Raw genomic sequence first — 71,307 nt, 5'->3', positions numbered from 1 at the left:
ATGAGACTGGATATCTCATATAAAGCACAACTATCACAAGCATTGTCTCTACAATGACATAGGGTGACTTCTTTCAATCACTTAGGTACAGACCTTTAGCTGGTAAACGAGGGTGTAAAAGGCACACAAGAAAGCTTCAATGGATAATCTCTATAAAAATGAATAAATGGAGATTGACTTAGTCAATGGAGAGTAGAGAAGTAATGAATTTGGTAAGTGATAGTGAATATGGAGACCTAAATACCTATGGAAGTGGTGGTGGGTTTAGAGTTTAAAGTAGAGTTTGAATTTGAAATAGGAGGAAAGTGGGAAGGAAAAAGATGGAGCAAACTCACACATGTACAAGCTGGGGGCCAACAAAATGACCAAAATGCCCATGGACATATATTACTATATCATCCTCACCACATCTCTCAAAATAAAATAAAATAAAATTAAACTTAATAAAATTAGCATAAAAAACACTTTAAAATAAAATAAAATTAAACTTTAAAACTTTGATAGTGAAACTTGTATTGATAACCACCACAAATTGTTCATCTCATGGTCACTTCACAGAACAAATGAATCACGTGTTTTTATTACGGAATGCATGTGTAAAAATGGTCCTTGTCTCTCTAGAAAAGCGTTTAATTGCCTGTTCCTTTTTCTATAGGCAGATTGTGAGATAACCACTAATGACGAATTCTAAACGACCAAAAATAGGACTATCTCAATTCACAAACTCATGAACAGATGACGATTCAATCGTAATAAAATTAAATGGACATGTCTTCGATATGTTACAACCCAACTGGGGGACCAACTTGGGTTGATTTTTGGGAATTTGGATTGAGCTTTAACCAGATAATCCTATAAGGTTCAGGTTGATTCCAATTTATTTTTTATCGAAACCTCAACCCGACCTTAGTCCGACCCCTAAACTCAACCAAGGGTGGAGTACGTCTCAAAACAACCAAACGAGGATAGATCATTCGTATGACAAGTAGGAACAAGGATCGATTAATCATAATACAATTCGATGGACATATCGCAACTCAAATCACAATATATGACGTTATGATGGTTAATTATTTGGTACAACAATATTGCACATGGCGTGCGTGAACATTATTCATGACAGAAATGCATGTATTTAGAACAATAGTGCCCATGGTGTGCGTATTCTCATTCTCCCTATGTAGATGCGTTTTCAACATCTCCCCAAGCAGTCGATGAAGCACAAAAGCATACAAAAAGACCGACTGAGGATGTTTATCACTGTCCCCATGGGAACAGTTAGGATCCATTTGAAAGCCCAAACATAATAAAGAAGTAGCAGGTTTATATGAATGACCAAAAAGAGGTTAAATTTATCATTACTCGAATGTTTTCATGATTTAAAATGTTGGTCTATACAAATGGCAAAAAGGGTAAATGACATAGTACCGTTTCAAACTTGAGAGTTTCTGTAGCAAAACTGGTCATCTACATGTTAGGATTGAATTGATGTTGTGAATACAAACATTAATAGTACTTGTTTTGTTTTCCACCACTTTCGTAGCTGGTGTGATTGTGACAGTCACATGCTCATCCACCCTGTTTGGATTGCAAGGAAAACATTTAGGCTCTTATTTTCTTTATTTGATTTCCCATAATCAAGGGATTGTATACTTGTAATAACTATAAATATGTAACTCATGTACACAAAGAGTGAATACAATACACTTCTTTGTAACATTTACTCCTTAACCGATACTGGTTCAACCAACAATGATATGATTCGCTCCTTGGTTTCATTGTTTGGAACACCAAATCCATCGCCGTATTCATAAAAGCATTGGCCAATCCTTGCAAAATCGAACGTGGCATTGATAAGAGGTTCCGAAAGTGGACTAGAGATAACCTCTTTATTCATCTTCTTCCACATATCACTAATTAGACTTCGTATATGTTCGCGGGAAACTACCTCATGAGCTCCTGTTTCATGCATGTAACATTGGATAGATTCAGGAGCATCACCTCTTTCGCGCTCTGCCTACACTAGTGAAAGAAGTAAACATTAAAATGAAGTCAATTATTCAAATAGTTACAATAAGAGAGATGCTATGGGAAAATGAGAACCTGTTTTAAAATGAAGTCAATTATTCAAATAGTTACAATAAGAGAGATGCTATAGGAAAATGAGAACCTGTTTGGTAAAAAATGGGATCTTATTTCCCCAAACCTATATATGAAGACAGAGATTTATAACCAAACCGACGGGCAAATTTTGGGATCTACTGAAAGGAACAAAACACCCTTATTACCAGGGTAAATTTTCAAAGTAAATCTACGGATATAGCGAAATGAACAAAATACCCGTATTACAAGGGTAAATTTTCAAAGTAAACCTGGGGATCTACCAAAATGACCAAAACACTCCGAGAGACTCCTATGGCCCTATTGGCATTTGTAGTTTGCGACCCCAGATGACAGGTTTAGTTGATTTGGCATCATTTGAAAAGTTAAGGATATTTGTACTATTAATGCATGTGACTGTCACACTCACAGGGTGGATGAGCATGTGACTGTCACACTCACACCAGCTACGAAAGTGGTGGAAAACAAAACAAGTACTATTAATGCTTGTATACAGAACATCAATTCAATCCTAACATGTAGATGACCAGTTTTGCTAGAGAAACTCTCAAGTTTGAAACGGTACTATGTCATTTACCCTTTTTGCCATTTGTATAGACCAACATTTTAAATCATGAAAACATTCGAGTAATGATAAATTTAACCTCCTTTTGTCATTCATATAAACCTTCTACTTCTTTATTATGTTTGGGCATTCAAATGGATCCTAACTGTTCCCATGGGGACAGTTATAAACATCCTCAGTTGGTCTTTTTGTGTGCTTTTATGCTTCATCGTCTGCTTAGGGAGATGTTGAAAACGCATCTACATAGGGAGAATGAGAATCCGCATACCATGTGTGAGCCACACATGTCTTTTGTTGGCCTAGCTTGCACATGTGTGAGGCACACATGTTTGCTACAACTTTTCCCATTACTTCATATTTCAAATTCAAACCCTATTTGAAACTCTAAACCCACTATCCCAGCATTAAAGTCACCACTTTCCCATACCACTACCACTTACCTAAGCTATTTTCTCTTTACTTTCCTTGACTAAGCCTATTCTCATTAACTTCATTTTGGTAGAGATTCTCCACAACCTAGACCTCCATTGAAGCTTCATTGAAGCTCTCTTGTGTGCAAGCTTTCCTTTTGAAGCTTTCTTCTTTTTTGTGTTCTTTATCTTGCATGTTTTGTTTTTCTGTCATATATTGAAGCACATCTTTTTTTTTGGCATTGTTCTTCTTCTTCTTTGGTTATTGTTCTTGGGCTAGTGTAAACTTTGGTTTCACTATTTGAGAAGAGGATTTTCCGGTGTTGTGAAATCCGTCTTTCTCTATTCACCTCGGCCCATCTACATGACTGGTTTGGATATTGATGTTGAGAATACAAACATATTAAGTTAATTGTTTTGCTTTCCACCACGTGTTTTGTGTAATATACCCATCCCCTTCCAATGAATGAAACATGACTTAATTGGGAGGAGTCGTGAGATTTTTTTTTCATATGTGACATCTGATGTACGAGGCTATAACTAATCTCTTCATTTGTCTCACAATTATAGTAAATTCTTTACTAAGAAACATGGCTCTTCGTTTCCTCTCCCTGTTGAACCCTTGCCCCTTTGCACACTTGCCGCCTTTGCTGACAGCTCGGAGAAATGTAAAAATGGCGAAACAAATCACATGCGTTCAAAGCAATCAAAAGTTTCAGCCGACCATTAATCGGCGATCAGCAAATTACCCAAAAAGCTTTGGGGATTATGATTTCATTCAGTCGTTAAGGAGTGATTACATGGTTATTATCCCATTATTTTCTTATCACATCATTGTTCTCTGTTGAGCATACTAAGTTGTGCTTCAATTATGCAGGGTGAGATGTATGAGAGACGGCTCGAAAAGCTCAAGCAAGAAGTGAGGTGTTTCCTCAAAAATAAAGATCAAACCCTTGTACCTCAGCTGAAACTGATAGATACACTCCAACGCCTTGGTCTGGGACATCACTTCAAGAAGGAGATTAAGGAAGCTTTAGGTATTATAGTATCCATGAAGATGGAATATGATCTCTATGCAACTGCTCTACGATTTAGGCTCCTTAGACAACGTGGGTTTGAGGTCTCACAAGGTAAATATGTTTCAATGACACTGATGGTGCATTATTTTAAGCTTTGCTATGATCTCTAACTTTAATTTTCTTCGACAGATGTATTTAATGTCTTTATGGACAAGAAGGGTGACTTCATGGAGTCTTTTTGTGAGGATACAGAGGGGATGTTGAGCTTGTACGAAAATTTGCCCGTCGGTTTGGTTCTAAATCTCTGTCTTCATATATAGGTTTGGGGAAATAAGATCCCATTTTTCACCAAAACAGGTTCTCATTTTCCTATAGCATCTCTCTTATTGTAACTATTTGAATAATTGACTTCATTTTAAAACAGGTTCTCATTTTCCCATAGCATCTCTCTTATTGTAACTATTTGAATAATTGACTTCATTTTAATGTTTACTTCTTTCACTAGTGTAGGCAGAGCGCGAAAGAGGTGATGCTCCTGAATCTATCCAATGTTACATGGAGCTCATGAGGTAGTTGCCCGCGAACATATACGAAGTCTAATTAGTGATATGTGGAAGAAGATGAATAAAGAGGTTATCTCTAGTCCACTTTCGGAACCTCTTATCAATGCCACGTTCGATTTTGCAAGGATTGGCCAATGCTTTTATGAATACGGCGATGGATTTGGTGTTCCAAACAATGAAACCAAGGAGCGAATCATATCATTGTTGGTTGAACCAGTATCGGTTAAGGAGTAAATGTTACAAAGAAGTGTATTGTATTCACTCTTTGTGTACATGAGTTACATATTTATAGTTATTACAAGTATACAATCCCTTGATTATGGGAAATCAAATAAAGAAAATAAGAGCCTAAATGTTTTCCTTGCAATCCAAACAGGGTGGATGAGCATGTGACTGTCACAATCACACCAGCTACGAAAGTGGTGGAAAACAAAACAAGTACTATTAATGTTTGTATTCACAACATCAATTCAATCCTAACATGTAGATGACCAGTTTTGCTACAGAAACTCTCAAGTTTGAAACGGTACTATGTCATTTACCCTTTTTGCCATTTGTATAGACCAACATTTTAAATCATGAAAACATTCGAGTAATGATAAATTTAACCTCTTTTTGGTCATTCATATAAACCTGCTACTTCTTTATTATGTTTGGGCTTTCAAATGGATCCTAACTGTTCCCATGGGGACAGTGATAAACATCCTCAGTCGGTCTTTTTGTATGCTTTTGTGCTTCATCGACTGCTTGGGGAGATGTTGAAAACGCATCTACATAGGGAGAATGAGAATACGCACACCATGGGCACTATTGTTCTAAATACATGCATTTCTGTCATGAATAATGTTCACGCACGCCATGTGCAATATTGTTGTACCAAATAATTAACCATCATAACGTCATATATTGTGATTTGAGTTGCGATATGTCCATCGAATTGTATTATGATTAATCGATCCTTGTTCCTACTTGTCATACGAATGATCTATCCTCGTTTGGTTGTTTTGAGACGTACTCCACCCTTGGTTGAGTTTAGGGGTCGGACTAAGGTCGGGTTGAGGTTTCGATAAAAAATAAATTGGAATCAACCTGAACCTTATAGGATTATCTGGTTAAAGCTCAATCCAAATTCCCAAAAATCAACCCAAGTTGGTCCCCCAGTTGGGTTGTAACATATCGAAGACATGTCCATTTAATTTTATTACGATTGAATCGTCATCTGTTCATGAGTTTGTGAATTGAGATAGTCCTATTTTTGGTCGTTTAGAATTCGTCATTAGTGGTTATCTCACAATCTGCCTATAGAAAAAGGAACAGGCAATTAAACGCTTTTCTAGAGAGACAAGGACCATTTTTACACATGCATTCCGTAATAAAAACACGTGATTCATTTGTTCTGTGAAGTGACCATGAGATGAACAATTTGTGGTGGTTATCAATACAAGTTTCACTATCAAAGTTTTAAAGTTTAATTTTATTTTATTTTAAAGTGTTTTTTATGCTAATTTTATTAAGTTTAATTTTATTTTATTTTATTTTGAGAGATGTGGTGAGGATGATATAGTAATATATGTCCATGGGCATTTTGGTCATTTTGTTGGCCCCCAGCTTGTACATGTGTGAGTTTGCTCCATCTTTTTCCTTCCCACTTTCCTCCTATTTCAAATTCAAACTCTACTTTAAACTCTAAACCCACCACCACTTCCATAGGTATTTAGGTCTCCATATTCACTATCACTTACCAAATTCATTACTTCTCTACTCTCCATTGACTAAGTCAATCTCCATTTATTCATTTTTATAGAGATTATCCATTGAAGCTTTCTTGTGTGCCTTTTACACCCTCGTTTACCAGCTAAAGGTCTGTACCTAAGTGATTGAAAGAAGTCACCCTATGTCATTGTAGAGACAATGCTTGTGATAGTTGTGCTTTATATGAGATATCCAGTCTCATCCCCAACAATGAATGGTTCTAGGCTTACAAGAATCTAATATCATATCTCCTTGCCCTACCATTTGATAAAAAATAAATCATATCTCCTTGCCCTTAGGATCTTTGAATCCTTGGCAAGATATTCATGGAATGTTGCTAAAGAAAAAGAATGTGTTTAGATAATACAATCAGAAAACACATTCTGAATTACCCATTAATTAATGGTTATAAATTGTAATAAAGATAATGACTTAAAACAACATCCAAATATAAAAATGCCTTTTAGCGCATTTTAACAAGAAAAATTGAAGAGAAGGTATTTCCTTTTGTCAAAAGCTACCTAACAACTTTTGTCATAAATCCATCCAAAGTTTCATCTTTAGGATACCCCACATTCAATAAGATTTGAAAAGTCATCCACTCACTTTTTGGTAAATTTATAACAATAAATTTAGTTATAATCCTACAACCAATAATGCCATGACTCGCTCCTTAGTTTCATTGTTTGGATCACTAAATCCGTCGCTATGTTGGTAAAAGCATTGTGTTAGCCTTGCAAAATCGAATGCAGCATTGATAAGAGGTTCGGGAAGTGAAGAACTTGAGATTAACTCTTTATTCATCTTCTTCCACATATCACTAATTAGACTTTTTATATGTTCACGAGCAGCTACTTCAAGAGCGCCTGTTTCATGCATGAAACATTGGATAGATCCAGGAGCATCCCCTCTCTCGAGCTCTGCCTACATTAGTGAAACAAATATACATTAAAATAAAGTTAATGATTTAAATAGTAACATTTAAATATCATATGATTTCTAAGTTAGACATAATTTACATACTCTTGAAGAAGCCAGGTCATTGCAAAGTCGACAAATCATTGATGGATATCGGATGAGATTCGGATAATTGTCGACGAATTCCAGTGCTTCCTTTGTTACCTTTGGTCTTGTTAAAAAATAAACATGCCCTAATAATATGGGTCCTGTTGACGAAATCCATGCGTTGTTAAGATACTCATCGAGCGTCGGTGTGTATCCATTGTTATACCATTTTGCCTCCACAAGGAAAGATTTACATATATCTGCCCACTAAATTATAGAAAACCACCCAGAATATGAGTTGAGAACTTGCAAATATGAGTATAAAATTAGGTTTTGCAACACCAAAAGAAAATTAATGTTATGTGTATTTTCTTATGTTGTATGTGGGGTTAGTTAGTGCATAGTAGTGGGTATGTGTTTTAGTGTAATGGCCATTAGTTGTGGCTAATGTGTTTAGGGTAGTGGGAGTTAGTTACTTATGATGTGTCTTGTTAGTGGGTAAGTGTGCTTGTGATGTGGCACTCCCTCTTGCTTGTATTTATGTAGTAGCAATTCAATGAAAAGAGGAGAAGAAGATAATTTTACAGCAAAGGAGACTTTGTTCTTGGAGAGTCATGGTTCCTCTCGAATCGAGCCAGTAGAAGGTCCAGTTGCCTTGAATCAACCTCTCTCCCCCCTTTTTCTATCTTTTATTTTGTTTATTTGTGTTACGGCCGATTAGGCACGTAACAATTAACCTGACAAGGAGAAAAATTAATTGAGTACCAGTTTCTTTAGATACTGTGTGATTTCCCATCCCTCTTCTTTAAGGGTGTCATAAACCACCTCATTGACAGTATTGAAGATTGCAAGAAAACATATCTTCATATACTCTGGAAGCCCTTCCATTGCATTAATATCCCATCTGAAAAAAGAAATCATCAAACGTTGGTATGAGAATTACACAATATTGACAAACTCAAGTGCATTCCAGCAAAATAGAAAAATAAACAGATACCAACCTATCAACAACATCCGTAAAAAGCACTAGTTCTTCTAGGGAACCATAGATATCATAAACATCATCAAGGACTGCTATTAGTGGAGCCACTTTTGTTAGCACTTTTCTGCAGTAACTATACTCAGGTTCCGACATAATTCCCAGAGCCCATACAAAGCATTCCATCAAACGGTCTCTAGCAAAGCTCAAGTTCTTTCCAAGACCCAAACTCCTCCACCACCTAAGATGGAAGAGCAACATATATGGATAATAAATTCCTTTCAGTGGTAGCTTAAACAAGCACTCACTTGTTTGTTTTTTAATGAAACTCCTCTTTTATTTCAACCATAGTTCGATAGTTATTTTAATGGTCTTTGATAGGTTTTCTAGATTTCTATAAGATGTTAATAGAAAATTATAAAGTGTAAAGAAAGACAGGAGCATGATTATTATAATAATGGAGTGGTGATATTATTTTCGAATGGGATTTGCTAGCCACCTTGGCAAGAGCTACTTCGCGCCCCATCTTTTGCATGTGATGGCAGCCATCACATGCAAAAGATGGGGCGCGAAGTAGCTTCTACGACAAAAGTGGCTGGCAAATCCCTTTTCGAATATATAAAATAAATAAAAATTGAATAGGACATTTTTTATACGATAAGATGAGATAGATGGGAAGAAAAATTTCCAGTGGCACCCACATATTGAGAGTTAATGTAATTTGTAGATTTTCCAGTTTCTTGAAGATTACTGTTTTGTTTGGAAAATCCTAGGAAATGATAAGTCTGCGACATTGTAAGTCTAAAAATGTGTAACTCATTTTTTATACCTCATTTTTTTGTGGGTTGTAACTCATTATTTTACATGTACCAAGAATGCTAGTCTAGTATATAAGCTCTTACCTAGACATGGGTTTTAAATCTTTCTGGTATATGGCTTGTACCATGTTGTAATCCAGCTTTGCTAACTCAGATAACAAAGGGTTCATGTTTTCTTCTCCAAGGTATGTTTCTATATGCCACCTAGCCTCTAACCTTGGCATCCTCCAATGGAAAGGAAGCTCTAAGGCATGCTCTACTTTTCTTTTCAGATTCTCATCTATGCTTTTCCCTTTGAGATCCCTCATATGCCTGATGGTGAAAGCCTTGGCCTTCTCCAAGACAATCTCCCCTTCGAAAGCAAGTTGAGAAGCTTCGTACAAGCTCAACATCCCCTCTGTATCCTCACAAAAAGACTCCATGAAGTCACCCTTCTTGTCCATAAAGACATTAAATACATCTGTCGAAGAAAATTAAAGTTAGAGATCATAGCAAAGCTTAAAATAATGCACCATTAGTGTCATTGAAACATATTTACCTTGTGAGACCTCAAACCCACGTTGTCTAAGGAGCCTAAATCGTAGAGCAGTAGCATAGAGATCATATTCCATCTTCATGGATGCTATAATACCTAAAGCTTCCTTAATCTCCTTCTTGAAGTGATGTCCCAGACCAAGGCGTTGGAGTGTATCTATCAGTTTCAGCTGAGCTACAAGGGTTTGATCTTTATTTTTGAGGAAACACCTCACTTCTTGCTTGAGCTTTTCGAGCCGTCTCTCATACATCTCACCCTGCATAATTGAAGCACAATTTAGTATGCTCAACAGAGAACAATGATGTGATAAGAAAATAATGGGATAATAACCATGTAATCACTCCTTAATGACTGAATGAAATCGTAATCCCCAAAGCTTTTTGGGTAATTTGCTGATCGCCGATTAATGGTCGGCTGCAATTTTTGAGTGCTTTGAACACATGTGATTTGTTTCGGCATGTTTACATTTCTCCGTCCTGTAGGCAAAGGTGGCAATTGTGCAAAGGAGCAAGGGGTCAACACGGAGAGGAAACGAAGAGCCATGTTTCTTAGTAAAGAATTTACTGTAATTATGCGACTAGTGAAGAGATTACTTATAGCCTCGGACATGGCATGTAGCACGAGACAAATAATCCTCACGAGTCCTCCTAAATAAAAGTAACAAGCCCTCATAAATACAAGTCATGATACATGCATTAATATATTGAGAGGTTCTGTGGATCAAATTAATTCTCCATCTCTGAATTAAACATCACATGTTTCGTGTGCTTACCCATGTGATGCCTTGTGTATGTGAACATCTCACAAATAACAAAAGAGGTGAAAAGAAAAGAAAGAAAAGGTGACCATTTGTGTCTGTTAAGTGACCAGTTGTGTTTGTATTCTCAACATTAATTCAATCCTCCCATGTAGATGACCAGTTTTGTTAGTCTCACATTTTAAATCATGTAAATTTCCTCCATTAACTTTGACCATCCCTATTGTAGTTTTTGTATGACCATTTTCTTTTCTAACTGCTCGCCACTGAAACCATTTTCTTTTATAAGACTACTAGTAAGAAATCACGTGCAATGCAAAGAAAACCAAAATGATTAATAAAAAAGATATTTTTAAAACTATTGATATATGGAGAACAAACCACTACCTGGGTGTCCCCACGCCCTTCGGGTAGGACTATTTCCCTACGGATGCGCGCAATCACCCGGAAACCACGTGCATCAGGTAAGAAAGGGGGGATTCGAACGCTCGTCACTGGGAGCAAACCCATGTATTTGCTAAATGATTTAAAATGTATAAAGAGTTCATCTAACCACGTTACCTACAATCCTACAAACAATCATTCGTGAGATGTCTCAGTCTCAGTAAACCCGACAAATTGTCCAACTAGAATAATAACAATAATAACACAATCAAATAGAGGGTATATACCATGAACACACGGTAATACCTGGCCCCACCATTGGGGAACTCTATTATTATCATCATCATCATTATTATTAGGAAAAATTATTAAAAAAATGCAAAGCTCTACTTATATTGTGAACAAAGGGCAGGGATTTTAAATTTATAAAAGAGGGGCTGTCAGGTACGAAATTTTGGGTTTTAGGACAAATATACCCCCTTTCTTTTCCCACCACTTTTTGGGCTCTAATCCCTATGTATTCTCACCTACCCATTTAACCTTTTTGTTTTCTTCTTCCCTAAGCTTTTCCGACGTGAAAACTCCATTGGCAAGTTATCCAAGCTCCATTGCCATTGTAGTTTCCAAAAAAAAAACTCCATTGCCAACGTTTCCAAGCTCCATTGCCATTGTAGTGTTGAAAAAAAACTCCATTTGTAACGCGATAAAACTCCATTGCCATTGTAGTTTTGGAAAAAAAAACTCCATTGCCAACATGATAAAGCTCTGTTTATACTGGTTTCCGTCGGATTTCCTACGTTTGTTTCAGACTTCCGACTCGGAAGTCCGAACCAACTATTAGTTCGGACTTCCAACTCGGAGTTTAAGGCAGGATTCTCTAATGGTTCTGTGGTATAAAATGTGGTTCCCTAGTGGTTCCGACGTAGGAAATGTGGTTCCCTGTTGGTTCCGGGGTATAAAATGTGGTTCCCTAGTGGTTCTGTGGTACAAGATGTGGTTCCCTAATGGTTCCGGGGTATAAAATGTGGTTCCCTAGTGGTTCCGGGGTATAAGATGTGGTTCCCTAGTGGTTCCGGGGTATAAAATTTGGTTCCCTAGTGGTTCCGGCGTAGAAAACGTGGTTCCCTAGTGGTTTCGTGGTATAAGATGTGGTTCCCTAGTAGTTTCGGGGAAGAAAATGTGGCTCCTTATTGGTTCTGGGATATAAAATGTGGTTCCCTAGTGGTTCCGAGGTAGAAAATGTCGTTCCCTAGTGGTCTGAAGGTATAAAATGTGGTTCCCTAGTGGTTCTGAGGTATAAGATGTGGTTCTCTAGTGGTTCCGGGGTATAAAATGTGGTTCCCTAGTGGTTCCGGGGTATAAAATGCGGTTCCCTATTGGTTCCGGGATATAAAATGTGATTCCCTAGTGGTTCGGGCGTAGAAAATGTCGTTCCCTAGTGGTTCCAGGGTATAAAATGTGGTTCCCTAGTAGTTCCACGGTATAAGATGTGGTTCCCTAGTGGTTTCGGGGTATCAAATATGGTTCCCTAGTGGTTCTGTGGCATAAGATGTGGTTCCCTAGTGGTTCTGTGGCATAAGATGTGGTTCCCTAGTGGTTCTGAGTTATAAAATGTGGTTCCCTAGTGGTTCTGGGGTAGAAAATGTGGTTCCCTAGTTGTTTCATGATATAAGATGCGGTTCCCTAGTGGTTCTAGGGTATAAAATGTGGTTCCCTAGTGGTTCAAGGTATAAAATGTGGTTCCCTAGTGGTTCCGAGGTATAAAATGTGGTTCCCTAGTGGTTCCGGGGTATAAAATATGGTTCGGAAGTTCCCGACTTCCTAATATAATCCAGAAGCATAACCCATTCTACTGTCTCCGTCCGGACTTCCGAATTTTGGTTCGGAAGTCCGACTCGGACTTCCGAAATATTATTCGGACTTCTGAATTTAAGCCAGAAGGATACCCCATTGTTCTGTCTCAGTTCCGACTGCTGAAATTCGGTTCGGAAGTCCGAGTCAGACTTTCGAACAATGATTCAGACTTCCGAATCAAAGCCAGAAGAATACCCCATTCAACTGTTTCCCTTCGGACTTCCAACTTTTGGTTCGGAAGTCCAATTCGAACTTCCTAAACTATATTCAGACTTCCGAGCGAGTTCGAAAATGGCAAAAAATAATTCACATGTGCTTAAAAACCAATGACACAGTCATGAGCACTTTTACAACCAATTTCATACTATTAGAATACCTGAACCACAAGTAGCACTCTTGGAACCATAATTTAGACTCTTGGAATCACTTAACACCTCAGAACAACTATGATATGGTTATGAAGTAGTTCTGGGGCCAATGTAATGGTTCCAAAAGGTTTAAAACACTCATGATCAGTTTCAAAACCAATGTCATACTATTAGAATGTCCCAATCACAAGTAGCACTCTTGGAACCATCATTTAGACTCTTTGAACCACTTAACACCTCGGAACAACTATAATATGGTTCCCAAGTGGTTCCGGAGCCTATGTAATGGTTCCAAAATGTTTAAAACACTCATGATCAGTTTCAAAATACTATTAGAATGCCCAATCACAAGTAGCACTCTTAGAACCATCATTTAGACTCTTTGAACCACTTAACACCTCGGAACAACTATAATATGGTTCCCAAGTGGTTCCGGAGCCTATGTAATGGTTCCAAAAGGTTTAAAACACTCATGATCAGTTACAAAATACTATTAGAATGTCCCAATCACAAGTAGCACTCTTGGAACCATCATTTAGACTCTTGGAACCACATAACACCTCGGAACAACTATAATATGGTTCCCAAGTGGTTCCGGAGCCTATGTAATGGTTCCAAAAGGTTTAAAACACTCATGATCAGTTTCAAAATACTATTAGAATGTTCCAATCATAAGTAGCACTCTTGGAACCATCATTTAGACTCTTTGAACCACTTAACACCTCGAAACAACTATAATATGGTTCCTAAATGGTTCTGGAACCTATGTAATGGTTCCAAAAGGTTTAAAACACTCATGATCAGTTTCAAAACTAATTTCATACTATTAGAATGTCTCAATCACAAGTAGCACTATTGGAACCATCATTTAGACTCTTGGAACCACTTAACACATCGGAACAACTGTAATATGGTGCCCAAGTGGTTCCAGAGCCTATGTAATGGTTCCAAAAGGTTTAAAACACTCATGATCAGTTTTAAAATACTATTAGAATGTCTCAATCACAAGTAGCACTGTTAGAACCATCATTTAGACTCTTTGAACAACTATAATATGGTTCACAAGTGGTTCCGGAGCCTATGTAATGGTTCCAAAAGGTTTAAAACACTCATGATCAGTTACAAAATACTATTAGAATGTCTCAATCACAAGTAGCACTCTTGGAACCATCATTTAGACTCTTGGAACCACTTAACACCTCGGAACAACTATAATATGGTTCCCAAGTGGTTCCGGGGCTTATGTAATGATTCCAAAAGGTTTAAAACACTCATGATCAGTTTCAAAATACTATTAGAATGTCCCAATCACAAGTAGCACTCTTGGAACCATCATTTAGACTCTTGGATCCACCTAATACCTCGGAACAACTATAATATGGTTCCCAAGTGGTTCCGGAACCTATGTAATGGTTCCAAAAGGTTTAAAACACTCATGATCAATTTCAAAACCAATTTCATACTATTAGAATGTCCCCATCACAAGTACCACTCTTGGAACCATAATTTAGACTCTTTAAACCACTTAACACCTCGGAACAACTATAATATGGTTCCCAAGTGGTTCCGGAGACTATGTAATTTTTTCAAAATGTTTAAAACACTCATGATCAGTTTTAAAACCAATTTCATACTATTATAATATCCCAATCACAAGTAACACTCTTGGAACCATAATTTAGACTCTTCGAACCACTTAACACCACGGAACAACTATAATATGGTTCCCAAGTGGTTCTTGAGCCTATATAATGGTTCCAAAAGGTTTAAAACACTCATGATCAGTTTCAAAATACTATTAGAATGTCCCAATCACAAGTAGCACTCTTGGAACCATAATTTACAATCTTCGAACCACTTAACACCTCCGAACAACTATAATATGGTTCCCTAGTGGTTCAGGGGCCTATGTAATAGTTCCAAAGGTTTAAAACACTCATGATCAGTTTCAAAACCAATTTCATACTATTAAAATGTCCCCATCACAAGTACCACTCTTGGAACCATAATTTAGACATACTTGGAGATATGTTTATCACCCAAGTAGTTTAGTAAGTAATGGTATTTTTTTTCCAAAGAACAATGGCTGTTTTTTACGCTAGTAATGGCTATTTTTCATCAACCCAGGTATTGGCAATGGATGTTTCTCACGTTGGAGCTTGCTTGGGGAAGAAGAAAGAAAAGAAAAGGTGGTAGATGAAATAGCTTAGGGATTAGAGCCTACATACTTGGTGGGAAAAAGCAAGGGGGGGTATTTTCGTCCTAAATGGTCTATTTTCGTACCTGGCAGCCCTTTGCATTTTTTTAATAATTTTTCCTTATTATTATTGTTATTACTAAAAATTTTCCATATGGGTGCCATTATCAAAACTGAACTTAAATCTCAATAGCAAACTTTTAAGGGGTGTGTTGGTTGTCGTTTATTTTTGTCCTTGGATAAAATATTATAATAACAAAAGTAGATAACAAAGGACAAGATTGATTTCTTGATAAAATTGTACAAGTAGGATAACCAATCCCAAGAATAACTTATCCGTCTACTACTATTCCAGTAATGAACATCCCCAAGAGTCCATCACAAAAACGGTGGAAATGGGATGATTCCTCCAAGCTGGTCATTTCTTGAGCAGGTGGGGCCCTCTTCTAATCACCATCTAATTTTAATTAGACTAATTCATTTGCTACTTTAACGTCTACACATTAATACTAGGTCATTCATTCATTAGCTATAGTTCACTGGTAGGGGTGTTATAGAAACTTAAAAACATAGAATAAGAAAAATGGGAAGATAATGAGCTTCACCACTCGGTTGTGAGTGAGAGCTTTTCTTTTTATTTATAGAGTCATATCAGAAAAGGATAAATACATTTTCAAATTTAATTCTTTACAAGGATAAGACTGTTGAGAAATCATATCATATAATATGTATGTAAAACGGAATTGTGGACGACGAGGGTAAGCCACGTGGCACCCCTCCTTAAAAAACGTAAAACTCACTTTATAAGGTGATATATTTGGAAAAAATCTCACAATATCCCATGTTTTTAGCAAAATTGTTTCTCCTACGTCTATGAGCAAAATTGTTTCTATTTATTGGAGAAAAAATCTCCACCATGTCCCATGATTTTATGACCACATCCCTTGGGTTATGAATGAGCTAACTTGGCATCTTTCCTTTTTCCCTTTCACTTAGAGCCGTAGCGAGTTGAGAAATTTGTTTCTCCAAATTGTGTTGGCCCGTCATGAAGGTACTCATGAGAAGCTCCATGTTTTTCTCTAAATATGCAATGCGGGCCGACTCCCCTTGTTTTTGAAAACCCGGAGGGGGATATTATTTAAAATGGGGTTTTGGAGGAAAAGTGGGCCTAGGTTAGCCGAATTGGCCCTGGCCTTGGAAATTGGATGGCCCACCTTGACTCCATGAAAAGTTGGGATGATTTCTCCATCCTGAATTATAAGTGCTGGAATAAGGTTAATTAGAATACAAAGCACTTACATTCTCATTAGAATTACCAAATTTAGCAAGAGTTGGACACTCTTCCATGACATGATCCGTGGCTTGACACCAATTACACATGGGAACACTATGTGCTATTTGATTGACTTGTGAAGGTCCTTTGACAACTATTGCTTCTAGCCTTTTTATTAGGCTATCAAAATGGGCCTCTTTTGCCACGGCACCCTCTATTAGAAATCCCTTGCTTGAAGTGGCTCTCTCACCTTCTTAAGTGGATTCTCACTCTCTTGTTTTTCCGCCAAATCAAGTAAGAAGTTCCATACCGCGGCCTCATCCGTGAAAGATGTAAAACCATTAGGGTACATAGACTCAAGAAGTTGCTTTGTTTGGTAATCTATGCCCTCATATACTATTTGGCACAAGTGCCACAAATCTAAACCATGGTGAGGACACTCTTGGAGTAGATCCTTGAATCTCTCCATAAACTTAGAAAACGACTCTAATGGCTTTTGTTTAAATTGTAAAATATCGTTCCTAAGCTTGTTAGTCTTATGTAAAGGAAAAAATTTCTTTAGGAAAACGACTGTGAACTCCTCCCAAGTGGAGATGGAGTTCGTTGGTAAGCCATAGAGCCACTTTTTGGCTCTATCTTTGAGTGAAAAAGTAATAAAGCGTAACTTTACCGCATCATCGAAAAGTTTTTGCAGTTTATTCAACGCACACACTTCTTCAAACTCACACAAAAATAAACATGCATCCTTCGAAGGGAGGCCATGAAAATAAGGAAGCATGGAAATAAAATGCGATTTAAGCTCAAAATTATTGCCCTGCGCAACTGGCAATCTAATGCAAGAAGGTTGCGCAGTTCGGGCCGAATAGAAGCGATCGCATAAAGTTCTCAACGGCACTTGTTCTGCTGCCATGACTACTTGATTTGGCGCTCTTCCATGATTTGGTTCGATATCGTCCGCCATCTCTGACCGGTTAGTTCTTTCTAATCGATTGGCTGAGTTACGCACCCAACATGCACTCATAAACACAAAAAGAACCAAGTTAGAGAGAAGGATAGGCAAGAAACCAAAAAAATACTAAAAATAGTTACTAAACTAAAACACTCCAAATAATTAAGACTCTAATTGTGACTCTCTTCCCCGGCAACGGCGCCAAAAACTTGATTGTGATATTATATAACCGCAAGTGCATGGATCGCGTGTAGTCACGGGTCGAACTCAAGGAAGAGAAATCTTGTAAATTCTATTTTTGTATCACTTAGAATATAAACTATGATATGTGTTGCCTGGCATTTACTCAGGATTTCTGTGGACGTACCTCGGAGCCAACAATATCTATATATTTGTATTCTAAACAATCTAAGAATCGAACACAAATAAGATTGCGATTTGAAAATCTTAATTTAGGCAAAGTGCATCAAAGTTCTATTGATTTCTATTAACTACTTATCTAATATAATTAGAAAATCAAATTCTAAGGGCTTAAGTAAATTGAAAAATTGCAAAAGTGCTTTGGAATAGTGTAAAAACATTAATTCAATATAAAACAGTACATAGGGTTAGAATCCACCATGGATTTGGATAAATTTGATTAATTAAAACAATCATTTGAATTAGGTTGAAAATCCAACTAAATAGTCAGTAAATAATAAAATCTAAAATATGTCATTATTTATGAGTATTTAATCAAATTAACCCTCTAATTTATATTAATTATATATAATTTAATCTTTGTTTATCAACAATCATCCATACAAAAGAAAAAAGCTAATGGCATGGATGATTGGGATTTGTACAAAAACAAAACCCTACATAATTCTTACAAAAAGTTTGGATGGAATTAATTGATTAACAAAGTGTGAATATTTTTCTCCTCCCCCATTAGCGACGTTCTAGAACGCCGGGGAAAGCCTTTTTTCTTATAGTGTGAATATTTTTCTCCTCCCCCATGGTTTCAACTAAACCCTACGTAACTAGAATTTAGTGTTCATGGAAAAAGAAGAAAAAGATCAAATAGAAGAGAGGGAGGAGAGAGGAAGAAGTGCCATCAATCACAAATTAAAAAGAAAAGTAAAGAGAGATACTTTCACTAATTAAACTTAAGACAAATTACATAAATAAAATCTGAAAATTAAATAAAACAAAAATAAAAAAAACTTATTCTTTTGTCTTCTAAGCCTGGGACAATCCTTTCTCCTTTCTTGTGTCACCCTTGATTGGAGTTGGAATGGCCTTAGAGGTAGAGGAAGTGAAAGATGGAAAAAGAACATAAAAAAAAAAGAGAACAAGAGAGTGAGAGCTTGAGAGTGGTAGAGAGAAAGAGAATGTAGAAAGTTGTGTTGTAGAGAGATCTCTTCAATATATAACTTTTTCCCCTTTCTATCTTCAACACTAAAGAGAAACACCAACTTGAAAAGTGTATTGTATTTTTAGAAATCACCACTTGTAGTTGGCAATTTTGTAACTTTGAGTATCTGTTGGTAATGGCAAACTTCCTCTTTTCTTTCTTCACAATTTCAATAACTTTGCACTCTTTTTTGGTAACTTTGACTTTTCTCCTCAATTTTCCAACGTTGGGGAAGGTGAAAATGAAATTTTGGGCAACTCTCTTTGTTTTCTTCATTGTGGGTCCTACCTATATAATATATAAAAGCAAGGGAAATGATATTTACGCCCCTTTTATCACCAGGGACACCCATTTGCCAGTGTATTTTGCAATCAAAGCCTCTCGATTTTTCTGACATAAAGTACATGAGCCCCCTTTTTGCCATTGATACACTGACGCTGGGTGTCCCTGGTGATGAAAAGGGGCGTAAATATCACTTCCCTAAAAGCAAATAAGAAAAGTTAGTAAGTGGTTGAAATTTTGGCAAGAGGACAAAATATCATGCTTGTATTGAATGGCAAGTGGGTCCCACTTCTATCTTATATAATATATATAGGGCGCTGATATCCCCCCCCCCCCTCGACGGCTGGCTAACGTTTTCCCACCATTTGACCAGTCTCTCTCTCTCTCTCTCTCTCTCTCTCTCTCTCTCTCTCTCTCTCCACACACACACACAACAGGAACAGTTGGTGGGCCCAACATAAACCGTTGGTGGAATGGTGGGCCCATCTTTGAATACACATCACTTTTTTTGACTTTTTTTAACAAATGCACCCATTCAACTCACATATATTCAATCCTACCCCTCCTTTATGCTTTTAACAAAGGCACCCATTAAAGCCATATAATTTCAATCTTACCCCCCTCCTTTATGGTTTTTTAATAAAAAATCTATAGGGTGATCTTAACCATCCGATTTAAGAGGAATTATGGAAACATCTATAGATTGGAGGGCTAGGATCAGCCTATGGAAATTATTTTTGGGGCACAACCTATTTATGTTGTGTTCCATCACATGGGCGGTTTGGATCAACCTATGACGTGGTCCGTACAGTACTTTGTCTGCCCGTGCATCGCACGGGTTTTTTACTAGTATAATATATATATATATAGGGCGCTGATATCCCCCCCCCCTCGACGGCTGGCTAACGTTTTCCCACCATTTGACCAGTCTCTCTCTCTCTCTCTCTCTCTCTCTCTCTCTCTCTCTCTCTCTCTCCACACACACACACAAAAGGAACAGTTGGTGTGCCCAACAGAAACCGTTGGTGGAATGGTGGGCCCATCTTTGAACAACATAGGCCCCGCCCATACCACACCATAGGATAATCCAAACCGTCCATTTGATGAGCTATAAACGTAAATAGGTTGTGTCCCAAAATATTATTTCCATAGGCTGATCCTAGCCCTCCGATCTAAATAGAAACTACATCTTATGCAACCACTATAGATTGTAGGGTTGTGATCATCCTACGGAAATGATTTTTGGGGCACAATCTATTTACATTGTGACCCATCAAATGGACGGCTCGGATCATCCTATGGTCTGGATGGTACACTTCATTTTCAAAAATATGGGTGGGGCCTAAATTGGTATGAACCACACCATAGGATGATCCAAACCATGGATGGCTTGGATCATCCTATGTTGTGGACGGTAGGCTTCAATTTGAAAAATATCGGTGGGGCCTACGATTGGGCCTTAATGTTAGTGTACCACCAACTCCATAGGATTATCCAAAACATGGACGGCTTGGATCATCCTATGTTGTGGACGGGCCTTAATGTTACTGTACGACCACAAGATGATCCAAACCATTCATTTGATGGGCCAACCCTTTTGGGGGCACAACCCATTTACGTTATGGCCCATCAAATGGACGGCTCGGATCATCCTATGGTCTGGACGGTACACTTCATTTTCAAAAATATGGGTGGGACCTAAATTGGGCCTTAATGTTACTGTACGAACCACACCATAGGATGATCCAAACCATGGACGGCTTGGATCATCCTATGTTGTGGACGGTACGCTTCAATTTGAAAAAATATCAGTGGGGCCTACAATTGGGCCTTAATGTTACTGTACGACCAACTCCATAGGATTATCCAAACCATGGACGGCTTGGATCGTCCTATGTTGTGGACGGGCCTTAATGTTACTTTACGACCAACTCCATAGAATGATCCAAACCATTCATTTGACGGGCCACAATGTAAATTAGGTTGTGCCCAAAAATCATTTCCATAGGATGATCACAACCCTACAATCTATAGAGGTTGCATAAGATGTAGTTTCTATTTAGATCGGAGGGCTAGGATCAGCCTATGGAAATGATATTTTGGGATGCAACCTATTTACGTTTATGGCCCATCAAATGGACGGTTTGGATTATCCTATGGTGTGGTATGGGCGGGGCCTACGTTGTGTGTGTGTGTGTGGAGAGAGAGAGAGAGAGAGAGAGAGAGAGACCGGTCAAATGGTGGGAAAGTGACATATACGTTAAATCCTAACGTAGCCAGCCATCAGGGGGGGACGGGAATATCAGCGCCCTATATATATATATAGGGCGCTGATATTCCCGTCCCCCTATATATATATATAGGGCGCTGATATTCCCGTCCCCCTATATATATATATATATATATATATATATATATATATATATATTTTTATTTATTTATTTATTTATTTATTTATTTATTTTTATTTTTTTTATTTATTTATATATATATATAGGGCGCTGATATTCCCGTCCCCCCTGACGGCTGGCTACGTTAGGATTTAACGCATATGTCATATATATATATATACTAGTAAAAAACCCGTCCGATGCACGGGCCGACAAAGAACTGTACGGACCACGTCATAGGTTGATCCAAACCGTCCATGTGATGGAACACAACATAAATAGGTTGTGCCCCAAAAATCATTTCCATAGGCTGATCCTAGCCCTCCAATCTATAGATGTTTCCATAATTCCTCTTAAATCGGATGGTTAAGATCACCCGATAGATTTTTTTATTAAAAAACCATAATTTGTGAAGGAACTTGAAACCATGATTTCCATGTTAGGACTTGAGAATCTCCTCTGCTTCAACCTACACCTTATCTATAATTAGATGGTACAAATCAGAAGAGCAAAAACACCACTTACAATAGCAAACTACTTTTCAAATGAAATGGTAATAATTCCATAAAGAAGCACCTATTAATCCCCAATATCATCAAATATAACCACAAACCTAACAGCAATTTTCACCCAAAGCATGCAAACATTGTAAAATGAAGAGAGTCGGTTCCATTATCAAATGCCCTAAAAAATTCTCTTCAATTTGCGGCTAAGAGTATGAAACATCCTGAAAAATGACAAAGAAAGACCAATACCGAGTCAAACCCTAATAAAAAAATGTAAAACCCTAACAGAGAGATGAAATAAAACAAAATTTATCTCAATTCTTACAGTAAAAGCTCTCTTAATCATTCAAAAAATAAATAATTAATTAAAAACCTCTCGTAAGAGAGTTACAATAATAACACCCTAAAATCAAATTCCTGAAGATGAAGTAAAATAAAAGGAAAATAAAATTATATGAGTACATGACTGATCACCAGCCCGTTTAAGAGAGACTGAAATCCCCTGCTATTGTAATATTGTTGTTGTTGAACTGATGAAAATCCAGAAATAGAGATGGAAAAAACTTCATATCATAAATCTCATCCATTGTTGCCACCCGAAGCTCTTTCCTGTAAAAAACCAGAAATAGAGATGGAAGTAAGAAGTGATTAATTAATTTGAGAAAAGAGAGTGTTTTCCCGTCGGCGATGACGATACTGGTGCCGGTCCGAAGGCGGTGGTGGAGTGAAAGGGGAACCTGACAGAGCAGAAGCTGAGAGAGAGAGAGAGAGAGAGAGAGAGAGAGAGAGAGAGAGAGAGAGAGTACGTGTATGCTTAACTGTCTAAGGAGGGGGTAAGATTGAAATTATATCGCTTTAATGGGTGCCTTTGTTAAAAGCATAAAGGAGGGGGTAGGATTGAAAATATGTGAGTTGAATGGGTGCATTTGTTAAAAAAAGTCAAAAAAGTGATGTGTAATTCTCGTATAATTTTCAAAAAAATCAAAAAATTCACTTATTTTCCTCCCAGCTTATATATATATATATATATATATATATATATATATATATATATATGAGGAAAGTGAAGCTACACCGCCGGCTTAAAATACAATGGGCCCACATTGTTTTGGTGATCCAAACCATTCATTTGATTGGCCCTCACATAGATAGGGTGTCCACCAAAAATCAGCTCCATAGGATCATCCCAACCCTTCAAACTGTGGAGGCAAAAATGGACAAATTTGTGAAGGTTTTTACACGTTCATTTTTGCCTCCACAAATCGTAGGGTTGGGATGATCCTATGGAGCTGATTTTTGGTGGACACGCTATCTATGTGAGGGCCAATCAAATGAATTCTTTGGATCACCAAAACAATGTGGGCCCATTGTATTTTAAGCCGGCGGTGTAGCTTCACTTTCCTCTCTCTCTCTCTCTCTCTCTCTCTCTCTCTCTCTATATATATATATATATATATATATATATATATATATATATATATATATATATATATATATATATATATGAGATTAGCAATTGCTATTTTCAAAGAAAGAACTGTTTTTGCATGCCAAAAAAAAAAAAGCGAGAGCCCCACATGCAGTTGAAAGAAAGGCATGCATTAAGTGCTATTTTCTTATGAGAAGGAACATGAGCTGCTGTGTATGAAATAGAAAGTTGCATGGATTTGCAGTTTCCAATGGGTCCCACGAAAACACTTGAATGGCCCTCACTTGCTTGCCCAAAACGTCTAATTTTATTTTGGTTCATTTCCTTGACTGACAAAAGTATCCGTTCGGATCATTCTGTAGTGTGGGCTTGCGACATAAATGGGTTGTTCTTCATGTTCCATTTTCGTGGGCTGATCTGATCCGTCCAACTAATGGGCTAAAATGCGAGCTCGTCGTGATCCCAAATTTGACTACATGAGACTACCCTAACTGTCCAATTCTTGGGCCACAAAAGTAAGTTGGTTTCACCTCTAAACCTTCCCCATAAGTCAATCTAAGCCATCCAAATGGTGGACGATAATGTAAAATAATTGCACCCCTCAACCCACTGCCATAACATAATCTAAACCGTCAAATTGATGGACCTCCGTGTAAATTGATGGCGCCCATAAACCATTCTCGTAGGGTGATCTAAATCAATTGATGGGTCGCATTTACAATTCACTTGCCCCCACTTTTCTCAACTTTCAGCCATAATATGTCACACTTTCAAACTCACACATAAACTCCACTTTGTATAGAATCCAAGGATTTGTGAATTTTTCTTTGAAATTTCATCTCTTTAGCTCCATTTTCTGAAAAAATTCACAGACAACCCTGAAACACTAAAAACAGAGAAAATACCTTAGTAGCACCGTTCTAAACATAAAATATGCATGTTTTTCTACCTACAATTCACACATAAATGTGCTCTTCAATCGACATCAAATTTCGGGAAAGGTAGGCCAAATTCAGTTCTTTACCTCATTCTTAAAAGAAGGGTCATGCGAATCTCTTAAGTCTCAATATTGGAATTTTTGAAATTGGATCATAAAACCCAAAATTGATCATAAAACCCGTTTATATATATATATATATATATATATATATATATATATATATATATATATGAGGAAAAGAAGTGTGCGCTCAACCGTTTGGAAAAAAGGTGCGGTCGAAGAGAGAGAGTGTGTTCTGTTGAGTATACATATATGAGAAAAAAAACCCGTGGTCTGTTGAGTATACATATATGAGAAAAAAACAAGTCTGCTTCGATCGACGAGTACTAAAACAAAACCCAAAAACAAAAGAGAGCAAAACCCTCCTCAAAAAAACTCCTCAACAGCCCTCGTCTCCTTCCTTCGTCGATTGAAGAGGGCAAAACCCAAAATCAACAGACCCTCGTCTCCTTCCTTCGTCGATTGAAGAGGGCAAAACCCAAAATCAACAGACCCTCGTCGTGGATTGGAAAACCCCAACAGACCCTCGTCTCCTTCCTTCGTCGATTGAAGAGGGCAAAACCCAAAAATCAACAGACACGAGCAATACCCTCCTCAACAGACCCTCGTCTTCACTCTCGTCTTCACTCGTCGATTGAAGAGAGCAAAACCCTCCTCAACAGACCCTCGTCTACAGTTGCAAAACCCAAAAATCAACAGACCTAAGGTCAGGTTCTTATAACTTTTCCCTATTTTTCTCTTTTTTTTGGTGAAAATGAGAAGCAAATTTTGTATGCCGTTTGCGTTTCCCCTATTTTGCCCTCATTGTAAGAGGGTTTCATCTAGTTTTTAGTAGGGTTCTCTGTGCATTTTTTAGTAGGGTTTCATCTAGTTTCATTCCTCTGAAAAAAGAAAAGAAAAGAGAAGATGCAGGTAAATGGTGCTTGTTGTTATTATTTTTGTTATTTTTATGAGGAGGGTTTCATCTGAATTTTTTTTTCCCACTTCAAGAGGGTTTTGAGGAGGGTTTCATCATATTTTATACATGTTTGATCTATTTTGATGAGGGCACTCCTCACTTTATTGAAAGTACGGTAAGGCCCGCACCATAGAATGATCCAAATCGTCCATTAGATGGGCCACAGCCAAAATAGGCCGTGCCCAAAAAATCATTTCCATAGGTTGATCCTAACCCCCCGATCTGATTGTTAGAGTGTTGATCTAACACTTTATAGATCGGAGGGTTAGGATTAACCTATGGAAAAAAATTTTGGGCACGACCTATTTAGGTTGTGGCCCATCTAATGGACAGTTTGGATCATCTTATGGTGCCGGCCATACCGTACTTTCAATAAAGTAGGAGTGCCTGATAACATTTCCCAATATTTAATAGCTAAAAGGTGCTTCACATTTATAATGTTCCAAATGACTCTGAGAGCCACTCAATTTTAAAATAGAATTTGTTGGGCAATTCGGTTGAATGCCATTATGTGGCCCACTTTTGCATAATAGTACAGGCGTACATGCTCAATTTTTAGCAATCTGTTGTCCTATTCATTTCATGAATGGTTGTTTGTTTTGCATGTAAGAAAAACCCAAGAAATGGCATCATCTAGTAACTACAGCAGTACCTCACATGGTGTGTGGCCAACCGCCGAGTTTTGTCAGTGTTCTGAACCAGCTGTTAGGAAAATCACCCGCAGTAACAAGAATGGTAACCAAGGACGCCCTTACTACACTTGCGCTCGGAAGAATGTGAGTAATATTCATTATTGCAGTCCTTTTTTTTCAATCTTCTCGAAATTGTAACGTTTAAACATTATGCAGGGCAAGAAGTGCGAGCATTTCTATTGGGCTGACGATGACTTAGACAGGAACGAGCTAGGCAGTGAGGCAAGGTCGTACAATGGGCGTGAAGTTGGTGGCGGACGTGAAGTCTTTAGCGAATATAGGATGTTGGAGGAGCACATGAGAGCAGTGGAGATTGATAATGCCATGCTTAAAGTTTTAGTTGTTATAGTTATTTTTCTTCTTATTTTAGCATACATCAGTAATTTTGCAAGCAGATGAGTCCATCAGCTTATTTAATGGTAGATGATGAACTATTTATGTAATGAAGAGTGTTTTAGGACTTATATCTATATTAAAACAACAAGTTTTATATTTGGGATGAAATACATGCGTTCCATATAACAATCAGTAGGAACCTGTTTGGAAACCATGAAAAATTATTTCATGGAATATTCATGGGTCCATCTGTAAAAGAGGAGCTGAGGAGGGAGGCAGGGACTCAAAGGGCAAGGGTGGAGAACATTGGGAGATGTGGAACTCGATCCGGGACGGGCGTGGAGGACGGGCCCCCGCGCGAGTCTCTCTAGATCGTCCACGTGAAGGAGAGCCCCACCAAGGAACTCTCGAAAGAGTGCCCCTCACAGCATGAGCGGCGATGTAAAGTGAGATACCTCTCGATTCGGGGACTAGCCCAGATTCGAGGCGTACCTTAAACAAAGAAGAGTCGCCATCCAAGGAAGTGGGCCCTGGATCCCATGCTGTGCTCTGTTGCAACGGATAACCAGAGATATAAAATAGGGTTCGTGCCTGATGACGAATGGGGAAGGGATTAGGCGCCCCCAATTCGCCCAAGTGCTAGCACCTGGTCTCTTATGCCATTTATTATTAATTTTGAAGAGTTTTGGGCGAAAATCATGCGAAATGAGAACGAATATCTCCGAGATAACGTCTAGCTAATCATGCATGTCTCGGAGATGAATAAAAAGCACACACAAAAGAAATGAAAGATATGTCGCCTAAGAATAGCTAGGTTATGAGTGCCATGCCTAATTGGTGTCTAAGTTCTGGTGGACAAGCACATGCATGTTACAGCTAAAGGTATAAGATCTGTACATAAAAATAAGAAAACACAGCAAAACACACAACACAACACGACTCGACACACGACCCGACACGACAAACCCTAGACTCTAATGCAATACTTGACTCGGACCAGAATGGCCATCCATCCTAGCTGCACTACGTATCCCGGCCTCGGGAAGAATCAGAGCCAACGTAGTTCGGTGCCCTATTCTAAACTACGATGCCTAAAACTCTAGGACCGCTATCCTAGACTCGATCCACTAGACTCGACTGATGTTTAAAGCTTTTTGTGCGATTGCTTAAATTCAAGTGGATTGTAATTTTTAGGACTCTATATGCCCTAACTAATGCAAGTTGATTAGCCTTAAGCTAATGCAGGTGGGCCCTATATCCTATGTGTATCTAGGCTGTGCATTCTAAGGAAAACCATGGGTTGACTATATGCTTCCTAGTCTAGCCATCGGTTCGACTAAACGTCTAACCGATCGACTTGAGGCCTCCTAACTCTAGGGACACTCACACGACAGGACACACCACATCAATACAAATCAAGACCGACTCCTAACTCTAAAACACCCTAAATATCTAGGACAGACTCCTAACTCTAGGGGAAGATCTTTTTGAAAAGGTTTTGAAGTTTTTTGTATTTTTTTGGAGGTTTTGAAGTTTTTTGTATTTTGGGAATATTTGAAATGTTTATTTTCAAAGGTTTGGCTGGACCTGGGATGTGGACCCCAAGCTGCACTACGTACCCTGTTGAAAGGGATCAAGCCAACGTAGTTCGGACTGATTTTCCTAACTACACTCTAATGACTCAAGATTTTTTGAGATTTTTGATTTTTAAAATGTTTTTGGATTTTGAATTGTTTTTGAGATGTTTTTGAATTTTCAAGTGTTTTTGGAATATTTTTGTTGTTTTCAAGTATTTTTGAAATGTTTTTATTGTTTTTTGACACCAGAGAATAAAATCCTATCATCATAAGGGTAGGGAGACTTCTGGAATCCCGCAAAGGTTGGACATCATCCTATACTTTGCGGGGGAACGAACAGGAAAATAACTCGGCAAGGGTTGGACAGCATCCTATACCTTGCAGGAGCGGGTAAAGATCACAACTTGATGGGAGGATGGACAGAATCCTAACCCCTATGATGACAGGAAAAATTCCTGGACTGACTGAAGGACTGACTCCTGTGCTGAAGACTGTTATAATTACTATTTATAATTACTATACAAGATTACTATTCAAAAATACTATTCATAATTACTATTTATAGGTACTATTCAAAACTACTATTCATAATTACTATTTATAAGTACTATTCAAAACTACTATTCATAATTACTATTTATAAGTACTATTCAAAACTACTATTCATAGTAGGACCCGCTGATGTGGGACCCGCTGTTGTGGGACCCGCTGATGTGTGACCTGCTGTGGGACCCGCCGATGTGGGACCCATTGATGTGGGACCCGCTGTGGGACCCGCTGATGTGGGACCCGCTGTGGGACCCGCTGTTGTGGGACCCGCTGTTGTGGGACCCTCTGTGGGACCTACTGATGTGGGACCCGCTGTGGGACCCGCTTGGGACCCGCTGATGTGGGACCCGCTGTGGGACCCGCTTGATGTGGGACCCGTTGATGTGGGACCCGTTGATGTGGGACCCACTGTTGTGGGACCCGCTGTTGTGGGACCCGCTGTTGTGGGACCCGCTGCGGGACCCGCTGTTGTGGGACCCGCTGATGTGGGACCCACTGCTGTGGGACCCACTGTTGTGGGACCCGTTGTGGGACCCGTTGTGGGACCCATTGATGTGGGACCCGCTGTAGGACCCGTTGTGGGACCCACTGTGGGACCCGTGTAGTGCAAAGAATGAATAATTAAAAAAAAAAAATGAACTTACGCCACAAGAGATCCAAGAAGGTGTTGACAGAGTCGTGCTTGTGTGGGACCCGCTGATGTGGGACCCGCTGGAGGTGGGGCCCGCTGGAGGTGGGGTGGAGGAGATGTGGATGCCGGTGGAGCTCCGGTGGTTGGTTGGGAGGATGTCGGAGAAGGTGGTGGTGATCGGTGGATGGCCGGTCGGAAATGGGTTTGGCCTCGCCGGATTCCGGCTGGGGTTGCCGGAGGAGAAGACTCTCTCTCTCTCTCTCTCTCTCTCTCTCTCTCTCTCTACAGATCTCTCCTCTCTCTCTCTCTCCCCTCTGCAGATCTCTCTCTCTCTCTCTCTCCTCTTTCTCTTTTTTTGTTTTTTTTTTTTCTCTTCCCTCTGGTTTTTTTTTTTTTTTTTCTCTCTGGTTCCCTCCTCTGGTTCTCCTCTGGTTCTCCTGTGCGAGAGATCAAGCTCTCCTCTTGAGTGGGGAGACCCATCATGAGGAGAGTCATCATCATCTTTGTTTGTCCCCCTCTTGTCCCCCCTAACTTCTTAATTTTCTCTTGATTTTTCAAAAAAAAAAATCAAAACCCATCATCACAAATGGCATCGGATGCCATTCTTGTCCTTTTAAATTTAAAAAAAAATGATTGAAAGAAATTTGAATATAAGCGGATCTCACATCAGTGGCCCCACACGAGCGGGTTCCACACCAGCGGGCCCCACACAAACGGGCCCCACAAAAGCGGGCCCCACAAAAGCGGGTCCCACACAGGCGGGTCCCACACAAACGGGTCCCACACAAGCGGGCCCCACATTCTCTTTTGCTCGGATTAATTTCATTCATTTTCCGTCTGACCTCGGGATTTTATTCGAATATGCGGGTTTAGGGCCTTGTCAAAATGGGGTGTCTACAGATGCCCCTCTTTGGCAGAGTGTGCTTGTCGCGCGAATGTCAAAGCTGAACAGACAACACATTTTGACTGGCCCAAAATTTATTTTACAAAGATTGAACTCGTGGAGGGAATAGATGTCTCAGGGGTCTCACTCGAATTGGAGGGAAGGGATGCCTCAGGGGTTTTGAATGAAAAGGATTTTGATTATTGGCTTGATGCTCTCAAAGATGCTCTCAGAGAGACTTTCGTTTTAAAATTTCACATTCAACATGACTTAATATTAATTTGGTGAAATGCTGGACACATAACTCAGCATTCAAAACATATTGGTGAGATAGCCTCCCACCAGAGAAATAACTCGAGTAACACATCGGTCACACTCGAGTAACACATCGGTCACACAGGTATTCCTGACTCCGCACTTGGGTGACGGCACACTGTGGAACGACGGACCATGACTTGACAACAAAATAACTAGAGAGAGTTGTTGTCCAGCTTTTCACCAAATTAGACAAGGAAGAACAACAGTTGAATGAAAATTTTGATCAGGGGTCCATGGTAATAAGCCATGAAGAGCCTTGCAGAAAACGAGGGTCCACGGTGGTGAACCGTGAAGAGCCAAGCAAACGGGAATCGAGGGTCCATGGTAGTAAGCCACGAAGAGCCTCGCGGAACGAAATTTATTTATATATTTTTTTTATTTTTAGGAAACTAGAAATCGAGGGTCCACGGCAACAAACCGCGAAGAGCCAAGCCATAATCCGGGGTCCGTGGTAATAAGCCACGAAGAACCTTGCAAGAAAGATATTGAGTGATTAATGGATTAGAAAAACTGAGAATCAAGGGTTCATAGCCATAAGCTATGAAGAGCCAAGAAGTAATCGAGGGTCCACGGTGACCAGCCGTGAAGAGCCACGCAATGAATCTAGGGTCCATGGCAAGAAACCATGAAGAGCCCAGCAGAAAGGAATTTAGGGTCCACGGCAATACTCCGTGAAGAGCCAAACATTGAATTTGGGGTCCATGACAATAAGCCATGAAGAGCCCAACATGCAGAAACAAATGACATGTAAAAGATATGAATGGAATGACTATGAATAGTGGGTCCATGATATTTCTGGAAGGACATATCACGAAGAGCCAATCGGGGAGCATGGGTCCGTAGTATACCTGAATGGTAGACCATGAAGAGCCAAGAAGTAATCGAGGGTCCACGGCAACAAACCGTGAAGAGCCACGCAATGAATCTAAGGTCCATGGCAAGAAACCATGAAGAGCCCAGCAGAAAGGAATCAAGGGTCCACGGCAATACTCCGTGAAGAGCCAAACATTGAATTTGGGGTCCATGACAATAAGCCATGAAGAGCCCAACATGCAGAAACAAATGACATGTAAAAGATATGAATGGAATGACTATGAATAGTGGGTCCATGATATTTCTGGAAGGACATATCACGAAGAGCCAATCGGGGAGCATGGGTCCATAGTATACCTGAATGGTAGACCATGAAGAGCCAAGAAGTAATCGAGGGTCCACGGCAACAAACCGTGAAGAGCCACGCAATGAATCTAAGGTCCATGGCAAGAAACCATGAAGAGCCCAGCAGAAAGGAATCAAGGGTCCACGGCAATACTCCGTGAAGAGCCAAACATTGAATTTGGGGTCCATGACAATAAGCCATGAAGAGCCCAACATGCAGAAACAAATGACATGTAAAAGATATGAATGGAATGACTATGAATAGTGGGTCCATGATATTTCTGGAAGGACATATCACGAAGAGCCAATCGGGGAGCATGGGTCCGTAGTATACCTGAATGGTAGACCATGAAGAGCCAAGAAGTAATCGAGGGTCCACGGCAACAAACCGTGAAGAGCCACGCAATGAATCTAAGGTCCATGGCAATAAGCCACGAAGAGCCTAGAATGAAATTTGGGGTCCATGACAATAAGCCACGAAGAGCCCAACAAGAATAACAAGTAATGGAGATGAATGAAATGAGCATGGAGAGCGGGTCCATGATATATCCTAAAGGACAGATCACGAAGAGCCATTCAGGGAGCAAGGGTCCATGATGTGCCTGCCTGACAAACCACGAAGAGCCTTGGAAGGACAGTGATATTGCTGAGAATTGATTGATTTCGAATGATGATTTTTTTTTTTTTAGACTGATTGCCTCTTGCCGAGGAAATTGGGAGTATGAGTTCCTTGCTGAGAATTGGACTCAGATAACTTGCAGGGATTTGGATATTGACCATTTTTTCTGATTTTGCCGGGGATTGAAGGCTGCGCGAGCAAATTCTAGACTCCGCTTGGGAAACTGATTTTCTTAGAGAATTGACTCTTCTGAAGAGAGGACTCAACTGAGGAGTTTAGAGGTTAGGCTTGAGATGTGCTTGTACCCCTCTTATCCTTACTTGCTTGAGACATTGTTACTGATTGCCTTTGTGCGCTTGACATCTTTTATGACGCAAGTCATAAAAGATGCCCCTAGTATATTGTGTTTCCATGACAGGAGTTTTAAGAAGGCAAGACAATGATGGTTGAAGAAAAGATGTTTCGTTTCATGAAGGCTTGAGGATGCAAAGTTTTTTTTTTTTTTTTTTTTTTGTATGGAGAGAATAGGACAATAACCATGATGGCTGAGTCTGAAAATCTCTTCTTTCGCATGGCTCACTTTTGGAGGCTTAAGGTCTCGGGTAGGTTTGAACAAGATGTCTCCCGCCCCTTCTGATACCTAAACCAGGATTTACTCTGAATTTTCTTCGCATTTTGGAGGACACACTCCCATTCTTCCAGCACCTGACAGTTTGGACTTCGCAAGGAGAGGGAACACAAATATGAAGGAGGAACAGATTTCCAAGGACTCAATCAAAGAAGATTCTCATTGTTCCAAGGACTCGACTCGCTTTTGACTCACTCTTGGATCTGATGTGTCATTTTTTAAGGGTATGGCTTAGCCACTCTTAGAGTATTTCGAAGACCGTGTCAAGATGCACAACTCTCCTTTTTCGGTGTTTATGTCCTGGTCATTATCCCTTTTTGGATTGCTCGGTTTCAATGCCCCAGTTTAGAGGAATGTTAAAGTAAGCTTGCTGGCACTACTTGGACCCTGAGATTTTACGCTGGTTGAAGGCTGTTTCTCCATCTCAATGATTCGCTTTTTTGTTGGAAGTCATTGCCATTGATCAGATTGCCTTTTCAAGTTTTCAATCTGACGGACCGCTTGCCCTAACTTTTGCCTGGTTCGCCCTTTCGGGTTTTCAATCCAGCGGGCTCGATACCCTAACTTTTGCCTAACCCGACTTTTCAGTTGTCAACTTAGCGGGTGAATGACCCTAAATTTTGCCTAGACCGCCCTCTCGGGTTTTCAGCCTAGCGGGTCTTCAAACTCCATCATTTTTTCTTCTTGACTTTGAACCACTGCTTGTTCACCAGAAGGACTTTCTAGGCGGGCTTGGGTTCAAAAGGGTTAGATATCGGAAGTTCAAACGATTTGGATCGAATCTGGTCTCGCCAGACTACCTACGTACCCCAAAAATGGAGGATCAGATCCGCGTAGTTCGCTTTGGGTTTAACAAAGAATGGTTTAGCTTTTTAGCTTCAAAAGTTTGAAAAGGGGATGATTTAGTTTTTATCCCCAAGGATTTGACCGAACCTGAATTGATCAAGTTGCCTACGTACCCCCGAAGAGTTGGGGATCAGGTCCGCGTAGTTCGGGTTGAATTGCCCCTGGTTTGCGGGTGTTTGAAAAGAATGTTTGATTTTGTTGAGGCTCAAAGGTGTTTGCAAAAGGATTTTTCAAACTTGGGATTTTTGGCGTTTAAAGCGCAGGCGTCCAATGATGGCCTTCTGGTGTTTTGGCATACAAGCTTTTTGAATGGCTAAGGTTCAATGGCTTTGAACATTTTTCTCTCTTTTTTTTTTTTTAGGAGTCTGGCGGCATTTCCTGGCAAGACTTCATCTGTACTGCGCAAACTTGACTGATTGAATTCCCACTTTGTCTTTGGGATCTTGCACTGATGCTCAGTATTCTAAGACTCAGGGTCTTCTCTATATGCTGAAGATGCTTTAAAACCGACTCAAATTCTCGGGATTCTGATATTTCTAAGGAGTTGACGTGGGGCATGCTCCCTTCTCCTTTCGTCTCTGGATTCTATCTTTCTTTTTTTGTTCATTTGAAATGCGGGAATGCCCTTACCCTTTGATTACTTTGACTTAGAATTCCATCGTAATGTATAGCCCAAGTATTCTTTTTGGGGTTCATGTTCTATGCTCATGACTTTGTTGTCCGAAAGTCTTCTCTCAATTTTTCATTAACTTCACTTGATATCTGGTATTCTTCGTTTGAAATTTTTGCTTTTCCACCCGATGTCTGAAGCTGAGGGTGACTTACGTTGAACAGTGTCAAGACACGCTTCCGGTTTATCCTCATAGGACCAAGCAACACTTATTTGAACCCTCTAAATAGATTTATCGATTCTTTGCGCTCTTCGGGAGATTTTGCCAATCCTTATTTCCCGAGTTTCGGATTTGGATACCACTATCCACGGTATCGATTTCATCTTCGAGTGGCTTTGCTCGACGCTCTTCCCCTCGTTTGATCAGCTTTCAAATCTCGAGGGGAATTTCGTCTGCATTCTCATCTGAGAAGGGTGTGTTTAATTATTTAAACATCAGATCTAAGAGTGAATCATAGAGTATCAAAGATATAAAATGAACAACTTTATTGAATTGAAGACTCTTAAGTACATCAGTAACTCTTTTTTTTTTTTTAATGCGCCTCAATGGGCTCTACATTGGACTTGACAAGGGACGGAAACAACTGACTATGAATGAACACGATTGACAAACATAACATTTTTTTTATTTTTATTTTTTCATCGACACAATAAGACTTACCAACTTTGAGAGAAGAAAGTTGGAGTACACTCAACGAAAGACAAACAACACGTGACACTTCTTCGATGGTAAATGAACTGGCATTGAAAGGTTATGGGTGGCACTCCTTCCTCCATGACGTCCATAACCGAGGATTCAACCCTGGTATAGGTCCTGTTGACCTAGCTTCAGCTGATCTTCAACAACTGGCGTCGGTAACGATTTCGCTGGCATATAACTACCTCCTGACATTTCTAGCTCTGACATTCCCAAATTTGCAGCCGAAGTACCTCCTAGTTCAAATGCCGGATGAATGATGACGGAGGGATCTTCAAAAGGCTCAATCGTCGAGTTAGCTTTAGCAACATCTGGGGAAATATCAATACGTCTAAGTGAAGGATTCTGAGTAGCATTAAACCCGGGCCAAATGGGACGGTCCCTATCTATGAGGTCCTGGATCGCAAATCTGAGGGAGCGACAACGATTGGTGATATGACCAGGGCCTTGGTGATATTCACAGTATTCATCCTTGTTGTAGAACCTTGGAAGAACCTTAGGAGGTAGCTTCTGAGCCATGAGTTTCAACTGTCCATCCTTAACAAGTTTTCGGAGAATGACCGCTGGAGGTTTCGATAATGGAGTGAACTTCTTCTTAGGCTTTTGTGCTGGGTTCTCATCTCCTGGACCAGACCTCTGCATGACAGGTTGAGGTGCTTGATGAGATGACTCAACAATGTTGATCTTCTTAGAATCAGCAACTGATTTGCTATCGTTTCTTAGAATCTTCACGCTTTGGTGATCAAAGGTCAATTCTTCAATTTCTTTAACACACTCTTTCACTTTCCCTGCTGAGGTGGGAGATGGGAGACACTTGTCTTCGACATGTTGCTTGCCCTTGGAATTATCAATATGTGATACTGGGACCGGGACAGGAATAGGGATCATAGGAGACAGTTTCTCAACCTCGTCAACAAATTCTTTCTCCTTTTCTACGTCAGTAGGAGGTGTGAAACACTTCTCTTCAGTAAGTTGTTCTTCTTCAGAATCACCAATATGTGCTATCATGGCCTTAATAGGATCAAGGGTTACAGGAGGATGATTTTGGACTACAGAGTCTTCAGAAGTTACAGGTTTCTCCTTAGCTTCGTCTTTCATAGGAGTTATTTCTTTATTCCAAGAATGTATTATTTCCCACATTTCCGCCACGGATAGCTTATTGTTCGAAGTTAACTCAGCCATCTAGGTTGAGGGGAAACAAATGAAGTAAAGTGGTGACTTATCCTCAAAGGTTAACAAGATCCAATAGGTTCAGAAATAAGGTTCTTTTGGTGTGAACTGCAAGCGAATGGCTAAGACTCCTGTCATGGGAATGACAAACACTAGAGTTCAATATAGGGCAATCAAATGAAAATCCCATATACAAGCTGAGACAAAAGATGATACGAGTATATCCTCCCATGGATAAAATCCGGCAGCATAACATCTATGCAAGAAATGTGGTAAGATAAGCACATGGTTTGTCAACGAACCAGAAAAGATAATGATTACGCTCAAGGTTTCTAAAAAAAAATCGGCAGCATGACGGCTATACTAGGAGATATGGTACGGTAAGCACATGGTTTGTCAACAAGCCTAAAAAGATAGTGACCACACTCAAGGTATTTAGGAAAAATCCGGCAGCATGACGGCTGTAGTAGGAGAGACTCAGCAACTAAACATGAAGAGTATGCCGTCATGGTCAAGATAAAGCAGGGCTCTCAGCAAGAACACACACTCCGGTAATGATGATGGCAAGATAGACTCATAATCGACAGGCGGAGTGATCTGATCAGGATCGATCAAATGATCAGGCTCACGGAAAACAGATCATGACTAAAAGAGCCAAGAATCTTATGATAATCCACAGAATGGATAGATGGGGAAAAATTGATTAGATTAGAAGGAAACCTAACTAAGAAGCAAGCCCTAATCTAATAATAAATATATACATATATATACATCCTAACCAGGGGCACCAACCCTAGTCTAATCTAGCGGAGTCGAGAGAGTCTCGACTCATGACAGACAAGTGAGTGTACTAGGACTGCGTCTGTAGCCACATAAGGTGGGCTACAATAATCTATAGATAGGACATGGCTCCTAAACCTAGGCTCCAACATGTGTAAGCCACACATGTTCGTCCTTATATGAATGCAATATACTTATATAAACACGGGTACTTCCTAGTTGGGTTTCACTAGGTCAGTAAGTATATACATAATATATAAAACAAAGTAGGGCTCCGAACTCAATCTATCGGGTACTATGCGTATGAAACATACTTAATATGTATAACTCAAGTGCACCGAGTGTTATACATAGTATGCTTCATTGCTCATCGGCTGCTGTAAACACAAGTGCACCGAGTGTTTACGGCTGCAGCGCTGGCGCATAGCTTGGAAATAGATTCAACAGCACCATCAGGGTGTAATAACATCCCAGTCGGGCACGCATTGAATCTATCCCGTGGAGCCAATAAAAAAAACAATGAAAATCAAGAAATAAAAAATATGACAATGCCTACTGTGCAGTGTGTGAATCCCTTGTTTTAATTACGCACCTACTTGGTGCCCCTGGATTTCTAACGATAAAGTTCCCATTTAGCTTGATTTTGACCCAAATTTCTTCAAAATTAATAAAAATGGCATTTTTACAGAGTTAGGCAATGTTTCAAGAACTCCCCAGCAGAGTCGCCAGCCTGTGGAACTCGATCCGGGACGGGCGTGGAGGACGGGCCCCCGCGCGAGTCTCTCTAGATCGTCCACGTGAAGGAGAGCCCCACCAAGGAACTCTCGAAAGAGTGCCCCTCACAGCATGAGCGGCGATGTAAAGTGAGATACCTCTCGATTCGGGGACTAGCCCAGATTCGAGGCGTACCTTAAACAAAGAAGAGTCGCCATCCAAGGAAGTGGGCCCTGGATCCCATGCTGTGCTCTGTTGCAACGGATAACCAGAGATATAAAATAGGGTTCGTGCCTGATGACGAATGGGGAAGGGATTAGGCGCCCCCAATTCGCCCAAGTGCTAGCACCTGGTCTCTTATGCCATTTATTATTAATTTTGAAGAGTTTTGGGCGAAAATCATGCGAAATGAGAACGAATATCTCCGAGATAACGTCTAGCTAATCATGCATGTCTCGGAGATGAATAAAAAGCACACACAAAAGAAATGAAAGATATGTCGCCTAAGAATAGCTAGGTTATGAGTGCCATGCCTAATTGGTGTCTAAGTTCTGGTGGACAAGCACATGCATGTTACAGCTAAAGGTATAAGATCTGTACATAAAAATAAGAAAACACAGCAAAACACACAACACAACACGACTCGACACACGACCCGACACGACAAACCCTAGACTCTAATGCAATACTTGACTCGGACCAGAATGGCCATCCATCCTAGCTGCACTACGTATCCCGGCCTCGGGAAGAATCAGAGCCAACGTAGTTCGGTGCCCTATTCTAAACTACGATGCCTAAAACTCTAGGACCGCTATCCTAGACTCGATCCACTAGACTCGACTGATGTTTAAAGCTTTTTGTGCGATTGCTTAAATTCAAGTGGATTGTAATTTTTAGGACTCTATATGCCCTAACTAATGCAAGTTGATTAGCCTTAAGCTAATGCAGGTGGGCCCTATATCCTATGTGTATCTAGGCTGTGCATTCTAAGGAAAACCATGGGTTGACTATATGCTTCCTAGTCTAGCCATCGGTTCGACTAAACGTCTAACCGATCGACTTGAGGCCTCCTAACTCTAGGGACACTCACACGACAGGACACACCACATCAATACAAATCAAGACCGACTCCTAACTCTAAAACACCCTAAATATCTAGGACAGACTCCTAACTCTAGGGGAAGATCTTTTTGAAAAGGTTTTGAAGTTTTTTGTATTTTTTTGGAGGTTTTGAAGTTTTTTGTATTTTGGGAATATTTGAAATGTTTATTTTCAAAGGTTTGGCTGGACCTGGGATGTGGACCCCAAGCTGCACTACGTACCCTGTTGAAAGGGATCAAGCCAACGTAGTTCGGACTGATTTTCCTAACTACACTCTAATGACTCAAGATTTTTTGAGATTTTTGATTTTTAAAATGTTTTTGGATTTTGAATTGTTTTTGAGATGTTTTTGAATTTTCAAGTGTTTTTGGAATATTTTTGTTGTTTTCAAGTATTTTTGAAATGTTTTTATTGTTTTTTGACACCAGAGAATAAAATCCTATCATCATAAGGGTAGGGAGACTTCTGGAATCCCGCAAAGGTTGGACATCATCCTATACTTTGCGGGGGAACGAACAGGAAAATAACTCGGCAAGGGTTGGACAGCATCCTATACCTTGCAGGAGCGGGTAAAGATCACAACTTGATGGGAGGATGGACAGAATCCTAACCCCTATGATGACAGGAAAAATTCCTGGACTGACTGAAGGACTGACTCCTGTGCTGAAGACTGTTATAACTACTATTCATAATTACTATACAAGATTACTATTCAAAACTACTATTCATAATTACTATTTATAAGTACTATTCAAAACTACTATTCATAGTAGGACCCGCTGATGTGGGACCCGCTGTTGTGGGACCCGCTGATGTGTGACCTGCTGTGGGACCCGCCGATGTGGGACCCATTGATGTGGGACCCGCTGTGGGACCCGCTGATGTGGGACCCGCTGTTGTGGGACCCGCTGTTGTGGGACCCTCTGTGGGACCTACTGATGTGGGACCCGCTGTGGGACCCGCTTGGGACCCGCTGATGTGGGACCCGCTGTGGGACCCGCTTGATGTGGGACCCGTTGATGTGGGACCCGTTGATGTGGGACCCACTGTTGTGGGACCCGCTGTTGTGGGACCCGCTGTTGTGGGACCCGCTGCGGGACCCGCTGTTGTGGGACCCGCTGATGTGGGACCCACTACTGTGGGACCCACTGTTGTGGGACCCGTTGTGGGACCCGTTGTGGGACCCATTGATGTGGGACCCGCTGTAGGACCCGTTGTGGGACCCACTGTGGGACCCGTGTAGTGCAAAGAATGAATAATTAAAAAAAAAAAATGAACTTACGCCACAAGAGATCCAAGAAGGTGTTGACAGAGTCGTGCTTGTGTGGGACCCGCTGATGTGGGACCCGCTGGAGGTGGGGCCCGCTGGAGGTGGGGTGGAGGAGATGTGGATGCCGGTGGAGCTCCGGTGGTTGGTTGGGAGGATGTCGGAGAAGGTGGTGGTGATCGGTGGATGGCCGGTCGGAAATGGGTTTGGCCTCGCCGGATTCCGGCTGGGGTTGCCGGAGGAGAAGACTCTCTCTCTCTCTCTCTCTCTCTCTCTACAGATCTCTCCTCTCTCTCTCTCTCCCCTCTGCAGATCTCTCTCTCTCTCTCTCTCCTCTTTCTCTTTTTTTGTTTTTTTTTTTCTCTTCCCTCTGGTTTTTTTTTTTTTTTTTCTCTCTGGTTCCCTCCTCTGGTTCTCCTCTGGTTCTCCTGTGCGAGAGATCAAGCTCTCCTCTTGAGTGGGGAGACCCATCATGAGGAGAGTCATCATCATCTTTGTTTGTCCCCCTCTTGTCCCCCCTAACTTCTTAATTTTCTCTTGATTTTTCAAAAAAAAAAATCAAAACCCATCATCACAAATGGCATCGGATGCCATTCTTGTCCTTTTAAATTTAAAAAAAAATGATTGAAAGAAATTTGAATATAAGCGGATCTCACATCAGTGGCCCCACACGAGCGGGTTCCACACCAGCGGGCCCCACACAAACGGGCCCCACAAAAGCGGGCCCCACAAAAGCGGGTCCCACACAGGCGGGTCCCACACAAACGGGTCCCACACAAGCGGGCCCCACATTCTCTTTTGCTCGGATTAATTTCATTCATTTTCCGTCTGACCTCGGGATTTTATTCGAATATGCGGGTTTAGGGCCTTGTCAAAATGGGGTGTCTACAGGAGAGCAAGAGAAATCCCTTAAATCAGTGAAAACAAATACTCTTTCTTATGGATTTAAGGTTTTTTTTATCAAAAGAGACAGTGTTTCTCTTCAATGGGTTGAAGACAATGGCATTCATCAATTTAGGGAACACTTCCTCATTTGGATGTAGGTAAAAATTATATAAAAAAAAATCCATGGAAAAAAATCCTGGGTCCAGTAGTAGGGTTGCAATTTTCCGTGGAAAGACTTAATTTAACTTAAATCACAGTGGCTGTTGCCCTTAGAAACAAATTCTTTAAATTATAATATCAAATTAAAGATGACCTGGATCAATCACTTGCAAATCTGCAGACAAATACAGAAGGCCATATTGGAAAACATGGCTTAATTGAGCTGAACGGGTTAGCACTCCCACTTGCTCTTTTTCTTGTAAGTTTCAATATCTTTTTGTCTCTGTATCTCTCTATTTCTCAATATTTGTTACTGTTAATTGTAGTTAGTGATGCAACTTTGTTCTCTGTTATGCATGCTAGCATAGTAAAAATTCTAGCACAGTAACTCGTGCAATTGAAATCCCTTGCACAAATCCAGATTGCATAGATTCTAGTGATAACGAACTAGCGAATAGATACCTGCCTTTGAAATGCATTTAGGAAAAAAAAATTGAAAAATAAAAGCTGGTAAAGCTTGATGCAAGCACATGTTGAGTTTTAGATAGAAAAGTTTAGGACTTGCAAATCAAGATGGATTCCATAGAATCCAGATGCGACCCTTGGGAGCATGATTATAGTTGGCAAAGCTGGCCCAGTTGCTTACAATATCTTCTCTAAATTTCTCAAAATTTTCTTCAGGAGCTTTTGTTTCTAAAAGACAAAGCAGGGGGAGTTTTTCGTTCATGATAAGCCTAGTGATATCCTACTTTTTGGTTTGGGTACCAAGCCCCCCCCAACGTTCCATGCTGCTAGCTTTGACATGGTAAATAGTCCTGGGAGTGTGACTGTCATACTCTCCAGCAAGCTTTGAGGAAGTTTGGACGATGTGGGCCCCACCATGAGAAGCCATTCTGTAAGCTGGACCACATTCCATAACCAAAATATCCTTCTGAAAATAAGCAAACAGTTAACAGATGAAAAAACTCCACTACAATAAAGAGTCAAAGAGAGTAGGGCACTTCTGTCCAAACAGAAATTCTCATGAGGTTATGAGAAAATGTTACAAAACTCCACATTCCATCATTTCCTCTCATTCCTTTGAGGATAGAGTTGTTACAAAACTGAATTTCCCTGTACTCAGCCTTAGTGCCTTGATCGATGGTTCAAAGTTTAGTCCATGAATAGTAATATCCATTTCAGTAATGCACAGAGATGAATATTTGAAACGAGGATTTATTGATAGAACAATTGAAATTATAGAGTCATTCACTATACAAACATAGTAAACAGAATTGAAAAGAGACAAAAGAAGGTGTTCTGGTTAACATCCCATTGAAAATGGGATATGGTGCAAAAAATTTCAGAAGGTGCAATTTTTGAAATATAACATCCCATTCACTTCCACAGTAGATTGTTCAGCAAGTGAAATCCCATTGAAAATGGGATATGGTGCAAAAAATTTCCCCACTTGGATGATCATTACAGTCCAATTGGAGGCATGCAAACTTCTGATCAATGGATAATTGGAAGATAGGCCATCATATGCGTACAAGTTTTCAAGCATTGATATGAAGATAGGCCATAATTGTATTTCAATTGCAGGATAATTGGAAGCGAGATAATGTAAAGAACTGCTAAAAAGTCTAAATATCTGAGAAATGCAAACCATGATGAGCATCAGTCAAGGCATGGACACTATTCATGACTAACATAAAGAATCAGTGACACTAATCCGATATTACAGCTTCAAAAACCAAAGAATCACAGCTGCCATAATCAGAATGAAGCCCAACATGCAGCAAATGCAGGTACAGCCGATATTGATCGCACCAAATGAAAGATCGATAGTGGGTCTACAAAAAAAACAAAAACAAAAAAACACCAAGTTAGTGACAATGGGCAGTGAGAAATGGCACCTTCTAAATGATGTTTTTTTTTTAAATGACGATTTTAAATTTCTTCTAAATGATGTAAACTTTTTTAAATGAAAATGGGCAATGAGAAAAACACCCATAATCCAAGGGCTCGTGATTTAAACTTATGTAACAAATACTGAAAATGGGCAGTGAGAAATGGCACCTTCATCTAGAAAGCAACTGTCTAACTCTGTTCATCTTACACATTTCCATTTTGGGTATGGGCATTTTGCTGCTCATTTGCAGCCACCTATTAGCAAGCACAGTAGTAGAGATTTAAATCAATAAGAAAAAAAACGGAGCATAATAAATTGACAAGAGCAATAATAACGTTTCCAAACCTTAGTCCTCTTTTGACAGCTTGTTCTGTAATGTCCATATCCCCCACATTTTGAGCACTGGCGTTGCTGTTTTTGTGCTTGACTGGCCTCTATGCCAGATACATGACGCGTTGCACGCTTTGGCCTGCCCTTCGTCCTTACAACTTCAGGGTCGCGAATTGTAAAGCCAAGTATTTGACTGGAATCAAAGTTTGACAGAGGTATTTGACTGGGACCAATGTTTGACTGAGGTATTTCACTAGGACCAATGTTTGACTGCACTTGGCTACCAACTGCACTCTGCTGATAGACAATCTCCTTCTCCTTATTTTCAACTTCTACAGCAAGCTCTGTACAAAAATCAGTCATCTTCTTGAAGAGAATCTCGTCATTACCAACTTTTTCAATCAGTTGCTGCCATGTTGACATTAGACACCACCTCTTCAGTCCATTCACGCCACTACTATCTCCTTGGGTTACAGATGTTGTGCCCCCAGCTCGATGCCTTGCATCAATTGACCACCTCTTTAATAAATAGCGTTTGGGGATAGTAGGTACTTGCTTTCTATCCATAATGTGAAGGATATGTCTGCATAATATTCCTTCCCTCTCAAACTTAGCACATTGACATGTCGCAGTTACATCGTTGGAACTGTCAAACAGAACCCTAAGGTATTTCTTCTTGTCATCTGTCCTGATTCCTACATTGTATTCCACAACATTGCCGTTCTTTCCCAACTTGTCTTTCCATAAGGCAAAATTACCCATCATCTCATCTTGGAATATGCTGAACATCTTCTTTGTATAGAATTCCCCAGCCTTTCGTTCCAATGGGCTGGTTGTGTTCATTTTGGCAATTGTATTTTTAGACTTAAAATCTTCTTCCAATTCGGCTTTACGCCGCTCAACCAGTGCCTTATCGTATTGACCCAAGAATTCAACTAAGGAGGTGTTCTGGTTAACATAACCATCAAAGAAGGAATTTATGCTTTCACTCCGTTGACTTGATGTCATTCCTGCTGTGAATGTGTCTCTCCAATAGGCGGGAACCCAATGCTCGCGGATATCCCACATTTTTCCCAACCAATGACTTTCACCAATGTCATATTTATCAACCAGAGATTTCCATTCTGTCTCAGAATCCTCTATTTCCCTCCTGTAAAACCAGTGATTGTAATCCTTGTAAAAATCAGTGTCGACATCTCTCATGTCAGCAACATGCTCAAGGAGATGCTTCTTTATGTGCCACGAACAAAACCGATGCCTGGTATGTGGAAATACTTTTCGAATCGCATTTCGCATAGCCCCGTCCATATCAGTTATTATAGCACCTGGAGCTTTACGAAACATACACGTGAGCCACTGCTCAAATAACCAGGTGAAAGTCTCCTCTGTCTCGTCCGCAAGAAGTGCACATCCAAAAAGAGTCGACTGCCTGTGATGGTTAACCCCAGTGAACGGTGCAAAAGGCATTTTAAACCTGTTCGTTTTATAAGTCACATCAAATACGATCACATCACTAAATGTAAGGTATGCTTCTCTCGCCCTGGAATCAGCCCAGAACATCGAACGCAAAGTTCCATTCGCGTCTAACTCCAACTCAAAATAGAAGTTTGGGTCTTCAGACTTTCTCTTTTGGAAATGGTTCGCCACTATCACTGCTTCTTTACCCATATTATTCTCCCTAACTGCTCTCAAATGGGCAATAACTTGATTTGTTGAGACCACGGGAGCATTGGAAGTAGAGTTAATGGCATTCTTTATCTGAGAAGGCTTGAAATTGCTTCCACTGAGTTGTTCAATCAAATTCTTACAACCTTTGTTTTTACGGAACTGACTATGTGAACGATGCATTTGCGTTTTAAGTAGTGAAGTAAGGTCATGAGAATGGATGTCGTCAAATGTTGTAACTTTCCACTCTTTATCTCTCAATTTGATGATCATCCTTGCTTTACAATTCATTCTGGCAAGGCGACGCTCCCTCAAGTCCTTAACATCATCCCTCTTCTCCTTATCCTTTTTCTCTCCCTCTTTATTACATACAAACGTTCTCGATATCACCGTCTTTGTTAAATTTGATATGGTAGTACTAGATTTTCGTAGTCCAAAACCAGTAGCATACGCATAAGCATTGTAGAACTCATATGCAGCTTCCCAAGTTTGAAATATCTGGTCCTCAAACGGCATATTCACAATACTATCCTCACCGACAACCTTGTTGGGAGTAGTAATCGTATGACTACAACCCTCATCTCCGTCTTTACCATCAGTAGCATCCCATTGAAGGTCATCATAATTGAGATTCACCCCATCATTAATGTCAATTATATTCCCATCCCATACTAAATTATCATCGTTGAGATTAAACTCATTGTCACACTCAATTAAACCATTTGCATGTACTTCGTCAATAGATGGGTCCATTTTTTATACCTAAAAATGCAACATATACATGGCCCATCAGCATAATAAGAAATTGTAACATATTACAGATATTTTCTACTGTGTGTCTTAAAGTAGAGTAAGAAATTGTAACAAAAGTTAAAACCGTTACAAAAATAAGAGAAAAACAGAAAGAACAAAAAAGGAGAAACAGAGAAAATCGAAAAAATCTGCACTATTGACGATTTTTGCAGAAAAAATAGAGGAATTTCAACAAAGAGCAAAAGAGAAACAAAGAAAAAAAAAACCACTTTAAACCCTAAATATCTGCAACATTTTCGCAGCAAAATTGAAAAAAACTGCACTATTGAGGATTTTTGCAGCAAAAAAAAGAAGAGGAATTTAAAGAAAGAAGAATACAGTGCCCTCAGACAATACAGTGAAAGCTCGTTTCCCTAAAATCATGAAATTTTCCAAGAATATAGAGGACATGAAACCCTCCTCAAAACCCTCTTGAAGTGGGAAAAAAAAATTCAGATGAAACCCTCCTCATAAAAATAACAAAAATAATAACAACAAGCACCTTTTACCTGCATCTTCTCTTTCTTTCTTTTTTTCAGAGGAATGAAACTAGATGAAACCCTACTAAAAAATGCACAGAGAACCCTACTAAAAAATACACAGAGAACCCTACTAAAAACTAGATGAAACCCTCTTACAATGAGGGCAAAATAGGGGAAACGCAAACGGCATACAAAATTTGCTTCTCATTTTCACCAAAAAAAAGAGAAAAATAGGGAAAAGTTATAAGAAACTGACCTTAGGTCTGTTGATTTTTGGGTTTTGCAACTGCAGACGAGGGTCTGTTGAGGAGGGTTTTGCTCTCTTCAATCGACGAGTGAAGACGAGAGTGAAGACGAGGGTCTGTTGAGGAGGGTATTGCTCGGGTCTGTTGATTTTTGGATTTTGCCCTCTTCAATCGACGAAGGAAGGAGACGAGGGTCTGTTGGGGTTTTCCAATCCACGACGAGGGTCTGTTGATTTTGGGTTTTGCCCTCTTCAATCGACGAAGGAAGGAGACGAGGGTCTGTTGATTTTGGGTTTTGCCCTCTTCAATCGACGAAGGAAGGAGACGAGGGTCTGTTGGGGTTTTCCAATCCACGACGAGGGTCTGTTGATTTTGGGTTTTGCCCTCTTCAATCGACGAAGGAAGGAGACGAGGGCTGTTGAGGAGTTTTTTTGAGGAGGGTTTTGCTCTCTTTTGTTTTTGGGTTTTGTTTTAGTACTCGTCGATCGAAGCAGACTTGTTTTTTTCTCATATATGTATACTCAACAGACCACGGGTTTTTTTTCTCATATATGTATACTCAACAGAACACACTCTCTCTCTTCGACCGCACCTTTTCTCCAAACGGTTGAGCGCACACTTCTTTTCCTCTATATATATATATATATATATATATATATATATATATATATATATATATATATATAACAGAATCCTGGACGACGAGGGTGCTCCACGTGGCACCCCTCCTCAAAAAACGTAAAACTCTCTTTATAAGGTGATATATTTGGATTGTAGAAAAAATCTCACCATATCCCATGTTTTTAGCAAAATTGTTTCTATTTATTGGAGAAAAAATCTCCACCATGTCCCGTGATTTTAGCAAAATTGTTTCTATCTCTCAATATCCTACGTATATGGGCAAAATTTTAAATTTTGGCGACTTATCTATCTATCTATCTATATCATATCATATAATATATAGATTTACGTTTTAGGTGGAACTCTAGATATAGAAATTTGATTCCGAGATTTACATGACCTACTATATTGGAAAGAACTAGATTTGGAAAAACACCTTTCTCTTTCAAGAAATTTGGTACACGTGAAGAGATTTCTACCACTCCACGTTTCCAAACAGATAAATATTGGAAAGAACTAAATTAGGCCACTTTCTCAATATAAAAAAAAAAAAAAAAAAAAAAAAAAAAAACCGGTGCTATCTCTTCTGTATGGTTCTTCGGTCTGGCTTTCGTCCAAGGTAGCGGGCAGGGGCGATGCCACTTGTAAGGAAAGGGGACAATTGCCCCCCTTATTTTTTGGAAAAATATATATATATACCTTTATTTTTTAATATTTTTTTATACTTACCCCTTTTTAAAAAATATGCCCCCCTTTCCAATCATCCCTAAGATAGAAAATAAGTTTAAAATTTTAATGTTACCATTTTTATCTCCCTTCTTTGTGCAAAATTTACTATAATTTTTGCCCCCTTGTGCAAAATTTTAGATAGAAATTTTTTCTATCTTAATTTTAAGATAGATAAAAACTTACTATAATTTTTGCCCCCCTTGTGCAAAATTTCTGGCATCGCCCCTAGTAGCCGGTGAATGAAAATTCATCCAGCAGCTTTGCCAATGTTCCTTAGAAAGCGGTATGTTGGTATTAATCTTAAAGATATAGATTTTTGACATTAATATAGTTTTTTATCATTAATTTTTTTAATTATATTTGTATCTGTTGTTCTTCCTAAGCATGGCTGAAGTAGTTTTTCCTGGATTGTTAAGTATATCCTTATGGGGGAGGAAAAGAAAAAGAAATAACAGCCATCTTGGTTACGAAGGGTGGAAGAATCATAAAGTTATGGCTGAGGTAGTTTTATTCTGGACTGTCAAGTATAGCTTGATTAGAAAAGAAGAAGAAGAAGAAGAAGAAGAAGCGTTAGGAAGGGTAGAAGATTTATAAAGTTGGGTTCAAAGATTTGATATATAGAGAGTAAAAGAAAAATAATAAAGGAATAAATAAAAAATAGCTTCACATATTGGTTTACATATCAAAAATAAATAAAGAGAGGGAGAGAAAAATTGAGAGAGGGACTCGATTATAGGGAGATGAAACTTTTCCTCCTGCCTAAATACCCAAGTGGGGAAAAGAGGTGGAGAAATTGAGAGGCTGTCCCTGTTCTTCTACGTTCCCCACTCGGAAAAATCGAATGAAATATTAAAGAAAAAAAAAGAGTCAACAAATTTCCAAAAGCTATACATATATAAATCTCGAAAGTAATCAAATTCAGAAAAGAATAAGTCAACTAATTCCAAAAGCCAGTGAAAGCCGTGAATCGGAGAGAGAGAGAGAGAGAGCAAACTGTATTCTTAAAAAAATGAAATCAAAGCAATATATTTGAAAACAAAAAATAAATTGAAGATACAAATTTGAAAAAAATAATGAAATCGATTCCGGTGCAAAAGCAGCGCAGATTAGCCCTGCTTCCACTTCCAATATGCTTATGTATCCATTGAGTTATTATTTTTTGGCAAAAGACAACTTGAAATGAGTCTTTTTAATACATCCGCGAGGTATACGAAACGATTCAGACTATGGGTAAAGGCATATATATATATATATATATGTGGAAAAATGTTTTCTGCGCGATACCTCAGATAAGTTATCTGAGCAAGAGCTCAAAAAATCATGTGGGTCCACATTGTTTGGATGATCCAAAGCATTCATTTGATAGGCCCTTACATAGATAGGGTGTGCCTAAAAAATCAGCTCCATAGGATCATCCTAACCCTTTGATTTTTTGAGGTTAAAAATGGACAGATTTTTGGAGGTTTATACCCATCCACTTTAACCTCCACAAATCGAAGGGTTAGAACAATCCTGTGGAGCAAATTTTTTGTGCACACTCTCTATCTATCTTTGGACTATGCAAATGAATGCTTTGGATCATCCAAACAATGTGGGCCCACAAGATTTTTTGAGCTCTTGCTCAGATAACTTATCTGAGGTATCGCTCAGAAAACATTTCCCTTATATATATATATATATATATATATATATATATATATATATATATAGAGAGAGAGAGAGAGAGAGAGAGAGAGAGGAAAGTGTTGGTGAGCTTGCCCAATCACACGGGTCCCTCATTTTGGGGAGTGATCCAAACCATTCATTTGCAAGTTTGTCCTCCACAAATGGAGGGGTTAGGATGATCCTATGGAGCTGATTTTTGGTACACCCCCTATCTATGATATGGCCTTGCAAATGAATGGTTTGGATCACTCCCCAAAATGTGGGACCCATGTGATTGGGCAAGCTAGCTCACCATAAGTTTGGTGAGCTTAAGCTCACCAACAGTTTCCTCATATATATATATATATATATATAAAGCTGGATATGATAAGCTGGGATGACACCATGTGGCACCCCCACTGCATTCCGAAATTTAAAAATGCTTGAAGGGGATGTTGCACACCGTTTTACACTTTTGTAATTCTAAAAAGTTTTTTCTAGAAAAACAAATCGGTCTATATTCCACATTGCATGCAACCCCTCTTTAGTGTACTCCATTTCTATTAAAGAGAAAATAAATACTCAAATCTCTCATCTATATCTAGAAACGGAATTCTACACTAATGTTTCGCATTCTATACCTATAAAAAACGAATTCTACACCTTAACATTTTGTATTCTATTTTGGGCTGTTTTGCTCTTAAGTTATAATAAAAAAATATTTCAACAACATAATTTTTCGTCGCCCCGTGCATCGAATGGGACTGCAACTAGTCTGAGAGAATAAAGGAATCACAATTACACAACAACTCTATCATCTCGGACACGTGTGCGTATCTTTTGAGATTTGGATAACCCGGTGTTGATATCACAATGAGTTAAAAGTGGGGTTTCCAATAAGAATGAGATCTAGTTGAAAAAGTAATATCACATCATATTACAACACACAAGTTGGGCTGTCGAGATCTAGTTAAAAAATCGTCCCAGAGAGAAAGAGAACCGGAAAGAAGAGCGGAAATAGAGGCCGATCCGATAGTCAGCATCCGTAGTGGGAGTCGAAGTCATCGGTTCGAGGTAAGAACATATTTCGATGTAGTTTCAATCAACTATCTATCTTGTTAAAAGTTGTGAAGAGCCGGGCAAAATTTGTAAAGTCACGGCCATGGGAGAAAACCCAATCTCGCGGTTTCGGACGCCCGAACGAATGATGTTTAGAAAAACCCAAGAGCTCGGATTTTTTGAAGAATCTCAGAGACGCCGGAGGGTCTCCCGAAGGGAGTGCTCGGACGCCCGAATAACCTTGGTCGGGCGCCCGAACCCACTGGGAATTGTAAATCTTGTTTCGGGTATCGGATTTCGGATTCTTTAATTCGGTTCATTTCTTTAGACCTTTTAAATGATAAATATGATTTGTTTGGGTCAGGAAATAAATCCTTATGGTGAATTAGAGGAAAACACCCTTCATCGAGGTACGTAACAACGTACTATTTTGGGTGAACCGTTAACCCATTCTCTTTTATTACATATGTTATTGTTTGTGTATCTTCGATTTGTACCTATACAATTCCAGTTATCGCTTTGGTCTAGCATGCTATTCTTATTACCCTATGGACCATTTGATTTCAATTTCGTTATGATATTGTTTCGATATGGACCCTTTGGCTTTGTACCGATATGGATTACTTTTATTTTTGCCTTTGCCACGATATTGTTGATTTTACCTATAAAGTGAACTTTTGAAACCCTTATGGAACCCTTTTGCTGAGTTTTGTCTCTCATCCTTATGAACTCTTTGATACCATCTGTTTGGATTCATATTTCTTTTGTTACCTCCATTGCTTTGGTTATTCTAGTTCGTTACGAACCTTTGATATGACACCTGAACCTTTAGAAAATATCTGTTTTGGACTCCGGACTTTGGATTTGTTATCTGGACACTTTGGAGGAGGCATGGGTTATTTCTGGACCTTGCCATATGGGGGTAAATCAATCGGCAACTCTGGACCCGGCGTGGGGGTAATATATTGGAACTTCTGATCCGTCAGTGGGATAAAATGCTGGCCCTGTCGACTTGTATCTGAACTTTGAGGAACTAGTTCTGACACCGTGGACGATCGGTGTAAGCAATAACACGTCTTCTGGACCAGGCCGATGATCTCGAAGTGGACTTTACATTATGGACTTTGTATTCTAGACACCGCTTTCACTTATGTTTTGATACTAGCTTTGATTATTGTTTAGTTTCGATTGCACCTTGATTCAATATTCTGTTTTGACATGCTCTTTTGATTATCATTATACCCACTTTTTCTGTTTAAGACTTTAGTATTCAGTTCTGACCTTTTTGTTTGACCCTTATTGAGCCTTGGCATGCTTAGAGCTACACTTAGAGTAGTGCTTTATTACGTACTAAGTTTTTCAGCTGACTGTGGATTATATTACATTTTCAGGTCTTGACCGTCGTGAGGATAACGAGGAATAGGACGCTTAGCTTTTGAACCGAATTCGGCTTGGAGATTTAACTAATTTTATTTGATTCATTAGGAAGTGTGTACTTCGAATAAGATGTAAAGACTTTATTATTTTATCATTGGTTTAGGGGAGAGTTGAGGTTTGATTTGACTATGTTAGGTCCATAGTATTGAGACATTGAACCTTTAATTATAAAATGCCAAGTTTGTTTGTGTTCTTGCTTTGTAGCCTTGTATGCTTGTAGGATCTGTCTACAGGGTGTTCATCCCAATCAACAGACACCAGTGAACAGTTTCAGAAATAAATAAAAACACATGAAATAATACTCTTAGACCACATAATTAGCAGTGTTTTCCTGAGTTGAGAATAAACATGAACGTGGCAAATTCCTCACATTTTACACCAAATTCTACAAAATCCAAAGAAGAAACAAGCCAAAATTCAAAAGCTATGATAGAAGTAAAAACTTACTCAACTCAACTAAGCCTTTGTCCCAAACTAGCTGGGGTCGGCTAATGAATCCTTCAGAAGGTGAAAGGATCTACCCGGCTCAAATTGAGATAGAAATAAAAACTTAAGAAAAGAAAAAAGAGGAAATTCTCATCAACAGAAATTGAGATGACGAAATTTTCTGGTGACAGTTCGCAAAACATTCCACCCTTGGACCTGTACTTTCATCTTCACAACCCATTCCAAAAAATGGCCAGTTCCATCCTCAATACTCTGCACAAAATCAAAGAGAAGACAAACCATGGCCACCATTTTATAGAAAACAAAATAATCCATGTTATTTACGTCATTCTATTTTGAAGAAATTAGTATTCTAACCAGCCGATGGAGGTTTGAATAGTTTCTCAATTATATGCAGTCTTTGACAGTCCATGCACTTATGCATGTTCCCCTCTATGCTCACCATTTCATATATTGATAGAAAAGCTTTTGAACATTTGTCTTTGCATCATGTTATTTTGCTTCCAAAAGATGTACATAGGACGGGAGGGGCTGTGAATAAATGAGTCATTCCTAGCAAGAGAAGTGCATAAGAAAAGGAAGTTCAACTTTGATGGAGGTGCAGAGCACAGAAAAGAAAATACTAAGTTTAAACATGAATTAGGAGAGCATCCGTTGATCTGTGAGTGTCAGCAACTGTGTTCTTTCTTGTTTAGGAAATGTGGCATTTTGTGTGCTGCATTTATAGGTAAAATTTGTTCCCTTTTTTTCCTATGAGCTTTCTCTACCAGATCAGGAATGCCTGCAGTGTGAGTGTATTTTGCAATATTGGACTGGTCTGGACTGGTTTGGCTTTTCCATAGTGGTCTTGTAGTTTTAATGCTTTAAGACTTTGGTACCTAACAAAAATATGCAGGTAAAATAAACAACAATAGAAAAACTGAGATCAAATATTATGAAATAAAAGCACAGGCTTAACTTACCTGGAGATAATGTTGATGTGAGTTGTCCTTTACATAGGTGTTCTAAAGAGAATGCTTTTAAGCTTTCCCTTAGCAATCTAGGCATTGAGCTAACTTTTAGTTTGAAGTGGGCATCATGATCCATTAAGTTCACCCTAGTGTAACCGGTCGAGTTGGATATCCGGATTGATGCCAACAAGGAGGACAAATTCCTTTAAATTGTGGTTGGTATGCCTTGACTCTAAACAAAATTAAAAGAGCAACTTACATTGCTCAAATTCTCCCTATGCACATCTTTGAGATGTAGAAGATAAAGAAAACATACAATATCTAATCAGGAAAACAATTAACACCATTAAAAATGTTTTACAAACCAAATTGAAATGAAGAATATTGGTATTTTTAGTTCAAACACTGAATTTATAGAATCTAATGGTAAAGCACATGTGTATTTTAACTTGTTTTTCTGGCAAAAAATTATTGACACAGGAACCTGCTAGTGTTGGTGAAATTTCTGCAACCGGAACACTTCGGCATCTTTAAAACAAATAAAAGTGTTGCCGCTCGTGAGAACATGAAGAAAAAGAGGGAGCATCTACAAATCCTATATCCTATATTTTGTAAAAAGGAGAAACCACAATGAATTGAAAACCACTACTAAAAAGATTGTAAGCTCAAGGGTTCCCGTGGGTCAATCATTCACCTTACCTTCTTGTTTTGATGCTAGCAAACCAAATTGATTAGCATCTATGGACTAATGTGTTGCTTTGAGGTGTTGTGTTGTATACAGGAATTTCATGTCATAATTGCCATTACACAACTATTCACAACACATGGCTTGTGGATCAAGGAGCAAAGGAACCAAGAACTTGCACTCACAGTGAAAACATCATCATTTGAAGATGTTCAAGTCAAGAAGCTCAACATGAAGATCCCACAAGTTCCTAACAAAGTGTCAAGAAGAAGCTTGGAAATGAACATGCCATGGTGACACCTCATGTACCTTTCAACTTGCAATTGAAGATTGGAGGAGAAGTCACAAGAGCCAAATCAGTTGGAGAAGTTCACTTACAAGCCAAAGAAGTCCAAGAAAGTGCAAAGGAACAAAGACATTCCAAGAAGACTCATGGTATACACTTTTAGAATATATTTGGAGTCATCTTGATTTTATGTTTAAATGCACTTTCAAAAGGTTTTCAAATGGTTTTTATACTTAACATTTTACATCTTTGAAAACCATCAACACACCCAAAAATGTGTTTGAAAACCTAGGACTTAAGCCCAAAGACCATGGCCCAAAGCTCTTGAATTTTAAAGTTAAAATGGAATTGTTACCAGGTCCGGTCGATCGGCGGTCTCCCGGGGGACCGCGGCAAGATGGCTGGATTTCCAGCACTTGCGAAAAATAGCGGGCCGGTCAACTGGGTTTGGGCGGGCGACCGCCGTGTGTTGGTCGACCGGGATAGGTTTTTGAGCCAAAATGTTGAGCAAACAGGTAGCCCTCGCCAGACGACCGCCATAGGGTCGGTCGACCGCGACGGTAAGAAATTTGAAAATAAAAAATGACGTCCGATAGGGGTGGGCGACCGCAATGGCTCGGTCGACCGCGACGGTAAGGCAAACTAGCCGTTTGGGGCTTTTGCAGGTTGACTTTTTCAACCCAGTTATTTACAGTTTTACCCCCAAACGGTCATATTCTCAAATACACTATATATACATGATTAAAACCTATCTAAATGAGCTTTTAAACATTTGAGAAAGATCAAATCCCATTTTTCTTTGAGCTTTATCTTTTCAAATCAAAAGCAAAACTTCTTTGAGCATGCATTTCTACATCTTATCAAGAGGCACTCCATAGGGCTTTACACTTGTATTTTCTTGGAGTGATTGTGAGCTTTTAATGTTGTAATCCGCCTATTAAGAGGCATTCAGTGTTTTTCATTTTCTTTGTTCTTCATTGAGGGTCTTCTCTTGGGCCCGTTAAGAGTTGTGAAGATGAGGGTCTCTGATTCGGCCCGTTAACAAAGGTGAATCATGTAAGAGGGTGTGTCCCCTCGCAAGGCTTCGTGCAGAAAGAGTTTGTCCGCTTTGGAGATGGAGGAGATGATTGTAAATATCGCCATTTTCAGTGGAGTACCCAAGGAGCGAAACTTGGAAGAGTGGAGTAGGTCTTGTGATAGACCGAACCCCTATAAAAATCTTGTGTTCCTTGTGGATGGCTCTTCTTCTCTCTCTCTCTCTCTCTTGCACGTGTTGTGATTGGTAATCTCTAACCCTAACTTGTTTATGCTTTAACGGAACAAGGGTTAGTAAATGCACTTGAATGAAATGTTTAAACCCTAATTGCATTATAATATCTATTAAAACAAGGGTGAGTAAATGTGCATAATTAGAATGTCTATACCCTAGCTTTTACTAATATATCTATTTGAACAAGGGTTAGATTAATTAGTGCTTAATTAGTGGATTAAGTTTTGATATTATCTTAATTAAGCCTAAATTTTCTAATTAACCAATTCACCTCCCCTCTTGGATTGTCACACCCGCATTTCAAAGATCATCACATGAAATTCAAAGAATAAAGCAAATTGCCTTCTCAACAGATCTCCAACACCAACCTAAGAAAATGATGCCATTAAAAGAACTGATTCGAGTGAGGATGCCAGGGAAGGAAGGTGGTCTAAATCAAACCCGTTGTGCAGTTAGTTAAAAGCCTAAACAGAGAAGCCTTTAGAAACAAAATTAGCAGGGAAAACAAAATCAATGGACTAAAGTTTAAACACAGAATACACTTACAGGTGACCCATGTTTGTCCAATCAAGTACAATGAATTGATATTTTTTCTTAATGATAAGTACCAATAATTGATAGCCATAACATGGATGGGTGGTCCAATGATCTCGACATTGGATGGTGTTAGCCATGTAATGAAACGCATTGATTGTGAACTGTCACGCAGGGAACGTATTAGAACAAATCATGCAGCTTCTCGACCAAATCCATTAGCTACCTAGATTATCTATTGCAGCTAAAACATCACCATACTAAAGATAAAACAACTCAAGAACCAAAAGCAACCCATCAAAAAAAAAAAAAAAAACTAAAGAACAAAAAGAAAATCAAAATGACTATAGAACTAAAAGTGAAGTACTTGTACACTGTCACAAACCCTAGAAATGTTTAAACAAATAGGGAAAAAAAAGAGCAATTTCAAATGAGAGGTGGAACAAAAAGACAACCTTAAATATCAAGATGAAATAAAAAAGGAGGGCAGTGGAAGACAACCTTTCAGCAACTCTATCCCATTCATTTCACTTTTCAGTAGCTCTAACTCTCAATTCTGAACCCATCCGAAATGAAGTGAAAGTCCATCAAACAAACTATTAAAACCTAAATCCACTGGAAAAAACATATAAAAATAAAAAACATGAAGATTTCAACATCTCCAGTAGTTACACATAAACATTTCAACCTAAAATAATAAATTGGTCTGATGTCAGGCCGGTCGACCGGGAGTTGACAGTAGATTGGGGCCAACTTTTCACAAGGAATTTTTATACCGTTGAACGCCCGTTTAGGATGCTCTCTCTCTCTCTCTCTCTCTCTCTCTCTCTCTCTCTCTCTCTCACGCAGTTGTGTACCCGTGGAAGCACGGTCTAGTGTTGCTAGATATGGTTTCGACAACTTGGTCGGTTACAACACAAGTTTAGGGAAGGATTGGTTTCTTTAAGGAATTTCATGGAACACTACATGGAACATCAATTTCCATTAAGGAACATTATTTAGAAGATTTCAACTATCCTTTCAAGTTCTAAGCAAAGAATTTCCCATGGAACCTCATAGACATTTCAACAAACATATGGGGTACAAGCCGGTAGGAAAACAAGAAAACACATCATGGAAACCAAATGTGTCTGCTGTTAATCAACAACAACCCTCCGATAAGAGTCCAATTACAACCTCAATAATGTTTCACCATTACTTGCCGATTTGTGCGATTCAAATTACAGTAGGTTAGCCTCTGTCGATAGGAAATTTCTCCATTCTAAGCCAAATGAAATATGTAACAGCAGGGGAAGATTAAGGAACTTACAGAGAGAATAATCCAAAGAAAAATCGGCAGCACATTCCTTGATTTCCTTCCTTCTAGAAAATAATCCAATCTAGAACAGATATGGCATTCGAGCTTCTTCCTTGATCCAAAGATTGAGCTGGGCGAGGGGACGCGAAGCTCTACGCAGTAAATGTTGAAAACCCTTGCAAGCTACGAGGTAAAAATAAGGAACATAGAAGAAAACTTGAACTCCAAGCACGGTTAACTTCCTTGCGAATGAAGAAAATGTGGGGCTTTATAAAGTAGCCCACTACAAGAAAAAAAGACATAACTATCCCTTCCCATGAAAATGACAATTAAGGCTACTTAAATCTTCCAAATGACTAAGCTACTTTAGACTAAGTGATACCTAAATTTTTCCTTTTATAATTTTTTTTTTTTCTGTTTTCATAGAAAATTTCAATCCTACCTTGTATTTTTCTTCAATGGAATAATATTTTTTGTGGAATTTTTTACAAATAGGTAAGGCCTACAGTTTTACTCCTCAAGCTTGTTGGGATGGGGTGCACCATTTTACACCCATACAATTTGCAACTCGTGCTTTTATGTGGAGGGGCTGACCAAGGTCGCTCGATCATAATAGAAACCAGTTCCCACAAGGAAACTCGGTGTTATCAAGATAAAGATAGAAGGTATCTCCATGCCAACTCCTCCAATAATGAAAGACTCTTATTGACAGTCTCGTAAACTATTGTGAACTCCTCTCTTATAAGTATACTCCCACGCTCAAACGTACGCATCTCATAATCACTAACAAGAGTTATCTTCCCGTTCTCCTTTGCCTATTGTGCCGATTTCTAACTTGAGCATCGGAGGGTCTACTAGAGTCACAACTCCGGGACCCTAACCTGTTTTCTGTGAGTGCAGGACAGCCATTGATTGTAGCTCTACCATCCATTGATCGTGGAACCAGATTTCTGGATCATTAGGATCATCCTATGGAGATGATTTTTGGGGAAAGGCCTATTTATGTTGGGGGCCTAATAAATGAACTAATTGGATCTTCAAACAAAGGGGGCTTCACTGAATTTTCTAATAAATACACATTACATGGTGTATATACATTATACCTAGGTGCATCTATTTAAAAAATAAAACACTTGGGCCCACTTTGTTCAAAGATCTAAACTGTTCGCCCAACATAAATAGGCCTTGCCCCAAGTATCATCTCCATATGACGATCCTAGCCCTTCAATCTAGAGATCTGGAACTGAACATATTATGGAAACCTCTATAGATTGGAGGGTTGGGATCATCTTAGGGAAATGATTTTTGTGGCACAACCGCTTTACGTTGTAGCCCATCATATGGACGGTTGAGATGATCACATGGTGTAATCTGTACAATACTTTCTGAAAAGTAGTGGACTATACGGGCTTACGCCATATTAAAATTCCACAAATAACAAGAAATTATATGGTGGGGCGCACATTTTTTTGGGTGATCCAAACCATTCATTTTTGGGCCCTGACGTATAGGGTTGCCGGAGAATCTTCTCTGTAGGATGTTCCTAACCCTAGGATTTGTGGGTTTAAAATGGACCGCATAGTATAAAAACCTTCACGTATGGGAGGGTTGGGGTCATCCTATTAAGAAGATTTTCTTGACACACCCTATCTACATCAGGGCCCAGCAAATGAATGGTTTAGATGACTCAAAAAATGTGGGCGGTTACATCCACACTTGTCAACCATATAAATTCTTGTAAAAAGTGAAAATTCCCTGAAAAAGAGCATCTGTGTCGGTAAAAAAATGCTAATGATACTGCCACTACCATCTTTTGATAATTGAACGAACTCATCATGTCTTTTCATAATTTAAATAGCTGTCAAAATTTATTAAGTTCCCAAAATGCTCTAACAAGCCTATTAAAAATAAAAGACAAGCTAAATCTGTGCAATTATTAAAACATGGCAGTGCAAATATCAATAGCCAAAAAAATTTACTACTTATAAGCTGTTTGGATTCCAGGAAACTTTTGGAAAAGTTTGGAAAGGAAAATATTTCTGAAATTTCCTACATTTTTTACATATTAAAACGGATAACTTGAACTGGTCCTATTCATTTTTTACCTAGAGTGACCTTCAAATTAACTATAGACATAGTCATATAATTCTGAAGATAAAAAATCTCAGGGAAAAGATTTCCGTTGGAGAGGATTTTCTAGCCATCCAAAGGAAAATTAGAAGCTACACTGTCAGTAAAAAAAAAAGTACTTGTATCTATCTTTATCCCCAATATAAAATTATTTTCTTCTGAAGTGTGTTTATAACTTTATATTGGTATGTTCATGAACTCACAGTTCTAGTTTTGGGGTTTTACAAATCGTCTCGATAATAATGATCTCTTCTTCTAATTCATCTCCAGTTTCTCTCTCCAAAGAAGTAGAAGTTGAAGAATCTGTTTCTGAATCCAATACCTTTCTTTCAACAACGAACATCAATCCATGGAATAAACTAGAACCTTCCCAAATCGTCTATGTAATGGATTCATCTTCTTGGCCCTCTCTCTCTGATTCTACAAATAAATCCCCACCTAACCAGGTACCTCTCTCTTCTTCTTTGATTTGATTTGATATGACCCTATTTCTTTCTTCTTTGATTGCATTGGCTTCTCTCATACTATTTATTTCTTATTTGATTCTATTTGATTGCATTGATTTTCTTTTTTCCCCTTACAGGAGGGTTCTTCAGCATCTTCTTCTGAAATCCCCATTACCCATTTATCATCTCCTGAATCAGAATCCCTATCATCACCAGAATCGGAATCGGAATCAGTCACTCAGAACAGTGACTGTCCTCCTCCTCCTCCACCTCCAAATTCTGATCAGAGGAAATTTTTTTCTTCCTCAACCAATTCCAGGCCTGCTTATTCGCGCCCATCTAGACCTTATAATCAACACAATCACCACAGACCAAATTACCACAATACCCGATTCCCATCGCACTATAGAGGAAGAGGAGGACAATCCTTCCACAATAACAGCCTCAACAACCACTATTTGAATAGGAATCATCAGCCACTTTACCATTACTCGAATTTTAATCAGGGATTTGGCCCTAGACCTTTGCATCATCAACCTCAACGATTTATTAATGGACCCAGAAGTTTTATTAGACCGCCGCCTTATCCTTATTCGAATTCTAGTGCTGCCCCCATTAATCCTCCTTATGTCAATGCACCTCCTTATGGCTATGTCGGCGAAAATTATTTTTCAGGTGACACATTTAGGCTGTCTGGCGGCCAGGAAATATATATTTTTTTTTTCCATGATAAAATAGTGTTTCAAAGTGGTGAGAGAGAAGAGAGAGATTTGGAGGGGCATGCTTGAGATGAGGGTGAGAAGTGGCTAAAAATCACGAAAAAGTCGAATATATTTTGAGTAGAGTTTTTCGTTTCCTGATTGTTAGCCAGTTCTCACCACTTGGGTACACTAGTTTCCTGATTTTTTTTTCTTGATTTTTAGCCACTTCACCTGCCCTACTGCTCTCTCACCACTTGGAGACACTAGTTTATCTTGAAAAAAGATTCATGGTAGCCAAATGTGCTCTTACTGTATTCTCTTTTCATTTGCCATTGTCGTCCTTTATATTGGGTTTTTCTTCTTTTGAATGATCATGATGTTTGGCTGTCACAGAGGGATCTACCCCTTGGTATTATCCTCCTCCTCCTCCTCCATATGTGGATATGATGGGAGGGGTGCCCATGAATCCTCAACCTTACCCAATGTATATGTCACAAGTTGATATTGGCATGTGCAATGCCGTACTTGCACAGATAGAATACTACTTCAGGTAATTTTCAGAAGGTTTTGCTTCAATGGCATTTTTTCGAGAATAATAGATTCTCCCTAATTTCTCTACCCATGCCATTAGTTCATTACTTTGTTATAATTGCGTCATATGTGCAATTGTGCAGTGATATAAACTTAATCGGAGACTCATACTTAAAAAGCAAGATGGACAGCCAAGGCTGGGTCTCTGTTCATCTTATCACAGGGTTCAGAAAGGTGAGTAATTAGAATTCTATATAAGGCTGAGTAATTAGAATTCTATGTTCATGTTTCATTGTGTTGGTTAACCACTTTAAAGCCTTCTTTGTTTGGAGAATGTAAAACTTGTATGAATGTATTGTAAATAGCTTCAGGTTCTTGATCTCAAGGTTTCAAGTTTTGATTTCAGTATGTGTTTCTGTCGTGATGGAAATGGAAATTGTATAAAATTACAAAAACGTATGTAAACATGTGCATGATGAACATTTAAGATGAAATTTTAGGATGTGCTAAGCGCAAATACACACTAAAATAGCATCACACAAGCATAAAAAAACTCGTATAATGATTTAACAGTATTGAATACCTACTGACATTCATTGATAATTCAATACTTACTAGTTACAACATTTATGTATACATAATACATACACCACAATTCACTTATAAATATTTATACATAATTCGTATAAATATTTATACTTAATACATACACCACATTTCACATGCAATTCATATCAATATGATTATGTAACACAAACTAGTGTAGCACACAATTAATACACTTACGGTTTTGGTTTCACTATGTGTTTTGGATTCGCTATATATATTTTTGGGGATGGAAACAAATACATTCCGATTCTTTCTTTTTGGGTTTTGATGGAAATTTAAAATATGCTTGATCTTTGATGATCCTGTGACATCATGTGTTTTCTATCATTTTGTTGAGAATTTTCCAATAGTTCCATTCATTTAAAGCATCGTGTGCAGCTGGTGCATGTTATCATGTGCTCATTACCATATTAATCAAAATTCATGAAATATTAAAAAACACTGCTGTTTATTCATTAATTTTAAACAAGAACATGAAAAATTCATGAGTTTTTGAATAAATTGAGACTTTTTTTTTGGATAAAACATGGATTTATCGAAAAATTAAGAATTTTAGCAGAATTTCATTATAGATTCATAAATCATGACACCTAGATACATATACGGATAGACACAGACACAAGAGCAAAGATATGACTCAGCATTTTCCGAATTCTAGGAGATTAATACGGACAAGGGTGCCCCATACAAGACCATGCTATTAGAGCATGATTGACGGCTTGGATCCCCTTGTGAGATTTGGGCAGTAGAGGATCGTTCTCAGTGAAACTGACTGGCTGGGGTGATCGCAACTGTTGTCTTACAGACCTAACAAAAAACTTTCTCCTTTCTTGATCTAGATTTCTTTCTTAATTTTGTTTCTTTAGTATTTCCTCTCTCTTCTTTAATGGAATATCAGTCATCCCTCGTTCTCTTTCTTTCTTTCTTTCTCTTTCAATAAAAGTAATCTGCAAACCCCGGATTCATATGAATTCGGTATCAGAGCCTAGGTTCGAATGACTACTTGGTCCAGTAGGATTATGACTGGAAGATCCTAACCCATGAATCATAATCAAAACAATATGAGGATTAGATATATACCCAGTTTTTATGGAGTTAATGAACACGAATGTCTTGATTGGGTAGAATTGTTAGAGACATATTTATGGCAATATAATCCAGGTGATGACCAAATGATTTACAATACCATGACTATTTTGGTTCAGCATGCCTTAGAGTGGGGGCTAGCATTGAAGCAGAAACAACGTGTAATAGGAAAACCACCTATTATTTGTTAGTGTGACATGATGGATCTATTTTTGAAAAAGTTCACTCCAAAGAGTTTTCATAAATGTAAAATACTACGAGCTGGAACGATTCGAGAGGAGAAATCCAAAAAATCCAAAGCACGTGTGATGAAACTATCTGCATGTCTAATGATCCAAATAACTTGGTGAAGATACTGGGCCAAGCAATTGTACAGGAGGCAAGTCACTTCAACCTCCCAGATTCAGTCTCGTGTGCGAGGATTGATAGCGTGGAAAGTGCTCGATGTCAAGCGACAAAGGAGAGCTACACTCGTCATCCAGAGACGCGATTTCGACTGTGCGTGGCTCGCTCATGTTACTTAAGGATTCTTAAAGCGGCCGTCATCTTCAGAGTTAGTTCTGCCAGAAGTTAGCCTGTGAACACTATCTGAGGATGAAAAGTGCAACAAGTGTTATGCAACATGCCTGAAAAAGGCGAATCAATTGGCATACTCAGAAAAAAGAGTGTGCATTGCAACTTCAATGAGAAAGGTAGATCCAAGATTGATACTTCTGTAAATAGAGTCGCCAATCTTACTATTTGGAGTTTTGGACCTCTTGCAATTTTTTACTATTTAATGGTGAACACATGACGAGAGCCTCGTGCACTGGGCCACCCTAATGGTGAACACATGAGCAGACGTCTATAGACCTAATGAAGTAGAGGGCCTAAGTTTCTTTCCACCTAAGCTGACACATTCTAAGGAACACCTAAGTTTATTTCTGCATAAGCTGACATGTTGTGAGGAATGCATCAAAAGTGCACCTAGTGATCATGCTACTTCAAACCAACAACATGATTGCCCAAAGCTTCTTGTGCGATGGAAATACCTCGTCCGCTAGAAGGACCAGCCATTTGCAGATTGTCCAAGGATAGATTGTGCAATGACCTCACCTGCCATTGCAATCATTATATTCGACGGGGCCGAATCTTTTCACTAGTGATCATGCTACTTCAAAAGAACAACATGATTGCCCAAAGCTTCTTGTGCGATGGAAATGCCTCATCTGCTAGAAGGACCAACCATTTGCAGATTGTCCAAGGATAGATTGTGCAGTGACCTCACCTGCCATGCCAATCATTATATTCGACACCTGCCATGCGAATCATTATATTCGACGGGGCTGAATCCTTTCAAAAGGGGGAATATGATGGATACATCCTAGGGCTCATAGTTTAATTTTTTAAGTGTTTTTTAGGTGTCTTTTAAGTCCCTTAAGTTATAGGAGGGGCACCACAATCTTTGTCTACTAATATCATGTTTCTTTAAGACGTAGCTTTCAAAATAAGACCAAAAAGTGTATTACGAAAAATCTTATGTGATAAGGGCATTTAAGTCATTTGTAATTAATCACATAAGTTGGTAAGTGCCCTCATGGGCACAGCTTGCAACTTAAAAGAGGTCATAGTAGTCTATTTGTGGTTGTAAAGGACTAGGTTAATCTTGATTTTTTTCTTCTTTTTTTAAAGAAGGTAACGGAAATTTATTGATAAGATCCAGAAAACAGGGGACAAGATGTCCCACAAAGGCCCCGGGGCTTTACAAAAATACAAAAGCTAATCAAAACACTCCTGGACTTGGATATCCACGCCAAAAATAGTTGATTCACGGTCCACACCCGATTTCACCAAACAATCCGCCATAGTGTTGACCTCCGCATATGAGACGACTGAGGTTTGATTAAGCGCACAATATCCCGAATCTCGTCAATAATAGAGGCGAGTCTCCAAGGCCCACAACATCGATTGGATTCCCATGCTATTGTATTAGCTGAGTCTTCTTCTAGAATTAATGGGCCCAAATTATGATCAACATATCATTTCAGCCCGCAGAGGAGTGCCTTAGCCTCGGCCTTGTTCGCATCAGTGTCCTGCCGGCCCGGAGAACATGATTATGACTTTCCCCATATGATCTCAGACCAGCCCTCCAAGCCCTGTCCTCCCGGGATTCCCCATAGAGCTACCGTCAAAATTGAGTTTGAACCACCCCTCCGGCGGTATCTTGATTTTTTTCTTCATCTTCATCTTTATCTTTCTTGATTATCTATTCTTTCTCTCTTTTTCTCTCGGCTGTCATGGATTCACATCAAGACCAAGAAATAAAAAACATATGAGTCCGGATTCAAGAAAAAAACGTTTTGATTCAGGAGACAATTATATGACAGATTGTAGACTCAAGAAGTCAAGATCTAAAACCAAAAATCAATATTTGATCTCAAGAAGTCAATATTCAAGAAACAGAACCCATTTATATGCTTTAACAGGAGAGAGGCTTGGCTGTAACATCAATTGGGATCTTACTGCTAAAGGGTTTATTTGCGGAAGCATGAGTCCATGTTCTGTACCAGCCACATTAACTCCCAAGAAGGATGGTTCGTTCACTATTTGGTGCATGTGTTGACAACAAGCAATAAAGAAAGTCACGTTCAAACTCCTACAGAAGCCTAGATATGTTATATTTGAGCAAGTACCTTCAATTAGGATCCAACTTATGTAAGACATCTTTTATGACCAAGGATGATTTATACAAGAGGTTATTGATGACTGTAGTTTCTAATTTAATGATCCTTAGGTTTAAGAACACATGGAGCATCTCTGACAAGTAATAGAGTTTTATGTCATCCAAAACACTACATTAACTTGAATAAATGCACCTTATGCAATATCAATTTGCATTTATTAGATTGTTATACCTTTTAAGTGGGTCATTGTGTACCAACAGAATATTAGGGCGATTGTTGAGTGACCAACCTTGAAGAATGTGGGGTATGTGTGGAGCTTTCGCAGACAGTTCATCTGCAATTTTAGCAGCCTTATTATGTCAGTCACAGAAAATTAGCCTTTCAAATGGACTAATATGGTAATGAAAATCTTTCTACTTTTGGTGCAATGCATGACAGAGACACTAGGCCTTGAACTTCTAGATTTCAACATGGTGTTCGAAGTAGAGTATGGTGTTCCACACATAGGCATAAACAACGTCCTAAGCCAGAGGGACATCCTACATGCATGGAAGATGTATTATACATATAATGTTGTGTCAAGTGATACAGCATCAAGAAAGAGCAGACTTAGTGCTTTGGATATAATTTGTCCAAGATACCCGAGAACCTTTCCTCGAAAACTTTGGTTAGGATCTCACAAACACTTCCTACCAAGGTTTTAAATTTTGGTTTCGGTTTCAGTCGCCACATAAATAGAAACATTTTGGTTTCGGTTAGAAATTTGAAATTTTGGTGGAAATCCTGTAAAATCAAGTAAACATATGGAAACATATGCAAGTGATAGTATTTGAAGATGAAACTTAAGGAAATGCTAGAATAAGCACAAATACGCACTTAGAAACCATCATATAAGCAAGACAACCATCCATAATGGTTTAAAAACATCAAATACCTACTGACATGCATTGGTTCTCATGTATGATGATCTAGTTCACAGCAAATTTCACATATAATTCGTATAAATATTTATGCATAATATATGCACCACAGTAGCATGCATTGGTTCTCATGTATGATGATTTAGTACATAACAAATTTGACTTATAATTCGTATAAATATTTATGCATAATATATGCACCACAGTTTGCAGGCAATTTATTTAAATATAATTGTGTAATACATACTAATATAGTAAACCACTGTTACACTTATGATTTTGGTTTATGCATTTCAATCATTTCGGTTTCGGTTTCTTTTAAGGTATGATGGAAATGGAAACATTTCAATCGTTTGGTGTGGATGGAAATGTAAACATTTCGGTTGTTTCGTGTCGATTTCGGTGGAAATTTAAAACCATGCTTCCTACCAAACTTAATAAGTTTAAAAATATGTAGTTCTTTGACTTCTTTCCACCCAGTCAATCTTAGGGATGAAAGATATGAAAGTGGCCCATGTGCTTCTGGTCTAAACCGCCTCCCTCAAAAACCTCCTCAAATATTGACATTATATCCCCTTTGATCTACACTCAATATTCCCGAAAAAATGCCATGTAGAAACCATTCGGGCTTAGAGCTTATCTCTTTTTAAAGAAAAGGGGTTCACCTCTTCCTCAGAAGAGGGGGAAAAAACTCATTCAAGCCAAATCTTTTAAGCCTCATCCTGGATGAAGAAAATATTTATAACTGCATATACACTATAGTTGATTGTTTTGGAGAAACATGCAGATGTTTACATGCTATTATAGAGGGATCCTTAGTCTTTGATCCTGTATTCTTTTTCTATACAATAACAATATCTTGGTTACTGTACCATTCAATATATATATGAGAAAAGTGTTTCTAAGCACGTGCTTAGGGAGCTCCCTAAGCACAAGTGGCTTAAAAAGCCACCGATTGGTTCGTATGGCGGGTCCATCTCCCTAAGCACAAGTGGCTTAAAAAGGCACCGATTTGTGGACCCCGCAGAGATGGACCCGCCATACGAACCAATCAGTGGCTTTTTAAGCCACTTGTGCTTAGGGAGCTCCCTAAGCACGTGCTTAGAAACACTTCTCTCTCTCTCTCTCTCTCTCTCTCTCTCTCTCTCTCTCTCTCTCTCTCTCTCTCTCTCTCTCTTAGCTTATATATATATAAGCTATTTGTGCATGGCTGCACAAACCATAGTGGGGGCCACATTATTGGGGGGATCAAAATCATTCATTTGGAAGGGCCTTCCATGGATAGGGTGTGTACCAAAAATCAGCCCTTTAGGATCATCCTAACCCTGCCATTTGTGGAGGGAAAAAATGGGCAAAAACAGTGTCTATCCATTTCCCCCTCCAACTTTGATTGGGTTAGGATGATCCTATATCGCTGATTTTTGGTACACACCCTATCCATGGAAGGGCCTTCCAAATGAATGCTTTGGATCCCCCAAAAAATGTGGCCCCCACTATGGTTTGTGAGCCATGCACAGATAGCTTATCTGTGCAGCTGCACATACTTCATTTCCTCATATATATATATATATATATATATATATAGCTTCAAATGAATATAGCCTCAAACTGGAGAAGCATAAAGGTAGAAGTCCTTTTTTATCATGTTAATTTCCTATCGTCATTCATTGTGAATTTTAGGCCCAAGCATTGCCCCTATTGTTAACTGCATTATTGAAAACTATATGGCTTACATTGCCCGCTTTGGCCCAAGCGCGCCACTCATCTTTTTATATGAGTGACTGCTGCTCAATGTTCTCCCGAGGAGATGACTGATGGTGTAGCCAGATAATCAATTTCATTAAGAAAGGCGTTCCATTTCTTCCTATTTTATTAGCTTTTGTATTGAACCTGCACTCACTTTACCTTTTGAAAAGAAAAAAAAACTGAACCATAAATTAGTAGGCTGCATTTTACAGTAGCTTTATCTGTTTCTTTTAGTTTAGATGAACTGTAGGTAATCTATGTTGCTTCATAATGTCTTGCAGGTTAAACTCTTGACAAGTGATATTAACTTGGTTCTCAAAGCCTTACGCGCCTCAACTCTTGTCGAAGTACGAGTAAGTCTCTTCCATGTGTTCCCATCGTGTTTTTTGTGAAACAAACAATTACTCCAAAGCTTAAGCCGTTGTTGCAGTTGGTGTTATTTAACATTTATATGTCAACACTCCCCCTTGCGTGTGGTCCCTCGCCTGCCCCTCTTTTTTTGGGCTGGCCTTACACATGATTACATGAACTTTTAATATCAAGAAGTTGTGAGTTTTGAACCCAAAACCTGTAGCTCTGATACCATGTGAAACAACCAGTTACTCCAAAAAACTTGAATCATTTGTATCACATGTGGCCTCTCTTTTTTGGGCGGGGGGTCGGCCTTACATGTGGACTTTTAATAGCAAGGAATTGTGAGTCTTAGGGTGCGATCATACCAGCATAAATGCACCGGATCCCATCAGTCCGAAGTTAAGCGTGCTTGGGCGAGAGTAGTACTAGGATGGGTGACGTCCTGGGAAGTCCTCGTGTTGCACTCCTCTCATTTCTTATTTCAAAAAAGGAGTTGTGAGTTTTGAACCCTGGGCCTATACCTCTGATACCATGTGAAACAACCAATTGCTCCAAAAGCTTAAGCAGTTGGAGTTGGAGTTGTTTAATCATTTATAAACATTTTTATAGTGACTTTCAAGAGTTACTTATACCAATTGTTCCCCAGGGGGACAAGATGCGCAGACGTGGTGACTGGAAGGCTTGGATTTCACCAAGTGGCTCAGTTAGCCCAATAATTCCCACACAGAATATGCTGGTAGATAGCATGAAAAACCTCCAACTGGATGGGGAATCTGAAGCACAATCAACAGCAGCCACGTCACAACCTGCCTATGTAGACGAGGCCACACAAGTAAACTCCAGTGCAGAGTAGTTCACAAGTCATCATTCAAAAAAAAAAAAAAAAAAGGTAGTTCACAAGACCCTTGTGATTATGGGGTGTTTGGAGACAGGTTTCTGTTGACTAACACAACCCTGTTCTTTGCTGGTCTGCTAATCTCTGATTCTTATAAAAAAAACAAAAAACAAACAAACAAAAACAAAAACAAACTAACTATGCACGATGTTTATACCAGTGTACAGTTCCTTTTTTTATTCTTGCCTTTGGCTAGTTGGCATGGATGGAATGGCTAATCTCGTTCGACTTATGAACGGAGAGGGTGTTTGAGGATTTGTCCCACAGGCTCCCTTTGCTTTCATGATGTGTAACTCTTCAATGTTAACGGAATTCTTTGTGAAGAGTGGGGTGAGACCCAATTTTTTTTATTTGTAAGTACATTATTCTTCAGCCTTTTAAATGTATATGCTGATTATTTTCCATGGTAAGCTTGATTTTTCTTCAATTTGTGATCCTTACTTTTATCTACTCGTTCAATCCGATGCAATCCATGATTCATGCATGTGAAAGCCTTTATCAGTGTTTTAAAATGTGGGTGCGAGCCAAAACATAGCCAAAGCCAACTCTACATGACACGATCAAGTACTTGGTTGATGTGGTCATAATTCGGGAGAGTCAAAGGATTTTTTATAGGAAAAAATGCGGACTCAGACAAGAACACGACCAAAGTAATTATGTGAGTAAACGATCATGCAGGGGAATTTTGAAACTATGGAATTTATTAATAAATCTCTGAGAACTGCTCTGCCTGTTAGTCATTATAGTTGAGCTCAAATTTTGAAATGGTTTTGTGATGCCCTGGTCACACATATACACGGCGCATGATCATGATTGTTGATCTGGTGAGCACTATGAAATGCTAGCTGAAGATAGAAAAACTTTTTTTTTAATTTTAAAAGAATGCCAGAAAATTTACTATTGTTGGAGAATTTGTTCTTCTTCCTGCGACCTTTTACATTCCAAATGAGAGCCTGACTTCAACATCAACCATATGACTTGGGATGTCTACAATTTCTCTTGCCATTTACTATATTCTGACATTCTGTATGTAAGGGATTTGTTCCAAACCTGATAAATTACTACGACAGGGTTTTGTTACATACACCCTATCCTTATACATGGAATATTCAACTAAGTTGAGAGAATTCTAGAACAGTCCATAACCTGCCCATTCAACGTCGTCTCTCGCTCGTAGCAATGTGTCAATGGATGAGACAGAGCGAGGGGAGTCCCCTTCCTCGGGCGAGAAGGACTTACAATGAGACATGGACCATCTTGCTAGTGTTTTGAGTTCAGCAATGGCGTTGTTGTAATCTTCCTCATTGATGTCTGAGTCCATCATGTGAGTGTTCTTCTTCGGGCCTTTCCGATTCAGAGACAGGATTGGAAAGCAGCCAGGAGAGCGGTTGTTGCGAAGAGAGCGACTTCTTGGGGAGTGTCTAAGCTCAGATGGTTTAGGAGAGGAGACTTGTTCGATATGTTTAGACGGGGAGGGCGAGTTGAGTCGGACGAAGAGGGTAGTGCTGTGGTCTGTGGGTTGGAATGAGATTCCGGAGGGCGGGGGGCTGAGCTTATGTGACTGATGGGTCAGAATTTGGTGTTGTGATTTGGGAATGCCTGGTTGTATCTCCCATTTGAATGGCACTGCTCCTGGTCTCTTGAATGATTCATCAATGGATCCCATCTC

General features: G+C 39.1%; 3 protein-coding genes, 3 long non-coding RNA genes and 2 other non-coding genes across 11 annotated transcripts; 6 read left to right on the top strand and 2 right to left on the bottom strand.

Moving 5' to 3' along the window:
- The first annotated feature begins 2,686 nt into the window (after positions 1-2,686).
- LOC143857497 (myrcene synthase, chloroplastic-like) lies at positions 2,687-5,298 on the top strand. 3 transcript variants are annotated; one of them, XM_077367930.1, is made up of 4 exons: positions 2,687-3,899; positions 3,974-4,226; positions 4,305-4,472; positions 4,621-5,297. In XM_077367930.1, the coding sequence occupies exons 1-3, from the start codon at positions 3,621-3,623 to the stop codon at positions 4,433-4,435; spliced, it is 663 nt and encodes a 220-aa protein (XP_077224045.1). In that variant the 5' UTR covers positions 2,687-3,620; the 3' UTR covers positions 4,436-4,472; positions 4,621-5,297. The 3 variants fall into 3 exon arrangements, with proteins under 3 accessions (XP_077224045.1, XP_077224043.1, XP_077224044.1); XM_077367929.1 differs by having other exon boundaries at positions 2,691-3,899; positions 4,626-5,296; XM_077367928.1 differs by having other exon boundaries at positions 2,688-3,899; positions 4,305-5,298.
- Positions 5,299-6,768: 1,470 nt separating this feature from the next.
- On the bottom strand, positions 6,769-10,325 carry LOC143857495 (alpha-terpineol synthase, chloroplastic-like). The gene is made up of 7 exons (XM_077367925.1): positions 10,098-10,325; positions 9,771-10,023; positions 9,317-9,692; positions 8,437-8,655; positions 8,201-8,339; positions 7,454-7,702; positions 6,769-7,354 (listed from the first exon to the last, which is right to left on the bottom strand). The coding sequence occupies exons 1-7, from the start codon at positions 10,308-10,310 to the stop codon at positions 7,067-7,069; spliced, it is 1,737 nt and encodes a 578-aa protein (XP_077224040.1). The 5' UTR covers positions 10,311-10,325; the 3' UTR covers positions 6,769-7,066.
- A 6,697-nt stretch (positions 10,326-17,022) lies between these two features.
- On the top strand, positions 17,023-17,129 carry LOC143858340 (small nucleolar RNA R71). Its single transcript, XR_013238917.1, has one exon. It is a non-coding gene; the product is annotated as a small nucleolar RNA R71 (small nucleolar RNA).
- A 7,645-nt stretch (positions 17,130-24,774) lies between these two features.
- Positions 24,775-26,508, top strand: LOC143857535 (uncharacterized). The gene is made up of 3 exons (XR_013238690.1): positions 24,775-25,258; positions 26,121-26,286; positions 26,359-26,508. It is a non-coding gene; the product is annotated as an uncharacterized LOC143857535 (long non-coding RNA).
- A 24,024-nt stretch (positions 26,509-50,532) lies between these two features.
- On the top strand, positions 50,533-52,282 carry LOC143858057 (uncharacterized). Its single transcript, XR_013238851.1, has 3 exons — positions 50,533-50,666; positions 51,016-51,061; positions 52,043-52,282. It is a non-coding gene; the product is annotated as an uncharacterized LOC143858057 (long non-coding RNA).
- Positions 52,283-52,392: 110 nt separating this feature from the next.
- LOC143858056 (uncharacterized) lies at positions 52,393-57,853 on the bottom strand. The gene is made up of 2 exons (XR_013238850.1): positions 52,893-57,853; positions 52,393-52,787 (listed from the first exon to the last, which is right to left on the bottom strand). It is a non-coding gene; the product is annotated as an uncharacterized LOC143858056 (long non-coding RNA).
- A 2,005-nt stretch (positions 57,854-59,858) lies between these two features.
- Positions 59,859-70,040, top strand: LOC143857860 (uncharacterized). Of its 2 annotated transcripts, none has more exons than XM_077368380.1 (6): positions 59,859-60,133; positions 60,271-60,808; positions 61,228-61,384; positions 61,509-61,599; positions 68,671-68,736; positions 69,390-70,040. In XM_077368380.1, the coding sequence occupies exons 1-6, from the start codon at positions 59,930-59,932 to the stop codon at positions 69,594-69,596; spliced, it is 1,263 nt and encodes a 420-aa protein (XP_077224495.1). In that variant the 5' UTR covers positions 59,859-59,929; the 3' UTR covers positions 69,597-70,040. The 2 variants fall into 2 exon arrangements, with proteins under 2 accessions (XP_077224495.1, XP_077224494.1); XM_077368379.1 differs by having other exon boundaries at positions 68,671-68,742.
- LOC143858341 (5S ribosomal RNA) lies at positions 69,095-69,210 on the top strand. The gene has a single exon (XR_013238918.1). It is a non-coding gene; the product is annotated as a 5S ribosomal RNA (ribosomal RNA).
- Positions 70,041-71,307: the final 1,267 nt, after the last annotated feature.

Source organism: Tasmannia lanceolata, unplaced genomic scaffold, assembly GCF_043159265.1.
Source record: "Tasmannia lanceolata isolate RefF3 unplaced genomic scaffold, GAP_Taslan_0.1 ptg000025l, whole genome shotgun sequence".
Taxonomy (NCBI): Eukaryota; Viridiplantae; Streptophyta; class Magnoliopsida; order Canellales; family Winteraceae; genus Tasmannia; species Tasmannia lanceolata.
Note: the sequence above shows the minus strand (reverse complement) of the source record. Positions and strands in the feature narration are given on the sequence as shown.

What these genes read in the sequence shown, in the direction of transcription:
- LOC143857497 (XM_077367928.1), top strand. Translation starts at nt 3,621, where the DNA reads ATGTACGAGGCTATAACTAATCTCTTCATTTGTCTCACAATTATAGTA. An exon ending in CGTTAAGGAGTGATTACATG is followed by an intron (nt 3,900 to 3,973) that starts GTTATTATCCCA and finishes TCAATTATGCAG; the next exon opens with GGTGAGATGTATGAGAGACG. An exon ending in TGGGTTTGAGGTCTCACAAG is followed by an intron (nt 4,227 to 4,304) that starts GTAAATATGTTT and finishes TTTCTTCGACAG; the next exon opens with ATGTATTTAATGTCTTTATG.
- LOC143857495 (XM_077367925.1), bottom strand. Translation starts at nt 10,310, where the DNA reads ATGGCTCTTCGTTTCCTCTCCGTGTTGACCCCTTGCTCCTTTGCACAA. An exon ending in CATTAAGGAGTGATTACATG is followed by an intron (nt 10,024 to 10,097) that starts GTTATTATCCCA and finishes TCAATTATGCAG; the next exon opens with GGTGAGATGTATGAGAGACG. An exon ending in CACAGTATCTAAAGAAACTG is followed by an intron (nt 7,703 to 8,200) that starts GTACTCAATTAA and finishes TCTATAATTTAG; the next exon opens with TGGGCAGATATATGTAAATC.
- LOC143857860 (XM_077368379.1), top strand. Translation starts at nt 59,930, where the DNA reads ATGATCTCTTCTTCTAATTCATCTCCAGTTTCTCTCTCCAAAGAAGTA. An exon ending in ATAAATCCCCACCTAACCAG is followed by an intron (nt 60,134 to 60,270) that starts GTACCTCTCTCT and finishes TTCCCCTTACAG; the next exon opens with GAGGGTTCTTCAGCATCTTC. An exon ending in CGGCGAAAATTATTTTTCAG is followed by an intron (nt 60,809 to 61,227) that starts GTGACACATTTA and finishes TGGCTGTCACAG; the next exon opens with AGGGATCTACCCCTTGGTAT.